Source organism: Nicotiana tomentosiformis, chromosome 2 (genome assembly GCF_000390325.3).
Source record: "Nicotiana tomentosiformis chromosome 2, ASM39032v3, whole genome shotgun sequence".
NCBI classification, from domain to species: domain Eukaryota; kingdom Viridiplantae; phylum Streptophyta; class Magnoliopsida; order Solanales; family Solanaceae; genus Nicotiana; species Nicotiana tomentosiformis.
This window is the reverse complement of record NC_090813.1, coordinates 50,189,925-50,262,013: the sequence shown is the minus strand read 5'-3', so window position 1 is coordinate 50,262,013 and position 72,089 is coordinate 50,189,925. Positions and strand designations below refer to the sequence as shown.

Sequence of the window (72,089 nt, the reverse complement as noted above, 5' to 3'; positions counted from 1 at the left end):
CCATGAAATCGACTAAATCGCAATTCACACGCCCGTCACCTAGCATGCGCGTCACCTCAACATCAATCACATAACACGTAATTCAGGATTTCATACCCTGAACACATAGAGTCTCCATGCTACGATTCATAACACAGAGTCTCCATCATACTTATTTACTTTATTCTGTCTGTCTTGTATTCCTGACATATGTTGTATTGTTATTGTACTTTCTAGTAGATGTTCATGCACTTGTGACACCGGATTTTGGGGGTTCCTAGTGGATGTTCATTATTGTAGTCCACATTATTATTGTCATTTCACTTTATGATTTATTTATATTTGGAATTTGGTAAAGAAAAGCACAAGTTTCTATAAGTGCCAGATTTTATTCTATTTATTTAATAAAATTCTTGTTTTTAAGAATTAAAAATGGATAATTATTTAGATGGTTCATTGTTGGCTTGCCTAACGGCAACGTTGGACGTCATCACAATCTATAATGGATTTTGGATCGTGACAGTCTTCCCTTTTAATGGGTCTCTTATAGTGCGAATTATATGTATTGTATTTAATGAATTGTATTTAATGAATTGATTATTCACAATCCATTTTTCAATCCGAAGAATGACACCATTGTTTGGGGAGTTGAATAATTTTGTCTTTCGGTACAGAATTTTCAGACATTTTAAAACGTTTTCAACTATAAAAATTGTGATTTATAGTATATATTTCATGTAATTCTTAAATCTGTTTTAACTTTAGAAGAGCTAAGAAATCAATATACGAATTCATACAAAAAATGTGAAGGGGTTTTGGCATGGTATAACAACGTACCCGTATAATTAGCAGAAAATAGCCCTAGTTATAAATATTGGCATCAAATAGCCAATAAATGTATATCACAATAATAATATGCATATCACAACTTTTTCTTCTTCTTTGTCTATATCAACATGTATATTAAAATTTTATTTTCATTCTTTGTATATAAATAATATTATTCTTTGTATATCGATAGTATAAAATTATATACTAATAAATGTATATCACAATAATAATATGCATATCACGACTTTTTTTTTCTTCTTTGTCTATGTCAACATGTATATTAAAATTTTATTTTCATTCTTTGTATATAAATAATATTATTTTTTGTATATCGATAATATAAAATTATATATATAGTTAGTGCCCAATTTTGATGTGAAGGGGTTTTGGCATGGTATAACAACATACCCATATAATTGGCAGAAAATAGCCCTAGTTATAGATATTGGCATCAAATAGCCAATAAATATATATCACAATAATAATAATATGCATATCACAACTTTTTTCTTCTTCTTTGTCTATATCAATATGTATATTAAAATTTTATTTTCATTCTTTGTATATAAATAATATTATTCTTTGTATATCGATAATATAAAATTATATACCAATAAATGTATATCACAATAATAATAATAATATGCATATCACAACTTTTTTTTTCTTCTTTGTCTATATCAACATGTATATTAAAATTTTATTTTCATTCTTTGTATATAAATAATATTATTCTTTCTATATCGATAATATAAAATTATATACCAATAAATGTATATCACAATAATAATATGTATATCACAACTTTTTTTTTCTTCTTTGTCTATATCAACATGTATATTAAAATTTTATTTTCATTCTTTGTATATAAATAATATTATTCTTTGTATATCGATAATATAAAATTATATATATAATTATTGCCCAATTTTGATGTGAAATTGCTAAAGCAAAAGACTGTTTTAGTAAAGTACGACTGTTGAGATGTGTTAAAGACTTAACGTAAAGTACTCTAACTCTCAAAATATTTTATAATAACGCAGACGCAATGCTGATTATAGTCAAACCTTTCTATAATAATATCCATATATAACAACAGTTTACTATAAAAGTCAAGTTTTTTTGTAATCAATTTTTATGTTATATTATAATATATATTCTCTATAACATCCAAAAATATTCGAAACAAATTAAACTGTTATAGAGATGTTTAACGGTAATACAATAAATGTCAAACTTTACACATCCATGTTGATTAGTCCAAGCCAAAAAATTAAATCGACACGAGGAAGCTAGTGTAAACATGAAGATTGTCTTGTACTTGTCCATCAGATGTGATGGAAAATCTGGGACGCCATCTCTGGTCATTGTTCGATCTAATCGGACTCAAAATGCAGACGCGTAAGCAGTTTCTTAGCATGACCATTATCTTCTACTTCAGCCTAATTAATTAATTAGTTAATCCAATGGTGTACGACCATTCCTTCGCGTGCCGTAGCTTAGGATTCGTGCTTGAAATCGGACATACTCGATTTTGGTGACAGGGGAGTTGTCTTGAGGGTAATTTCATAATAGATCGGGCTCGAGCTCGAAGATAGAACATCAAGTCTGGAGATCGAAGTGTTCATTGAGATCGAGGCCAACAACAATCGAGATTAAGCATGACTGACTTCGAGTAAGGCGTAATAACAAAATGGCGAGATATCAGTAATCGGTCAAAGATCACGACGAAAATCCCGTAACAGATCAAATCAATGCGGTTATTAGTGCCAATCATGGGATCTATTTCCATTATTAGAGTTGTACCTTATTTAGGATTCCTCTATTATATAAAGAGGGATCCCATTCACTTGTAAAAAACGATCATTATTTACTGATAAGAATATACACATACGCTGCTTTCTTTGTTTTGCTTACTGTTCATCGATGTTTGTTCCATCCTCTACTGTTCTTATTAACTAACCTCGAGACTATCTCGAATCGAGGTCGAAGGCATTGTTTGCAGACCGGTTGATTTATTTTATTGTCCAATTTATCTATTTAATTCGCCGTTTATCAATTGATGCTGGTTCAAATCACATATCCTTAAAACCACAATATAAGTTTAATTGTTAATCAATTTTTAGGGTAAACAGTTTGGCGCTCACCGTGGGGCTAAGGGTAATAGTGATTGTTCAGTACTGATTCTGGTAAAACACACTATTTTACGCTTGTTCTTGTCAAGTATCTTTGCTTTTAGGTTAAAACATGTCAAACTCACAAAACGCATCCACACACGGTGACAATGGCCTTAGATTCCACGGTGAAAACGAAAATGTGATTGCTCCAAGAGTCGAGGTGCTAGAGGCTAATCTCGGGGGAGCACCGGTTGCCAACCCAGTCGATGTCAGTTTGCACGTTGCTCTAAACGCGGACCTAGGTACAGATCTCGATGGGAGTGTACGCAGAGAAGGCCGATCTAGTGGCCAAGGAACACAGGGCAGAGGAGACGAAGGGGTCAGTCTCCAAGTGATATTCGAGATGCTTCAGGCCCAGCAAGCCGCTATTGCTCAGTTATAAAATCAACATAGAGCTCGATGTTACACCCTGTAGTATTGTATGTTGAAATTGTTGTAAGTTAATTGACCTCAGTTCAAGGACAAGATTATTTGGAGATTATAAGTATTATGCTACTTCAAACAAGTGATAAGTAAATTCGTGAATGTGAGAGAGTAAGCGAATCGAAGAAAGTGAGTTTTCGTCGAAGTTTGACAATTTGGGGATAAAATACAGTCCAAGCTATAATATCTCATATTTATGGACTTGTGCCACATAAGGTACCACATAACCATGATAGTGAGGTGTATAAGGTATGTTAAAAGTGATTAGTATTTTAAGTAATTTGGGATAATTTTTAATTATGTGGGTAATTGATTAATTATTAAATTAGTGGGGGATTAATAAATTGATTAAGAAAAATGGTAAATTATTTTGGATAAACTTGATAGGCTCCTAACGTGGAAACAAGTTTTGGGCCAAATTAATGACTCTTAAGTCATGTAATTTGGTTGCACATTAGAGGACTTGTGGCCAAAGTCATCAAAGTGTGGGGCCCATACCCACTAATACAAAAGACTTCTTGAATTCACAAAATAAGATACTCACACCTCTAAAGTGACGGATGAACTTTAGCAAAGAAAAGTTATATAAGATTAGGATCAAATGCAAGAGTATGGCAAATGGGGGTGGACCCCATTGTCCACTAACTACAACTATTATATTTACTTTTTGATGGATAAATTTATGTCTTGAAAATCTATGTATATCATCAGCAACGCTTTAGCAAGTGTGGAGGAAATAGATATTTTGCCTCTTCTCAACATAGTTTAGAAAAAGGTCCCTTTGAGAAATATGAGCTACAACATGTGGAGGTAAAGATATGTCCTTGCATGGAAAACAAATACGAAGAACGACATAGAGATTATGCCTACGTCAGTTTCCTCCGGATGATTGCAAATCAGCCTCAAAGCAAAGTAAGTTAGAAGAAGAGTGTAATCTTTCTCAAAGACAGTATACAGGTTTTGCGCACCACCTCGATCTCGTTGTTCTGTTTTGGTGCGTTGGTTAATCCAGGCTTTCTTCTATGTGAAGTAAGGAGGAATAAGATTATTTCTTGGAAACCAAGCTAAGAATTTTACTCTCTTTGGTATATTTAAATTCTTCCAGGTCATGGCTAAATTGTAGGATGAGAATTATGGGATTAATAGCGAAAACTCGTATTTTGATGTTCCTATTATTGTATCAGTTATTTAGTAATTTTCTAAGTTTTTTTTTCGTGGGTGAAAATCATTGGAGTAACTTGGATATATAGTTGTAGTCATCGTTGATATGTGTTTTGAAGGAAAGAAAATATTGAAAAAGTATGTTTGATAATCGTAGCCGAGCTTGCCGCTCGTTGTATCATAGTTTGGGTTGTAAAACTTGTTGTGGGAGTTGTTAGTTGTGTTGTTGTATTACCTTGACCATGGTAGGCTTGAGGGCATGATAAGAACTAGGAAAATGTCGCCTGTTTCATTGTAGGATTGGTTACCTTTTCTTATGGATTAAGAGAATTGTTCGTGTGGTTGACAATAGTATTATTCGTTTTATTGATAATTATGTATTGCTGGATTGCTCTGGTTATTGTTGTTGGTATATGGTATAGGCGGGGGCTCTTGTTACGGGGGAGATGCTACCCAAATTTACATAAACGAACTACTAGTTTAAGTTGCGGACTTAGCCTTTACTTAATACTAATTTTGAATCTCCGTATACTATGGTAGATTGAGTTGGGTTGTTTGAAGAATTGCTTGGAAGGTATTACAGACTCAACAAAGTTAAGGTATGTTAAGGCTATCCATTCTTTCCTTTTGGTATGATCCATATGATACAAATGAAACGTGCAAATACAAAACTTTCATAAATGACTATATTCATAGAAGTATTAGAGATGCTTACGTTCTTTATTTCCCATGTGAATTATTATTATATATTTTGTTCATGGATCTCAGAAAATTACGCAGTTGATAAAGTTTATTCGAAAGGTATATTGATCTTATTAACGTATTTCTTATGCATTTCATTCATTTATACATGTACAATGACCCATGCCCAGATGGCGTTATATACGCATATATTATATGTATATGAGATATGGAAAAAGGTTACGACGTTATATACGCACCACCGCCTGATTAGCTGGTATACGTTGATGATTTCGCCCACAATGGCCGAGATGATATGATGGGATGCCCTCAGAGGCTTGATGATGTTATGTACGCATATACCTATGCATGATATGACATTTATACGTACATGCATTACATTATAAAATTTTCATGATTCACAGAGCTATTCAGAATTTCAGGTTGAGTTCTTTACTCTACGTTTCTTTCATATCCTTTATATACTACTTTCATGCCTTACCTACTCGGTACTTTATTTGTACTGACGTCCATTTTGCATGGGGACGCTGCGTTTCATTCCCGCAGGTCCCGATAGATAAGTTGAGAGTTCTCCTAGTAGGCTATCAGCTCAACAGAAGGTGTTTGTGCACTCCACTTGCTCCGGAGTTGCCTATTTGGTTAGTATGATTTGAATATGTATTGATTAGTATGACGGGGGCCTGTCCCAACCTTTATGATATTTATGTACTCTTAGAGGCTTGTAGACAGGTGATATGTATATGAATACTTGTATGGCCTTATCGGCTTATGTCTTGAGTATACAAATAATTATGTCGGCCTTATAGGCTTGTATGTCCCATGTATAGGTTTCTATATCATGTTGGGTCATCCTATGTCTAGTATTCCCTTATGTTTTATTCTAGTTATCTCATGACGGCCTTTCTGGTTCATTTACCCATGATAGTATGATAAGAATGATACGTTACATTGGTACTCGGTTGAGTTAGGCATTGGGTACCCGTCGCGTCCCTACGGTTTGGGTCGTGACAGAAGTGGTATCAGAGAAGTTCTATCCTAGTGAGTCTACAAGACGTGTCTAGTAGAGTCTTATTTATAGGTATGTTATGCACCACACTTATAAGCAAGAGGCTACAAGGCATTTAGGACTGTCACTCTTTCTTCTTACTATAGATCGTGTGGTAGAGCTCAGCTGTAAGAAATTCAAATTCCTAAATTCTATTTTATTCGTTATACAATGAGATCTACATCCAGAAAGATAGTTGGTAAGAGATTGAATGGCTGTGGAAGAGTTGAGTCAGAGGAACTCGATTTTGCGTCATACTTATGACGAGTAAATGTAAGGCCTTCAGTAGATATGTGTGTACACGTGTGAGCCTCTTGATAAGGAGCCCTAAGGCATTAATATCTATCTACCCGTATGGTAAAAAGCAACGAGAGAATTAGAAGGTAGATACAAGTTTTAACAAGTAAAAGAGGCTAGGTAAAGAAGGATACGAGGTATCCAATTAGTGAAGATTATCTGTATTTACAATTCAAGCAGAGAAATATAAGTATTCTGAGTTACTTTCAACAATAACAAAGATATATTCACTTGACAACACCCATTTCAATTATGCCCTGTGGGAGCTAACAGATATAATTTAAGAGAAGGATGGGATATCAGCATCCAGCTGGGGTTAGAGTAACCCAAAATTGTGGATGGATTGTTGTCATTAGCTCACATTTTTGAGGGATATTACAAATGCGGTAATGGTTCTCCTTGTGAGACACCCAGATGGTGCATTCTAGAATAGTACAATCAGATATGAATACTAGAATATTCAGAAATTTCAGAAGATTGGCATTGGAATCCTAGAAGGGATAAATATTTACCTTTGTATGGCTCTCGTCCCTAGTAAAGAGAGAGTGTTAGGCGACCCGAAGAGCCAGTGAGTTGAATCAAGGGGGGCTAAAAGTGAAAGAATGTTTTGAAGAAGTTTTCATAATAAGGTGATATATAGAAATATTACCAGGAGAATAAGAAGAAAGTAAATGAAGCATTATGAGTAAGATGTGATAAATGGATGATAACGGTAAATCAAAATATGACATGGCTACAGATTCTATAGTCAAGTGAAGAAAAAGACAAGAAGTTACATGCCTTGAGACAATAAAAGAGTATAAGCCATAAAGTCATGTCCCCATTTCGAGAAATGAGTTGGTGACTCATACGTGATGACAAGGAAAAGTTAGACCCCCGGAGTAATAGAAATTAGTATGGGCTAGTGAATAAGATAAACTAAACACAAATTCGGGACCAAAGGATTTGATAATAGTTGACATCGTGAGAATTTCAGAGATCGCGTTCCGGGTAATAATTGAATGGACAACAGAAGAATAACTTTTAAAGGTCATCCAGGAAGACGTTTTCTTAAAACAAGCGCTGTGAGCAGAGTTAAGCTTAAGGGACTAAGTGTGCCAGTTACACTAGGTGTCACTTTTGTGTGTAAGAAACTAAATTATCCCTGGTACAGAAGGGTTACTGCAAGGCAAGTAAGAGTCCGTGAAGATGTGAAAAGACGCCAAATATGAAGAGGTGAAACATTTATAGGTAAATCTTCATAGAAATAAATTTTAGTACTCCCCTAGGGGGGGGGGGGGGGAGATGGTGTGATATGGTATTAAGTCGGAGTTATGTGGTTAAGGTAACTATGGAATAGTAAAGGAAAAATGTGGTAGAAAGGCGAAAATAATGAGATTGCATTTATTCAGATCCTACGGATATGATACGATTCCAGAACATTATGTAAGCATGACGACTGGGAGAGGCAGTAAGGGTTCCATCACTAGATGTTATTGATAAATAAGTGCAAATGAACACTGGATACATAAGGAGCCAGTGTGCGGGATAAGTTAAGACAAAGGATATAACCCAAGAGAGATTACGTAGAATATAAATATGAGAATGGACTAACGTGTAGTTAGTAGTTGATTCAGGAAGAGCCTAGCCATGGCTAAACAAGAGGATATATACAAATCAGCAGGTTGTGCAAGATAAACATAGTGAGACCCAACATAGGGAATTCAGTCTCGCAAATATGATGACATCGTAATCCTTGAGAAATATTCAGATAGGACTTGGGGTTGTACAATCAAAAATTTCAGTTCAGAATCAACCTTACGAGCACAAGGGCACGAAGGTAAGTAATTAAGGATAATTATAGGTGAGTAAGAACGTCAAAAAAAAAATTTCTTTCGGGTATATGATGTAATAAGCTCACGGCTTTACAGGAGTCAAAGGGCCTCTCTTAAGTACTACAAAGAAAGACTAGCTGAGAGAATACGGAAGAAGGCTTCAACTTAAGCATACTGACATAAGGAAGAAATGGTCTTATAACAGAAGTCTCATAACAACATTGTATGCACTCCATAAGAAAGTGGCACCTATCGTGGCTAATGAACGGAAAAAAAAAACAAATAAATCAAAAGATGATATTTGAGATCATATGAGTTACAGGAAATTCCAGTATTCGTGGGCAATGAGATAAGTCATGTATTCATGCAATAAGTGGCACAACGGCCATGAAAAGTAATTGCTCAAATTTAAAGGTAACTGAGAAGGAACGAAAGGAAATCTATGGTGTTAGCAAGTTAAAGGAAAGTTATGAGTAGTATGAATAGATGTGTGTAGGTCGCAAGCTAAAGTATCGTAGAGGGACAAGGGTTTAGGTTGATAGGAGTAAGGATAAGTAAAGATGAGTGAGAAGGTGACAAGAATAGCTAAGGCCTCAAGATTAAGCCCATCAAAACAAGAGAGTCGATGGTTTTCGTAAGTTATAGAAAGCCCAGTATAGTCTTATTGAATGCAAAGGAGTCTAAAACCAGTAGCATTTAGAAGAGATGGAATGCTACCTGGTAGTAGAATAAGGGTGTAACTGCATTAGACAAGAGGATAACGTTTGGACCTTCGATTGAGTAATGATTTGAAGAGGATTTCATGAATTGTACGAGATTAAAATACCGACATAAGGTGAATTACATTGGGATGCTATAAAATACGATTATTGAAGTACAGTATCGCCCCTAAGTGGATCAGGAAAAATCACTTCAAATATTCCTCGATGCAACGTAAGCCCTAGTGGCAAGGTATTACGTAAGAAGTTTCAAGTTATCAGTCGTAGATTGTAGATCAACATTGAGTTGAATCAACAATGGATGGATAAAAGTTACAAATTATGAGATGAGATTAGACCATCAATCTTAAGATGAACAATAATGAAGAAGCGGTAAAAGACTTAGCTTTATGCATATAGGATAAGCAACGAGAGTAACCTGCAGTTTGGTAGCATACCATAGTAATGATAAATCGAAGTAAGAGTTATGGTATAGTATGGCCTACTTAGATGTAGTAAAGCTAATGACGCCTAGAGGGACAGCTTGTCATAACTTTGTATACGTTCACAAAGTGAGGCCTAGAGATTGGCTAAAAGCTGGAGGAAAGAGGAGAGAAGAGTCGCATAGGCGCACATACAAGGTAAGAGTCGTACAATCTGCATGATAGAAGGTAGCAATAGTTACGAGATCGAAAGAATTCCGACCACAAGTCATGGTATAAAAAAGAGGCCTAAAGGATGGAATGCCCTGACCTTTGGATTTATTCACACAACAGTTGCCTAGAAGGCAGGGACAGTGTTAAAACTATTCATAAGAGATATCCGGTTATGAGACCAATAAGCGCAACAGTCAATATTCGAGGAGGAATGTTTCAAAGGGGAAAATGATGTTATACCCCACAGTATTACGTCGATGTTATACCCTGTAGTATTGTACGTTGAAATTGTCGTAAGATAATTGACCTCAGTTCAAGGACAAGATTATTTGGAGATTATAAGTATTATGCTACTTCAAATAAGTGATAAGTAAATTCGTGAAGGTGAGAGAGTGAGCGAATCGAAGAAAGTGAGTTTTCATCGAAGTTTGACAATTTGGGGATAAAATATGGTCCAAGCTATAATACCCCGTATTTATGAACTTGTGCCATACAAGGTACCACATGACCATGATAGTGAGGTGTATAAGGTATGTTAAAAGTGATTAGTATTTTAAGTAATTTGGGATAATTCTTAATTATGTGAGTAATTGATTAATTATTGGATTAGTGGGGGATTAATAAGTTGATTAAGGAAAAGGGTAAATTATTTTGGATAAACTTGATAGGCTCCAAACGTGGCAACAAGTTTTGGGCCAAATTAATGACTCTTAAGTCATGTAATTTGGTTGCACATTAGAGGACTTGTGGCCAAAGTCATCAAAGTGTGGGGCCCACACCCACTAATACAAAAGACTTCTTGAATTCACAAAATAAGATACTCACACCTCTTAAGTAACGAATGAACTTCAGCAAAGAAAAGTTATATAAGATTATGATCAAATGCAAAAGTGATGGAAAATGGGGGTGGACCCCATTGTCCACTAACTACAACTATTATATTTACTTTTTGATGGATAAACTTATGTCTTGAAAATCTATATATATCATCAGCAACGCTTTAGCAAGTGTGGAGGAAATAAATATTTTGCCTCTTCTCAACATAGTTTAGAAAAAGGCCCCCTTGAGAAATATGAGCTACAACGTGTGGAGGTAAAGATATGTCCTTACATGGAAGAAAAATGCAAAGAATGACATAGAGATTATGCCTACGTCGGTTTCCTCCGGATGATTGCAAATCAGCTTCAAAGCAAAGTAAGTTAGAAGAAGAGTGTAATCTTTCTCAAAGACAGTATACAGGTTTTGTACACCACCTCGATCTCGTTGTTCTGTTTTGGCGCGTTGGTTAATCCAGGCTTTCTTCTATGTGAAGTAAGGAGGAATAAGAATATTTCTTGGAAAACAAGGTAAGAATTTTACTCTCCTTGGTATATTTAAATTCTTCCAGGTCATGGCTAAATTGTAGGATGAGAATTATGGGATTAATAGCGGAAACTCGTATTTTGACGTTGCTATTATTGTATCAGTTATTCGGTAATTTTCTAAATTTTTTTTCGTGGCTGGAAATCATTGGAGTAACTTGGATATATAGTTGTAGTCATCATTGATATGTGTTTTGAAGGAAAGAAAATATTGAAGAAGTATGTTTGATAATCGTAGCCGAGCTTGCCGCTCGTTGTATCATAGTTTGGGTTGTAAAACTTATTGTGGGGGTTGCTAGTTGTTTTGTTGTATTACCTTGACCATGGTAGGTTGGGGGTATGATAAAAACTAGGGAAATGTCGCCTGCTTCATTGTAGGATTGGCTATCTTCTCTTATGGATTAAGAGAATTGTTCGTGTGGTTGACAATAGTATTATTCGTGTTATTGATAATTATGTATTGCTAGATTGCTCTGGTTATTGTTGTTGGTATATGGTATAAGAGGGGGCTCTTGTTACGGGGGAGATGCTGCCCAAATTTATATAAACGAGCTACTAGTTTAAGTTGAGGACTTAGCCTTTACTCAACACTAATTTTGAATCTCCGTATGCTATGGTAGATTGAGTTGAGTTGTTTGAAGAATTGCTTGGAATGTATTACAGACTCAACAAAGTTAAGGTATGTTAAGGCTATCCATTCTTTCATTTTGGCATGATCTATATGATACAAACAAAACGTGCAAATGTGAAACTTTCATAAATGACTCTATTCATAGAAGTATTAGAGATGCCTACGTTCTTGATTCCCCATGTGAATTATTATTATATCTTCTGTTCATGGGTCTAAGAAAAATACGTAGTTGATAAAGTTTATCCGAAAGGTATATTGATACATATTTCTTATGCATTTCATTCATTTATACATATACATTGACCCATGACCAGATGGCGTTATATACGCGTATATTATATGTATATGAGATATGCAAAAAAGTTACGGTGTTATATATGCACCACCACCTGATCAGCTGGTATACGTTGATTATTTCGCCCACAGTGGCCGAGATGATATGATGGGATACTCTCAGAGTCTTGATGATATTATGTACGCATATACCTATGTATGATATGACATTTATACGCACTTATGGCATTATAAAATTTTCACGATTCACAGAGCTATTCAGAATTTCAGGTTGAGTTCTGTACTCCACGTTTCTTTCATATCTTTTATATATTACTTTCATGCCTTACATACTCGGTACTTTATTTGTACTGACGTTCTTTTTGCATGGGGACGCTGCGTTTCATTCCCGCAGGTCCCGATAGACAAGTTGAGAGTTCTCCTAGTAGGCTATAAGCTCAGCAGAAGGTGTTTGTGCACTCCACTTGCTCCGGAATTGCCTATTTGGTTAGTATGATTTGAATATGTATTGATTGATATGACGGGGTCCTATCCCAACCTTTATGACATTTATGTACTCTTAGAGGCTTGTAGACAGGTGACATGTATATGGATACTTGTATGGCCTTATCGGCCTATGTCTTAAGTATACAAATGATTATGTCGGCCTTATAGGCTCATATGTCACATGTATAAGTTTCTATATCATGTTGGGTCGTCCTATGTCTAGTATTCCCTTATATTTTATTCTAGTTATCTCATGACGGTCTTTCTGGTTCATTTACCCATGATAGTATGATAAGAATGATACGTTACATTGGTACTCAGTTGAGTTAGGTATCGGTTGCCCATCGCGGCCCTACGGTTTGGGTCGTGACACGGAAGGCCTTGGATCCACAATATGAGGGCAATCCTTTCGACTCTCCACCAAATGATAAAATCCCTGACGTTGAACGGTGTAAAAATAGTATACGGGGAGCAGTATGCTGCAAAGGAAATGTTTGCAGTCGATGAGGTAACATCGATATTGACACTATCAACCTCGGAAAGGTCGAGCATCAAAGGTAAACATGAAGTCAAATAGCAATCACAGCCACCGGCCTCGACCGAATCGGGGAAGCAAGAGATAGAAGAAGAAGAGGAGGATTTTCTGACCCCTCGGACATTTATTGTTCCCGAAGATTCTGACGCCACCAAATCAACGGTCGAAGAGCTGGAATAGGTTATATTGATTGAGTACCTGCCCCGAGCGAAAGGTATACCTGGGAACAGGATTAACCCTCGAACTTAGGAAAAAGCTTATTCAGTTTCTTATTAATAGCATAGATTATTTTTCTTGGTCCCATTTAGACATGAGAGGGATCATACTGGAGATAATGACGCATCGGCTAAGCCTGGACCCTAGGTTCAAACCAGTGAAGCAAAAGAGAAGACCCCAGTCCGAGGTAAAGAACACATTCATAAAGGACGAGGTAACTAAACTACTCAAAATAGGGTCCATTTTGGAGGTGAAATATCCCGAATGGTTAGCCAATGTAGTTGTAGTCCCTAAAAAAGGAAACAAACTTAGAATGTGTGTAGATTATAAAGATTTAAACAAAGCGTGCCCCAAAGATTCTTTTCCACTACCTAACATCGATCGCATGATCGATGCCACGACCGACCACGAGATCCTTACTTTTCTCGATGCCTATTCCGAGTACAATCAAATCCAAATGAACCCCGAAGACCAAGAAAAGACTTCATTCATCAACAAGTATGGAACATATTGTTATAATGCAATGCCCTTCAAGCTAAAAAAATGCAGGAGCTACTTACCAACGCTTAGTAAATAAAATGTTCGAAGAACAAATAGGTAAAACAATGGAAGTTTATATTGATGACATGCTAGTTAAGTCCCTGCGCGCAGAGGACTATTTGGATCATTTGCAGGAAACATTCGAGATTTTAAGGAAATACAACATGAAGCTCAACCCCGAGAAATGTGCTTTCGGGGTCGGTTCGGGCAAGTTCCTTGGCTTCATGGTATCTAATCAGGGGATCGAGATCAACCCCGATAAAATCAAGGCCATCGAAGACATCACCGTCGTGGACAGTGTAAAAGCCGTGCAGAGGCTAACTGGACGAATAACTACCTTAGGCCGATTCATTTCGAGGTCATCGGATCGAAGCCACAGATTTTTCTCTCTACTCAAAAAGAAGAACGATTTTGCCTGGACGCCGAAATGCCATCAGGCATTAGAGGAATTGAAGCAATACCTATCGAGCCCACCACTGCTTCACACTCCAAAGGAAGATGAGAAACTTTACTTGTACTTAGTAGTATCGGAAATCGCGATAAGTGGTGTCCTAGTTCGATAAGAGCAAGGTATGCAATTTTCCGTTTATTATGTATGTCGAACCTTAGGAGAAGTAGAAACTAGATATCCACACTTGGAAAAATTGGCACTTGCACTGATAAGCGCCTCTAGAAAGTTAAGACCATACTTTCAATGTCACCCCATATGCATATTAACCACTTACCCACTTCATAATATTTTGCACAAGCCCGAACTATCGGGCTGATTGGCCAAATGGGCCATCGAACTCAGTGGGTATGATATCAAATATTAACCCCAGACGCCCATCAAGTCTCAAATTTTAGCGGACTTCGTGGCCGATTTCACGCCAACCCTCATACCCGAAGTTGAAAAGGAACTCTTGTTAAAATCGGGTACATCATCGAGGGTATGGACCCTCTTCACAGATGGTGCTTCGAATATGAAGGGGTCCGAGCTAGGCATCGTTTAGAAGCCGCCCACAGGTAGCACTATTAGGCAATCTATCAAAACTTCTAGGTTGACTAATAATGAAGCCGAGTACGAGGCCATGATTGCAGATCTTGAGCTAGCTAAAAGCTTGGGAGCAGAAGTCATTGAAGCCAAGTGTGACTCTTTACTGGTAGTGAACCAAGTAAACAAAACTTTTGAAGTTCGAGAGGATAGAATGCAAAGGTATTTGGACAAACTGTAGGTAACTTTGCACCGTTTCAAGGAATGGACTTTACAGCATGTACCTCGAGAACAAAACAGTGAGGCAGATGCACTTGCAAATTTGGGGTCATCGGTCGAGGAAGATGAGATCAGCTCGGGGACTGTTGTTCAGCTCTCGAGATCCGTGATCGAGGAAGGTCATGCCGAGATAAACTCTACAAGCTTAACCTGGGATTAGAGGAATAAATATATTGAATACTTGAAGAACAGAAAGCTCCCATCGGACCCTAAAGAGTCGAGGGCCCTACAAACCAAAGCTGCTCGATTCACATTGGCTGAAGATGGGACATTATATAGAAGGACATTTGACGGACCATTGGCAGTATGCTTAGGACCAGGAGACACCGATTATGTTCTACGAGAGGTCCATGAAGGCACTTGTGGGAACCACTCCGGCGCCGAATCACTGATTCACAAAATCATAAGAGCATGATACTACTGGGATAGCATGGAAAAAGACACTAAGGAGTTTGTTCAAAAATGTGATAAATGTCAAAGGTTTGCACCGATGATCCATCAGCCCGGATAACAACTTCATTCAGTCCTTCCCCAAGGCCATTCATGAAATGGGGAATGGATATCGTCGGCCCTCTGCCATCGGCCCCAAATAAAGCTAAGTTCATTTTATTTATGACTGACTATTTCTCTAAATGGGTTGAAGCACATGCGTTCGAGAAAGTGAGAGAGAAAGAGGTTATAGACTTCATCTGGGATCACATCGTATGTCAATTTGGGATACCCGCCAAAATAGTGTGTGACAATGGAAAATAATTCCTCGAAGACCACAAAATAAAAAGGATATTATCAACGCTGTATCACCCTAGTGGGAATGGACAAGACGAATCGACGAACAAGACTATCATTAAAACCTAAAGAAAAGGTTGAACGACGCTAAGGGGAAATGGAGAGAAATTCTACCCGAAGTCCTTTTGGCATATCGAACAACATCAAAGTCTAGTACGGGGGCAACCCCGTTCTCCTTAGTATATGGCTCCGAAGCCTTGATTCCAGTCAAAGTCGGGGAACCCAGTGCCAGGTTTTGACACATAACAGAAGAGTCAAACCACGAGGCTATGAATACTAGCCTCGAATTATTGGATGAAAAATGAGAAGCCGACTCATTCGCATGGCTGCACAAAAGCAACGAATTGAAAGATACTACAATAGGAGAACCAACCTTCGCCACTTCAGAGTCGGGGACTTAGTCCTGAGGAAAGTCACCATCAACACTCGAGATCCTAATAAAGGGAAGCTCAGACCAAATTAGGAGGGACCCTACCAAGTCCTCGACATCGTCGAAAAGGGATCTTATAAGCTTGGCACGATGGACGGCAAATAACTGCCAAATAATTGGAACATATCGCTTCTCAAAAGGTACTATTGCTAAGGTATAACTTTATCCCCTTTTTTCATGTATATATTCAACACTAACTCACTGCAGGTGTTCGATCGAAGACATCGAGACCTCAAGTTTTAAAGCACGCGTTGCACTCTTTTTTCCTTAGATCGGTTTTTATCCCAAATGGGTTTTTCCGGTGAGGTTTTTAACGAGGCAACAATTATGTGCTACCTGAGGACAATTCAATAGTATCCAAGGCTTCTTTACAGTCAACCTCGAAAACTGGGAGGCATCACCCTCGGATTCTACACTTTCGAGGAAAATACTTCGTGTCAAAGGGTCTCGATAGGGAAACTTTGTAATAGGCCAAACGGTCGAATGAACCATGTCCATATAGATAGCCCCGATGGCAAAACATGTACGCATGCATAAATTATACAAAGAAACATTCTTTCTATATCAAACATTTTGTGTCTCAAAGAAAATTTTCTACTATACAAGCTCCATACTTATGATTTTGTGAGAAATAGCTCAAGGGCCAAGTACAAATATACCTCGTACACTCGGGGACTGCCGTCAACGATCGACATATTCGAGTAATCTAAACTCAAATTCATAAGACCTCAAAGAGGCACCCCTCGATCTATAGGCCAAGGCCATCATTCTCGGGGCTAACACTTCAAACAAGTTCGAAGTGTTATTGGGAAAAAAGCCCAAGAGGCATACCCAAAGGCTGCGGCCAAATTAAGGCGGCTCGGAGACGGCAAGTAATCAAAAGGGCTTCGATAAAATCAGCCCTCGAAAAATCTTAAAAGGTATCAAATTATCTTAATACAAACGTGCTAAGGCATAAAAAGCAAAGGGGTTTCAATCGACATCGAACTCTCAAAACACCCAATGGGTAAAGAATACGTGTTAAGGCATAAAGATTTTTTTTTACTAAGTCTTCTAAGCCGAAAAAGGGAAAGAATAACCATCTTTTAGAGGCCATATCGGCCCAATCTAAAGAGCCTAAGGGCCAATACACTTAGAGTTCGAGATTTTGTTCTAACTCAATTTGGACCTAAGGGTTCCACTATTCCGAGCTCAGATAAAACTGACTTGAATATAGCTCGAGGATTCATCATTATTTGATATAAAACCTTAAAGGGTCTGTTACTGTGAGTTCGAAACTTACTCGAACTCGGCTATAAAAACAGTACAATTACGGCTTCGATCAAGCCATCCGAAATCAAAATCTTGAACATATTGTTGAGCTCGGGGACTCGCCCTCGCTTAACTAAAAAACCTAAGGGTTTGTTCTACTCTGAGTTCGAGCTATTGCTCACTCGATTATACAGGCTACAGCAACCCAATTGCAACAAAGTTTTCACAAGGCAAAGACAAAACAAATTTATCATAAATTAGAAATCGGAGAAGAAACGGAAAGGAAAGGAATCTCTCATATATGCAAAGTATTTACAAAGACCACACAGGGTCTTACACAAAAAATAAAAGGAGAAAAAATCCTAAGTGCCTAGTCCACCTCGGGAGTCGCATCTTCGGGAGCTTCATATTTATTTCCTCCGCTCTCGGATCCACTCGCTGAGTCTTCATCATCAGAAAGCAGAGCTCCGGCCTCGTCCTCCAAAACCTTCACACTCTCGATATCAGCCGTGAGGTCGAAGCCACGAGCATGAACCTCCTCAAGAGTCTCCCTTCGAGACTGGCGCCTAGCATGCTCGGCAACACGGGACAATCTAATCTCAGCAATGTCAGAAATTTCCTTTGCCCGAGTGTTAGGGGCTTCAGCATCGGCTCGGTAGGAGGCCACGAGCGCCTCTGCCTTGGATGTGGCCCTTGCAAGCTCAGCGGCCAACTGAGTCTCGAGCTCCTTAACCTTATGGGCTCGGGCCAAGTTCTCCTCCTTCACACTTTGGAGTTGATGCTCAATCGAAGACAGTTGGGCTCGAACCGCATCTTCTCCGAGGCGAGACAGTCCACGTTCTGTTTCCACCCCAAAGTGTCCGCCTCTTTCATCTTGGCCTCCTTACGAAGCTGCTCAACCAATTCAGCCTTCTGCTGAACCTGCAGGATCAAAGTGTTAGTCGCCAATATCAAGTTAATACATAACAAGCTCCCAAAAATTTATATTACCCGTTCAATGACCTCGGTCTGATCTTGATGAGCTCCTGTCAGCTCGACTCGAATACTCACGATCTCCTCTTCTTTTTGCACATAGAGGAGTTTGAGGGCGTCTCTCCTTCGTAAGCTTTTTGAGATCAGCCTCATATCGGGCCAGCTCAGCTCGGTATTTGGAGGACGCTTCTCGATGGAGCATCGTAGCCTGTACAAAAAGGAAGGAAATTAGACTTAGTTAAATAAGAACAAACGCAAGCATGGTAACATGGGCTAAAACTCACTTGGTTCAGAAGCGGCTGAGCCTCATAAAAAATGAGTGATGTGTCCAGGTCGGGAACATCATCGACCCCCGCGAAGCAACCGCGAAATATATCATCCCCTTCGAGGGTCGTCCCCACATCGGGGGTCCCCATAGACCAGGCATCCCGAAACTGCCCATCAGAGAACGTGTGGCCGGGCAGCGAATCATCAATGTTAATTTCCCCGAGTGAGTCACTTGGGGCATTCTCTTCTCTTTGAAGGGCCTCAGAATTAGACCCTTCGGGCACACCCGCCGGTTGCTCATCATGGCAGGAGGCATCATCAACACCCGATGACTCGGGGACTCTGCTCGGACCTTCCTCCGAGATCACCTCGGTCTACGGCTGAACCTTATTGACCATCACCGGCTCAGCAGTTCTTGCAGCTTCGATGCTTTCCCTCTTCCGAGCCACCAGCAGGCAGTCGACATTTTCTCCCTCCTCGTCTTCATATCGTAGCGCTTGGACTAAATCAGCAGGCAGAACGGCGGGATCGATCTTTGATTTTTGAGCCCTGCTTTTCCTGGGCTTTGGGGTATCTGGAGGCGAGGCCCTTCTCCTTTTCTTGTCTTTGGTCGGCTTCGGGACCTCCTCTTCCCCGGGGGGAGGCGGCCTCATGACGACATTATCTACGAAACCTGTATGAGAAGAAATCAAGTTAAAAAGAAGTATTTCACAGGAAAGCATCAAACATGGACATGGGAACTTACCATAATTTTTGGCCTCCCATCGACCCTTGGACAAATCGTGCCAGCGCTCAACATACGAAGAGGTTGAAACCAGTTGTCGAACCCAACCTGCAAGGTCCGGGACTGCACCAGGAAACCAGGGGGAAGTTGCACCACAAAGAAGAATATAGATGAGAAGAGGTAAAGGAAACATAACAAGTAATCAAACGTTATAGGTGAGGTTCTACTTACGCTTAATATTCCATTCTTCGGGGAAGGGCATCTTCTCGGCGGGGATTAAGTCGGAGGTCCTGACTTGGACAAACCGACCCATCCATCCTCGGTCCTTGTCCTCGTCTATGCTCGAGAACAGCACCTTCGTGGCCCGGTGCTGAAGCCTTATCAATCCACCCCGATAAAGACTGGGGCTGTATAGCCTAATGAGATGATCGAGGGTGAAAGACATCCCCTCGACCTTGCTCGAGAAGAATCTGAGCAAAATGACAATGCGTCAAAAATAGGGGTAGATCTGGCCTAGGGTTACCCGGTATTGGCGGCAGAAGTCGATTATGACAGGATCGACGGAACCCAGTGTGAAAGGTAAGTATACACACTTAAGAACCCTTTCACATGAGTGGTGATGTCCTCCTCGGGGTTAGAAATCACCACCTCTTTATTCTCCCAGTGGCAGTGTTTTTTTACCTGCTCGAGATCGCCTTCGGTTATCGAACAAATGTATCTGGACATGAGCTCGCATCGGCCAGGAACTGAAGAGGGTTTTTCGACTTTAAAGTCGGAAGTAAGTTCACATGGCTCGGGGATGCACTCTTCGATACGTGGCTCCACCGGTGTTTTGTCACCGGCCGGCTGCGATGAGGAGGCCTTTTCTTCTTGAGGAACGGTCTTTGATGTTTTTGCCATTGCAATATGAGGTTTAAGGAAGAAGAAGGCGTAATTTGTGTTTTAATAAGAGATTGGCAAACAAAAACCGGCAAAGTTGATGAACTTGAAGAAGATAAAAGAGCTTTTGAAGATTAGAAGAAGTTTGAAAGTAAAGTTTGAGAAGATTATGAAGGTGGTCTATTTATAATAGCCACTTTGATGGTTTGAAAGCACTGGTGGCCGACCATTAACTGCGTTAATTAATGACCTTGGGAATTATGCAGACGCGACGCTTCAATCGCTTTTGTCGCTTACGTCACGATGTTGACGTCATAATTGATTGAGGTATTAAATCGAAGTCTCGAATTCGTTTCTTCTCGTTACACTCTAAACCAACGAGGGGACTATCTGTATACGGTCGAAATCGAGTATACCCGATTTCGGTGGCAGAGGAGTTGCCTCGAGGGTAACCTCATAATAGATCGGGCTCGAGCTCGAAGATAGAACATCAAGCCTGGAGATCGAAGTGTTCATTGAGATCGAGGCCAGCAACAATCGAGATTAAGCATGATTGACTTCGAGTAAGGCGTAATAACAGAATGGCGAGATGTCAGTAATCGGTCGAAGATCACGGCGGAAATCTCGGAACAGATCAAATCAAAGCGGTTATTAGTACCAATCATGGGATCTATTTCCGTTATTAGAGTTGTACCTTATTTAGGATTCCCCTATTATATAAAGAGGGATCCCATTCACTTGTAAAAAAATGATCATTATTCACTGATAAGAATATACACATACGTTGCTTTCTTTGTTTTGCTTATTGTTCATCGTTGTTTGTTCCATCATCTACTGTTCTTATTAATTAACCTCGAGACTATCTCGAATCGAGGTCGAAGGCATTGTTTGCAGACCGGTTTGATTTATTTTATTGTCCAATTTATCTATTTAATTCGTCGTTTATCAATTGATACCGGTTCAAATCACATATCCTTAAAACCCCAATATAAGTTTAATTGAAACTCAATTTTTAGGGTAAACAAACGGTCAATCCCAGGCTTTCTTTTATTTATTTACTGTTTAATTTGTATGCATCGATAATATTAAATTAATTTATTTACATAACCAGATCACTAATAAAATATTACAAATAAATTTTTCTTATAAACATAAATTAGTAAAGATAAAAATAGTACTAATTGATTTGCTATCGCATGTTAAAATTCACTAGAAACTTCTTATACTACTACAACTAGTTATGTGTACTGAATGAACAAGCAAATTGAACTAGGAAAACAGGGAAGGGAATGGTAAAAGCGTTCTACTATTAAGCAGCAGTCTTCCGTCAAGATATATGAGTCATAGCAGCTGATTAATAAAAAAGAATATCTACTAGCAAGAATTCTACCCAAGACTCAGTCTTAGGTGTTTTCCTCCCAACTTTGTCCATAAAATTCATCCAAATTTGATTATTATAATATATACATGTAATGTGACCCATTGTGTAAGCAAATGTCATACTCAAAGATAAGTGGAAGTGTTGGAATTAAGCAGCCATAGTGGTATTTAATTACTAATAATTCCCTGTAAAACTCAGTTTGAAAAGCACACCCCTTCACTCTGCTCCCTATAAATAGCAACCTTCTCATCACTCCCAAAACACACAACTTTCATACATATCGCACTGAATTTTGTAGAATAAGAAGAATGAAGTTTTGGGCAGTGGTTTTGTTTTGTGTCTTGTCTGTAACAGGAGCATTGGCACAAGATGTTGGTGCTCTTGTTAGTAAAGACATGTTTGAGAGACTGCTACTGCACCGCAACGATGCCAATTGTGCTAAAGGATTCTATACTTACGATGCATTCATAGCTGCTGCTAGGTCCTTTGGAGCTTTTGGAACTACTGGAGACACCAACACTCGTAAGAAGGAATTTGCTGCATTTTTGGCTCAAACTTCTCATGAAACTACTGGTATGTATATTTTCTTCATATGCATTAGTATGACAATTAACCTTTAGTTATAAATTAATCTTACACAAGATATATACTAATGTTATGTTGATAAATAGGGGGGTGGGCAACAGCTCCAGATGGTCCATATTCATGGGGATACTGCTTCAAGCAGGAACAAGGCAACCCTCCAGATTACTGTGTCGCAAATCAACAATGGCCTTGTGCTCCCGGTAAAAAATACTTTGGTCGAGGTCCCATGCAAATATCCTAGTAAGTGCTCTAGTTTTAACTTGTTAATTTAGCAGGTTACCTGCCTTATTTTTTAAGTTATTGAATTGTTACTTTACTCACAGTTATCTTTTAGGTGATTTGATAGTGTGAAAAATTATTTATACCGTAGGGTATAGGCTAACTCAATGAGAACTTAACACATTATTGATCTATATTTTACTTAACATTTTGCAACCAACATTATTTTTCAAGTCGCTAATCTCACTTATGATTATGATGAGCATGGTTAGTTGTAGTTATGTTTTATATATGTGACAAACATCTTCGAAATTTTCAGTTATGGAATCCTAATAACTCAACTATCCATATTAATTATGACATGCATGTAGTAACTACAACTATGGACCAGCTGGAAAAGCCATAGGAGTGGATTTGTTAAAGAATCCAGATGCAGTTGCAAATAACGCAGTGGTTTCATTCAAGACAGCGTTGTGGTTTTGGATGACAGCGCAGCAACCAAAGCCCTCGGCTCACGATGTCATTACTGGTAAATGGAGACCATCAGGAGCTGATTCATCTGCTGGTCGTGTCCCTGGCTATGGTTTAATCACCAACATCATCAACGGCGGAATTGAATGTGGAAAAGGTTCTAATCAAAATATGGAAAACAGAATTGGCTTCTACAGGAGATACTGTCAGATTCTTGGAGTCGACGCTGGCAACAATTTGGACTGCGCTAAACAAAGGCCTTTTGGGCAGTAAATACCTTAGTCTGCTAAGTTATACTTACTATTATATATATAGTTCTCTTTCTACAAATAAGTTGCTACCGTCTATCTATGTACTACTATCATGTGTGGCATCATGAGGTATAAATATAAATAATAAAGTTTGGCCCATCCAAACTAAGATCGATCTCTTGCCTATTTCTCTAAACGTTAAAAAGAGTGTGTGGTGAACACGAGTATACATGGATCGGGTTGGTTCGGTTTTTATCACAACCAAATCAAACCAACTATATCGGTTTGGATTGGTTCGGTTTTGTCGGTTTTTTGGGTTTTTTGTTGCATAAATATTATTTCAATCTTACTTTGTTAAATTTTTTATAAGTAAATATATATTTCGTAAACATTGAACAAATTGACAAACGTATGATCTATTAACATATTCTTATAGGAGAATTTTCTTAGTAACATATAGTAGTTATTTTTTTAGTCGTCTGACAATATATAATTTTTCGTTGATGTACACTTTCAAGGTTAACTGAATTTAATAATTAAACATAAAATCAATATGATACCTATATAATAATATGTTCTATTTAATTTTAAATTATCAAAATACCACTTCAAATTCGAAAAAGATATAAGAATATAATAGATCTTGACATATGAATATGGAAGAACAAAGAGATTGACACATATCACTAACATTTGATAAGAAAGTGATCATACAACCCATTATTTAAAGCTAATAAAGATAGAGCACTTCATATTTTACTAAATATTACATCCCATAAGAGAATCTTAAATATTTCTAGACATTTTTTAAAGAAAATTCTATGAAAATTCTTAAAAGTATATATAAAAATTATATATTTATATGTCGGTTTTGTTCAGATTTTTTTACTCAATATCAAACCAAATCAAACCAAACCTAATCGGGTTTTTTAATCGGTTTGGTTTGACTTTTCGGTTTGGTGTGATTTTCCGGTTCGATTTGTACCCTAGTGGTGAATAACATATTCTCTCCAGTATTTTGTGTTTCATGTATGTTCTCTTCCTGTTTTCTTGTCTTGCATATGAGAATGAGTTAATCATCAATTTGCGGCCTGGTGACTGGTGAGAAATGCATTATCAAAATTAATAATCAGTAATATTTTTTTGTTTTGCTATGTCACACGTATATATTCATAAATCATAATGACCATAAAACGGAATCCTTTTAATTACATGGAGGACAGATATAAAGTACTACCTTTTATACTTTGATACTGTTAAGAAATGTGTTGGTAAAATACCCACCGACAGAATTTTAAAGCACATCACCAGAAATATTTTGGAGATTGCAATGTTTTTGTGAATCCTGTTGATTACCATGAAATATTTTGGCGATTATTATGTTTTGTGGCAAATTCTAGTGGCAGAAGAATTCGAACAATTTATGTAGCAAATCCTAATGAGCACTATATAAAAAATATTTCCACTAGAAGCCTTTCCAAAATTCTCGTAGAGGTTCTTTTCCCAATGTTTTCTTAATAGGGTTAAAAAATAAATAGTGCCATCAAAGTATCCTATTTGCGCAAATCTGCCATGTCCGGGAGGCCCTTTTGAAGGCTTATTAGTCGAAATGGGCTGTTTGCAGTTCAAGAGGCCTTTTAGACTGGCAGTCTAATCTCTGGGCTAAGCTCTTTGACTCCTAAGAAAGACATCCAATTCTGTACTCCGTAGTTCACTTCTCTCCCTCGGCATACATACTGTGTACCTACCGAAGCTCAAAATGCTAAACCCTTGCACAACCCTAATCTAGTCCTTTTAGCAGAAAGAAAAAACTGAAAGAATCTGAACAACAAGCTCAGAGAAAATGGGAAAACTACCACCTTCCTTAAGGTCAGCTAACTTTGCTGTAAACACTCTCATTAAAACTCCATCTTCTTCTGTTCCTCACCCAAAAATCTCATCTCCACCCCCACCACCAACCTCAAAACCCCATTATTTCCCCAAAATATCACAATCACCCAAGAAAAAAACCACATCAGTTACTCAACAACCCCAGCTTCCTTCTATTGTAGCCTTTGATTCAACAACTCTTTCTGATGCTAAAACCCTTTTCAATTCCCTCATTTCCAATCCCAAAAATGTACCTTCAGACCCTAAATTTTATAATTCAATCCTTCAATCATTTTCCTCCAATTCTACCCTCCAAGATTCAATCTTTTTCCTTAATCACATGATCAAGACTCACCCAACCTTTTCTCCAGACAGATTTACATACCATGTTCTCCTCATCCAATCTTGCAAGTCAGTTGACAATTCTCTATCCCCTGTTCATCAGGTTCTCAATCTCATGACTTCCAATGGTTTCCCACCAAATAAGGTCTCCACAGACATTGCTGTGAGGACCCTTTGCTCTTCGAACCACGAAGAGCAAGCCATTGAGCTGGTGAAAGAACTTTCCTCCAAAGACTCTCCACCTGATACCTATACTTACAATTTTATTGTCAGGCACCTGTGCAAGAACAGGTCTTTGAGTAGTATGAATAGCTTTATTAAAGAAATGAGGGAGGGTTTTGATATAAAGCCTGATCTTGTTACTTATACAATTATGATTGATAATGTTTGTAACAGTAAGAATCTAAGGGAGGCCACTCGGTTGTTGGGGGTGTTGAGTGAGGAAGGCTACAAGCCTGATTGCTATGTTTATAATACAATTATGAAAGGTTATTGTATGTTAAGTCAAGGGGGTGAAGTGTTAAGTGTATACAAGAAAATGCAGGAGGAAGGAGTAAAGCCTGACCTTGTGACTTATAATACTTTAATCTATGGATTGTCGAAATCGGGAAGGGTGAAAGATGCTAAGAAGTTTTTGAGTGTTATGATGGAGGAGGGCCATAATCCGGATGCAGTCACGTATACTTCGTTAATGAATGGGATGTGTAGGGAAGGAGATCCATTAGGGGCGGTGGCTTTGTTGGAGAGAATGGAAGCACGGGGCTGTGCTCCTAATTCATGTACATATAATACATTGCTTCATGGGTTATGTAAGGCAAGGTTGTTGGATAAGGGGATGGAACTGTATGATATTATGAAGAAGAATGGTATGAAGCTTGAGACGGGGTCATATGGGACGTTTCTCAGAGCGCTCTGTCGGAATGGCAGAGTAGCAGAAGCTTATGACGTTTTTGATTATGCAGTAGAGAGCAAGAGTTTGACGGATGTTGCTGCTTATACTACATTGGAGAGCACATTGAAGTGGCTTAAGAAAGCTAGAGAACAGGGACTTGTCATTTGACCTCCATTGCTGGTATTCTGATTCATATGAAGTGTTTTACTTATTCATGGGCATTTTAAATCTTGCTTAGAGATTTGTCAACTCTTCAAATGCTCCTCTATGGGCTTGAGAAGTCTAATCTTCTCATTGTTGATCCTTTTTATGTACTTTTTCATGTTAAGAAATACACAGGAGAGTGTTTGAATTAATTGTACATATGGCAGGGATTATGTGTTTGATCTAATTGTAAATATGACAGTAGTTATCAAGCCGGGAGAGTGATAGAACATTAACTATTTTCCAAATTATTTAGAAAATTAACACTAAGTTTCTCTTTGTATCCAGAGTACGCCCTGCTGAGCTGAAACCCTTATTTTCATCAGATTAGAAATGTAAAAGGTCATATTAGTGTCTAGAATTGTTTAGCGCTTTTTCATTGGAGCTATGAGAGATGAAAAGACAAACTTCAATATGATATTTTTTCTGTTTGTTGGGAAAAGATTTATTTCCATTTATGAACACAGAGTTGTGTACTCAAGGCTGTTATATTCCTAGGGATCTGTCTCTTGTCATATGTTATTAGTAGTTTGGGTCCTGAAATTTCTCGAACACTGAAGTAATAACTTTTTGGCCTTTCTTTAACATGTTCCTATCTTTTGCCTCTTCATAATTTTCATATTTATCTTCATCAGAAAAAAGTAATGATAATTATAATTTTCATTTTTACCTGAATGGTGCTAAATAAGTATAGCCCCTTCCTTTATCTTTCCTGAGCCGAGGGTCTACCGGAAACAATCTTTCTGCTTTCTTAAAGGTAGGGGTAAGGTCCGCGTACACACTCCCCTCCCGAGACCCCACTTGTGGGACTACACTGGGTATGTTGTTGTTATTGGTGGTGCTAAATGAGTATATATTCCACTGAAGAATAGTTCACAATGGCATGTATCTGAACTTAGATTCTGTAACTAACAAAAGAGTATTCTTTTGAAGCACTTTGCTGTATACTGACCCTTTATTTCCTGCCAGTCGTTCTGCTCTGTTAACCATTTGAATTATGTGAACAGTGGCTCTCTGCGTAAATTAGCTTGGCCTGGCATGAATGGAGAAAGTCCTGATTGAATGAACGCCTTGCCTACTGGTAAGGCTTAGGCCATGTCTTCACAACATTCTGTCCTGCCTGTGTTTGGAAGCATTTCATAAGTTTTAGTTCTGTAAATTGTCCAATTTGGATCTCTGTTGCTTAGAATAACTGTGGATATTGCATGCAAAATGGCAGTGTTATGGCTCTTGGTATCTGAAATTTGCTGCTTCTCAATGTCTTATAGATTAGTTGGGTGAGATAGGATTTCGTGACGGCAAGTATGGCATGAAATCTTTACCAAGTACATGCCATGTAACTTTATAATAATTACCTTATTTTCGTTTGCAAAGTATGGCAGGGTATGTCGTCAAATGGTGTCATGTAAGGTAGTTGGGTGAGATAAGATTTCAGTACGATATGCCATGTGTAACATATTAGCTAGCAAATTTTTGATAAATTAACATGGGCACTGGGCAGATAAAATAAGATTGAGAATTACTCCATGTGATTGTCATTCAACTGTTAGTCTGTTACTTACAGAGAATAAAGCAAGTTAGTCTGAATTAAAATTGCATCATTTTAAACTAGACGAGATTCCATTATTGGATAGGACCAAATCTAATTTTGACATTAAATTCCTATACAGGGTCCAAGGCCCATTGGTTGGAGCAAGCGGCTGATTGGGCTGGATATAGGAGTAAGTCTACAAATGACTTTCGGGCAGGTCAATTTGCCCATTGGTGGCGACACTTAAAAGTTTTAACAATGGGTAAATTTTTTGACTATTGATCTTGAAGATTTGTCATTGGTTGGATCGACTATCCCTTATGGTAGTTTTTTGCATTATGTCCGACCCCCACTTTATGATTTTATTAAAAGGGCGGTCCACATAAATAAGGCTACATCATCCTTGTTGCTCCATTTCATGAAATTCCGATCTCCACTTTAGTGGGAATTCTTATGATTCTCAGTCACATGTTAATGTCTTCTGCTTTTATAGAATTTGCGACAAGAAATCTGCTTGATTGTCTCATTGGTTCCTTTGCAGAACAAGTGTAGAAATTCAAAATTGCAGTATGTACATACATGGATAAGGTTCTATGCTCTGTATTTTCTGACACTGAAATCACATGTTGTGTTAATTATCCTAGATTTCAGTGTACCTCTGTGCCAATGGAGTGTCTTGGTCCCTCATCTTATTTCTTACTAGAGGCAAATTTAAGAACAGTTCGGGAGATTCAAGTATTCAAGACATTACTCTCAGCTCGAATCACCTATATGCATGCAAAATTAATTAAAAAATATAAATATATAATAGATCATATTCGTCCTGAATTTATTGACTCTAAATTTAAAAGTAACACTTTCGCAAATGAAAAGCTGTGATTGAATTAATTGACAAATTGATTCAGTCACAGAAGCATGAATAAGAACAAATATTTAACCTTTCTTTATTTATTCATGTGCTCCATAATCTTTTTAAACCCAGCTCAATTTTCAAGATACGATAATTACGTAAATAAAACCTAAAGTTATTCTTTGTCTACCCAAAACACAACCTATTACCCAATCAAAATAAATAGAGTAATTCTTGTTATCAAAATGTTTTCCAGCTAAATGATACGTGTTCACCTAAAACCCTATGTCTAGGCTCTTTCTCAATTGTAACCCTAGGCTGTTAACCAATCCAAATTTGTTAGAAATTAAGAAACGACAATGGGTTCAGTGTATTTTTCCTGATTCTTTGTGGATTAATAATGTCTAGAAACATCAACATTTCCCTATGTATGTTAAAAAAGGTTATTTCAAAGATACGATTAAAATCCAAAAAAGGGAATCTTGCAGAAAATTGTTGTGAGGAAACAAGGCAAATACAGCTCTAACGCACTCTCTGTAATCAATGATTGAATTCAGAATTCGTTCGATTTAGTAATGAATGCGAAAAAATGCGAAACGTTGCTAATTCTGAGGCCATAAGATGCAGGATATAAAATTATAAAATAATTGCATATTGTTGGTAAAGGATGTAACAAGATTACTAAAAAAATATTTGGTTGCCTATGTTGTTGTCGCATGCAAATTAATTCTACAAAAAGGTCATGTTCCTATAAGTACATTCTTGAATCATTGTTACATCCAAGCATCACCTCAGAAATCAACTAAACCTTTCTTCCAAAAACCAATCAAACCATGGCTAAATCTAAAAATCTACCTTGTCCTGTTAGGTCCATTAGCTTGCCTTCCAGGTTAAATCCTAATGGCCTAAAAATTGAAGCTGAATTAGACAAGCTGAAAATCTTGGAAATTCCTGTAAGTGCAGAGAGAATCCAGACTGGTATTCTTGGGCTTGTAGAATTATACAATTGTGTGCAGGAACTAATTCAGTGTCCAAACACACAAAAAAGTCTTGCCCAACATCAAAGTGGAGCATTAGTGGAAGAGGCACTAGAGGGATCTCTTGAGTTACTTGAGTCATGTGACACTATTAGAAACTTATTTTGTATGATTAAGGAACAAGTGCAGCTTCTTCAGTCAGCTTTACGACGAAAAGGTGCAGATTCAAGCATTGAGAAGGATATTAGCAATTATTTTAACTTCAGGAAGAACATGAAGAATGAGATAGTAAAGAACTTGAGGAGACTGAAGCAAATGGAAAACAGAGTTGGATCTTCTGTTTTCTGGGACATTGAACAACACTTATCGATGGTGATTCGAGTGCTAAGAGAAGTAACATCTGTTACTATATCTGTCTTTAAGGCCCTGTTAGTATTTTTGTCATACCAAGATACAAAAATAAAGCCTAGAGGGTGGTCTATGATTTCAAAGTTGATGATCACTAAATCAGCTTCTTCTCAAGGTGGCCAAATTTTCAGTGACATGGGAAGTGTTGATATAGCTCTTGCCTCACTTCGCGAACAAATTAAGTACAATGAAACCAAAGTTGATATTAATGTTGTGCGAAGGAAATTACAATCACTTGATTCGAGCATCGAGTGTTTTGAGGCTGGATTACAGAGCTTGTACAAGCAATTGATCCAAAGTAGAGTTTCATTTCTTAATATTTTGGCAGTTTAATTAGAACAAAATCTTGTACATATATAAGGGTTTGGCTATATATAGGCCAAACACCAAATTTTTGTTATAGTGAAGAAGTATAGTTGGCACGAAGTTATAATTAAATCTTAGCTTAAACTTTTGCACCATACTTGTTCATCATTGAAGTCCAACAGAATTTAATGTTTGGCAGCACTTCTATGAATACAATGGACTTACTCTACATGTTTTCCAACAGATGCAATTGTGAGATCCTTCCATTTTAGTTTCCTCTTTGATCTTAACTTTGAGATCTGACTAGTACGTCTTTTTGAATATCATGTCTGAAATACTTATAGTACTAAAAAGACAAAAAATTAGATGAATATCACTCTTTTTCGTTTAGTTGTATGTATGATTAGAAATTGATAAAAATGTTCTTATAAAACAAAGTTAGGGCTCACCTCGAGATGATGGCGCCCCTAAACTTCTAAGGCAATCATCGGGGGCTAAAATTGTTAGTTAAATGTGAAAAGGTGTCTTTTGATTTCATGGGCTGCATCTATTCTTTGAAGGGTGTAGTAGTTATTTTCTCCACTCTTTATAAATACCAACAGTCTGTCAATTTTCAACAATGAAAACTCTATTCTAGCATCTAAGTATTCCATCTCAAAACAGTTTCTGCAGTGGAAATAAATTCCAGCAATTAAACTATTCCAAATCCTGCACTCTTTCAGCACCCTCTAAATCTTCATACGGTGGTTCTTTTCAAGAATCATTATCTTCATCCCTCCAAAATTCAACAAAAGCAGTCAAGAGATTTTGGAGTTGGTTGGAACTTCTAGCTATTTGAGTGCACACTAGAAGTTCCTGAGTAGTTCGTTGTATTTTTGGAGTAGGACGTCATTCGGCTGTTGCACCAAGGTAGCGGCGGATATCTACTCTAAAGAGAATATATACCTGCCCTATAGCATGCATTTTTCACTTCCTAAACTCTCTTCTTTTTCGGTGAATTGTTGCTATTTGTTCTTCTGTTTAGTTAACCACCTTCACTGTTATTAATTCCAACAAAAATCTGATAGAGTGGAGTGAGCCATTAGCTCATGCATGCTTTACTCCTCAAATTGTTCGTCTCCTACATCCTAAAATTCTCTAAATGTACGTTTTTACGTGTTAGATTATCCGTAATGTACGCTCTATCTATCAGACAAGTGTTCATGGTTCGGTTTGGATCGGTTTTTTCCTAAAAAGAAATCAAACCAAGTAAGTCGGTTCTTAAAATATTGGAACCAAACCAAACCAATTAATTAAGTCGGTTTTTTAGCGATTCGGTTTTTATCGGTTTTTCGGTTTTTTCGGTTATTTATCGGTTTTTTCTTAAATATGAGACATACACTACCAAACACATATTCCGGCGACTACATTTTCAACGTAACACTATCAAACCAATTGCTCTTTGAGAAATCTATCACTTACCATGATATATTGATGATAATTGAATTGAATAGTGATGAATAATTTAAGTACTCAATTAAAAATCGATTATTTTTAACATAAAATAATTCTTGTGATTAGCAAAAGCAAACTACCAATCAAACTAGAATGTAAAAACAAAAAATTAGATTATTGTAATAGCAAAGAACTAGACTTAAAATACAAACTACTAATATGTACCATAACATTTTAGAAACTTTATATAAAAATATACATATATATAGGTATAATAATAAATTTAAATAGCTACTTCTATAGTCAGTTTGGTTCGATTTTTTTGGTTATCTTTTGATTAAAACCAAAACCAAACCAAATTTGATCGGTTTTTAAAATTCAAAACCAAAACCAAACCAAACCTAAAAAGTATCGGGTTTTTTCGTCGGTTATAGGTTTGGTTCGGTTTTTTTGGTGTTTATGAACACCCCTATATCAGACTATCATTAAGAATATTTCATCAACAAATTTTTATGTAACACATATATTAGTATCCTAGATAGTTAAATCAGTTGAGCTTTTTTCGGTTTTTTACTACATATAATTTTTAATGTATTATCTACATTTTTTATTTTCGTTATATTTTTGTTGTTTACACCTATTAATTAAAAATTATAAAAGTTAATGGGACTACGCTCAAATCACATGATATATCCTCGACCTGCGTCTCCACTTTTATGAAAAAATTATAGTAAAAGTTAATGGGACTAATCAACTTAGATAATATATATTTCGTAGTATTTTATATTTTTTATTCATGTTCCAGAATCCATAAATTCGAAGTATTAATAATTGTCATCATGCTGTAAAGCAAGCAACTCTGCACTGACAATATTGGAATAAGATATACTCCAAGTAGTAGCGAGCAATGCTTCAGAGAGCGAATCTATAATCAAAATTCATTGAATTAAGCTCAAATTACCAACAATTAACACCAAAACCACATGCATGAATTGCGTTGGTTGTTTGTAACAATTTGAGTAGAATCCTCAATATCTATAATTACCTGCTAAAGGACAATGTCTTGTACGATTATGTGAGATGGAAGCTATGGCCAAAAAGAGAAGACAAGATGTTTTTGGTTTAATTATTTTCTTGTCTTGTGGAAAAAATTAGCACTTAACTAGCATTACTAATTGATTACAAATCACAACGTAATCATAGCCACATGGGAACATGGATGACCATTGTTGATAAAACATGTTCAATTGTTTCAGCTTTTTCTGCCCAAATTGTTTAAGGTTCATGGTTTACGGTTAATGCCGCTTCATTAGTCGTCATTTTATGTAGGATTAACAATTGGAGGGACAAGAAATGACAATAAAATTTAATTTGCAAACCTGATCAATACTAACACTGAACCTGATCACCTGGACAAAATTTCATCTTTGCAAATCCACTTCTATTAATGGGTTGTTAGATAGAACCTAAGCTATGGTGCTCCCATTCTTTCATAATGACAATGGAGGGAGCATCATTAACAGTAGCGGCAGGGCGGACTTAGATTATAAGTTACAGATTCATGTGAACCAAATAATTTTTGTCCAAACCCGATATATATATTAAGAAACTTACAATATATATATAAAAATTTAACTATGAATCCATTATCATTGAAAATTATATTGAGGTTGTGGTAGAAGCTCATAAACTTCAAATCGTAGATCCGCAGAGTCATTAAATCTAATGACAGGGTTAGAAAAATACAAGGATGTTACATCTGAGATTCAAATTACCCATAGCCTAAAAAGAATTTGAAGATATTTTTGCCACTATACATTAGAAGCTTCTATTTGCAGAAAATTATTCATATCTTATTAGCATAATTTATAATTTTTGGACTATGTGGACCATGTAGCTCCACTCCTCTGTATTACAGTAATGAAAAGAAAAAGAATTTTTCGTCATGAATATCTTTTTGAAATAAAGTAGCCAGATTAAATGCAGGAACTAGGGAATTTGTTTTATAAATAATGTAGAGTGTCGCCTGAAGCAGCTACATCATCTGTAACCACATGCAGTTCATGGTAAAATATTGCCAGTGGCAGTGATCCCTCCAGCAAGTGTATCTTTCCGCATAAAGAGGTCCTCATAAAAATTCTTGGGCCATATTAAGAGTCCTTGCTTGAAGGTGGCTATTCAAAATGCACTGTTTAAAACCTCAACAACAACAACAAACAAACTTTGACTGAGGTCTGAAAAGGGTAGTGTGTATGTAGACGTTACCTTTACCTTATGAAGGTAGGGAAGATGTTTCCAATAGACATTAAATGCAGTAATGGAGAAGCCATAAAAAAAGAAACAATAACAACAACAAAATAATAAGATAATTGAAGCAAAACAAACAACCGGTAGTATTAGAAATCTAAGAATGCACGATTTAAAACCATAAGCCAGCTACGGATATTAAAAGTTCAAAGTTTCTGTCCCGACAAAATTACAACTTGCTAGAATCTGCCTCTTGGACTGTAGAGTAGGAAATTAATCTTTTCAGTGATGATTGGGGTGGCAAAAAAGGCATTCTTCTGTCCTGTTTCCCTCTGTAGCTGAGATGATGTACCCCAGATTGATTGAATCAATTTGTTAGTAGCCTATTTTGTGACAGCAAGATTTATAAAAAAAAAAATTAAAAAAAAAGGGCTGCTTACGGTTGGCAAATGGCTCACTATTTGAGAATTTTACTGTCGCTTTATTAGTTGGCTATTTGAACTTTTATGGTGAGGATTTCATCCCCACTGTAATTACCTCCCCATTTCCCTTCCAAAAAGAAAAGTGATAAGTTATGTGTCCATGATTTAAGATACTTCATGTGAGAATCAGATAGAGAACCTGATATATTTGGTTTCTTCGCGTTTAAAGCAACAAGTCAAAGGTCTGGCACAAGTCTCAATGAAATCAGATAACGAAACAACAAAGGAAACATATAGAGATCAATTCCTCTGGTCAGAGTATAAATCAACTCTAACAGTTCTTACTGCACTGCACACGCAACAGTATAACAACACTATTGAAGCATTGTGTGTACCGGACATTCCCTTGCATCAGCTTTGATGACCTCACTTATATATTACCAACATGAGGCAAGTGATTACACACACTTGCAAAACCTAAATGGAGTATCATTTACTCTCAAGTGTGCAGCCGCCTTCATTCTCCAAAGGCATTGAAGAACAAAACAATAACATAACAAAGGACTAGATCCCAACATTGATTACTTCATATGTTCTTTAATATTGTTGTGTCTTTGTTCATGTTATTCACTTGTAACTCTTACTCAGCTTAATTAGAAGCATCTCGTAGGACACTTTATAAACCATAAATTGTGTAGTTGTTTTGACTAGAGTTAGTCAAGTGGTTAGTTTTGTAATAGAATTATTATAAGTAAGTGAGAGATTAAGAGTTTAATTCCTAGGTTAAAATATGTTGTAATCTAAAGCTGCTCAATTAGTGAAGTTGAAATCTTTCGAGTGTAGGTCGTGGTTTTTAATCCCGTGAGATGGGAATTTTTCACGTAAATATCATTGTGTTATTTACTTACTGCTATATTCTGTGGGAACTGATAGAGGTTCTCTATACAGTGTCGTGGACTCTTAGTTTACGTAAAAAAAAAAAAAAAAAAAAAAAGACTCTATCACACAAAAACAAATTAGATAGTGGAAAAAGAAGAGGAGACCACAGTGCTTAATTTGCATGGGTTCTGTTTGCTCAATGAAATTGGATTCACTAAAGTAGACCTAAAGCTTCATTTTGTCTTCAGCATTCACTTCATCACTGAGTTATTTTAGTATCCAAATAACTCTAAAAATGAGGCGAAACTAAAATTTGAAGTTTATGTGTTTTGAAATTATCACGGAACCTATACCTCATTTTAAGCTCTTGAATTTCAGTGTCAAGTTAGGTCCATCTGCTTCTTTTTGGGTTAATTTCATCAGACTAGTAAAGTCATAAAATGATTTGTTATCATATTAATGTAACTGAATTTATTTACTTTAATGTTGTAGAGTTTATACAGTTGAGGACTCTGTTGCTTGTATAGTAAGCACTATGAGAATTGGTGTCACAATTTTGGGCTAGCACATCCTATTCGAAATAAAATGCATGAAATTTTGGTGATTCATTATAATTACCACTATGAAGAATCGGAATTCGCCGTGAATTAATAACAGTAGGTCGCCTTTTCTATATGACCTACCTTATTTTTGTAAGTCGCTGGAAAAATGCATTCCAAAAGCTCAATTGTCCATTGTGTGTATCATGTTTGGAGAAAAGCGTTCGTTGAGTTGGATAATCTTCATTAGAGTGTTTAAAAAGAAAATGTTATGAATAGAGCTTTAAGATAGTCTTATCTTCTGTGTTTTAAAATATAATAATTAATATGAAGAATATATATATTGTGGATATTAGCACATAGTTAGTTTTAACACGGCGCCTAAATATTTAATTTTATCATTTTTTACCATTAATTTATAAAATATATTCCATAAAAATTAGAAAATATCAATACAAAGTGAAGAAAAGAAAAACACAACAAAACTTCATAACATAGTTTTTTTTTCCTGATATATTTGAACCATTCTATTGTTTATCATCAGAAATCGGATGTTTTCTGTATTTCTGTTCTCAAATCTAACTCAAAACTAATCATGTCGACCCTGACTAATTTAGCAAAGATAACTTTTCAATCATGTGTGCTGATAATTGCATAAAATTATACTCCTAGCAATTTCTGGTTCAAATTAAAAAAATAAAATACCAATACTGCACTAATTAATCATCGTGAAGAAAGAATTGTATTATTTATTCAACTAAAGTATTTTTTGGTACTTAGCTGTACTGGAGAACATTATCACGTACGGATATAACACACTCCTAAATCTTCTCACCATAATTTAGGAATCAAATGGTATAATGATTAGATACAGATCGTGATGCCAACCCTGGGCTTGATCTGTTAGGGATTATTATTTGGTTCATAGGAAAATATGCAACGATTATAATGCAAAAATATAATACCTAAAAATAATTATTGAATTATTTAATGCATATTCTTCCTTATAAGAAAAACATGACAGTGACAGAGATCAAGACAAGAATGTTTATGGTTGACTAAACATCACCTAATCAGTTTTAGATTCCTGTCCTAATGATGTTTAACAGCTTCAATGTTTAAGCTTTTATTGATTAACGGTTTTAGGAGTTTCATAGCTAATAATCAGATTAGTACTTAACAAGGAATAAAAGACATGCATTAATAGTAAGACAGCTACAAGCAAATTTTTAAACCAAAATGGATGGGTATGAGCAGTAGCCTAGTAGGTATTGGTTCGGCCAAACTCATTAATTTTTTCTTATTTGTATTAGAATAAGTATAATTGTGAAGCCAGTAACTAAGACGAACTATGAGTTCCATTGCAAATTGAGAACCCATAAATTTTGAATCCCGGCTTCGCCTCTGGTTATGAGCATTCCATCTGACATAGAGCACTATGAACTGAAAATGATTTTTTCCACTCACAGTTGCAACAACAACAACAACAACCTAGTATAATCCCACTAGTAGGGTCTGAGGAGGGTAGTGTGTACGTATACCTTACCCCTACCATGGGGTAGAGAGGCTGTTTCCGATAGACCCTCGGCTCCTTCCCTCCAAGAACTCCTCACCTTGCTCTTGGGATGACTTGAACTCACAACCTCTTGGTTGGAAGTGAAGGGTGCTCACCACTAGAGCAACCCCTCTTGTCTTCCACTCACAGTTGCATTGTACAATTAAGTAAATTAATATCCAGAATGAATAAAATAGATAGAGTATTTGTTGGAAATTGTTCGAATTTTTTTTTAATGCCTCTGTATCATGAAGCAGCCACAATTTTCTTTTGTCACCAGACATGCAGTTTTAGTTAAAATATTTCAATAGGCAGTGGATTTTGTCGAACGGGTGTTTCTCTTTGCAGAAAAAACCCTTTAAGAACAACTGCAGAGACTACACTGATTGTGCAAGGCTGTAATTGAAGAGCACAAAATCCAGTGTTTCACATTGTATTTTTCCTGGTGAAATTAAGAGTTTACTAATTGGGAAATCTTGGATTTGGGTTCTTTCTATCCAGCAAGAATCAAGAGCCAGCTTGTGTTGTTGAAACTTGTAGAGTTGTAGTAGGAGTAACTACTAAAAGATGCTTTTTTCTGTGGAAGTGAGGCCGGTTTTCACATAATGATTGGGGCGGCAACAATATAAATATATCAGTTTGAAAATCACTATTGGAGAAAAGGACTAGAACTTAATGTAACCTATTTTAGAGCCAAGAAATAAAAGAATTGTAGAATGCCGGCTGTTGGCTACACCAATAAACACCACTACAATCATTGAAAATATAGTGAGATCCAATAATTCCACATTGGAATAGCTTTGATATAAGTAGAGGCAAGGCATCATTCTCTAGCATTCACTTGATCACTGAGTTATTTTCAGCATTAGCTAACATAACAACTCTTAGAAATGGCTAATTCAAGTCATGTTAGGTCTATTAGTTTTCCTTCTCGAACACAGCTAGAGTATCTCAAAGTTGAGATTGAGCTAAACAGGCTAAAAACATGGGAATCCTCATCAATTTCTTCAACAGCAACTCCTCTTAGTTTAAACACCATTCAAAAAGGCATTGTAGGGCTAGCAGAGTTGTATAATTGTGTTCAAAATCTTCTCGAGTCCCCGACAACTCAACAAGCTCTCCTCAAACATCAAATGGGAAGATTAGTAGAAGAAGCTCTTGAGTCGTCGGTTGGATTAATAGACTCGTGTGGCACGACGAGGGAGTTGGTCTTGATGATGAAAGAACAAGTGCAAGATCTTCAATCAGTATTGAGGAGGAAAGTAGGAGATTCAAGCATACAACATTGCGTCGATGCGTATATTAGTTTTAGAAAGAAAGTGAAGAAGGATGTAGCCAAGAGTCTTAAAGCTCTAAAGCAAATAGAAAGCAAGATAGGATCATCTCCTCAAGTAGATTTAGATCAGTCTTTATCTAAGCTACTTTCTTTGCTAAGAGAAGTATCTGTCTTGACCATCTCAGTACTAAGATCCCAACTATCTTTCTTGTCCGCGCCAGCTTCAAAGGCGAAGAAAAACGGGTGGTCATTGATATCAAAGATGCTTGTCACAAAATCATTGGCTTCTAAAGGACATGAAAAGTCAATCAACGAGGTGGAATGTGTTGATTTTGTCCTTTGTTCATACCTTGACGGCAGTGATTTTAAAGCTGATATACCAATGATCCAGAGAAAGTTGAACACATTAAATTCTGGTCTTCAGGGGCTTGAGGCTGGCACGGATAGCTTGTCAAGGCTATTGATCAGAAACAGAGTCTGCCTCCTTAACATCCTTACTCCTTAGAAGATATTGAACATTAGTATTAAGGCATCCGTTTTTGTAAAGATATGCCTATTCTTGAAAACCAATTTTGTAAGATATGGAAGTGAAATATACACGGCAGAGTTCAATCAATCCTTTGTCTCATTCTTTCATTCCTCTTTTCTAATCACTTTATTTTCATTCGATTACCATACTATATGACAGAAGTCATAAGCTAATTTACGTTAAGATCAATTTGGCTGACAAATTTGCCCCAAGGCCAAATGACCCGTCCAACCTGCCCAGGGTTGGGCTGATTATTGACGCGCTCATTTATTAAATGCTGTGTAAATATTAAGGACATGATGTACTTAACTTCATGAATGTTGTGTAAATATTAATGACAAAGTGTCCTGTATTTTGCACCTTCCGTTGTTAAACTTTAGGACATCATGTCCTTAATTTCATATGTGCAGTATAAATGTTAAGGACATGACGTCCTTAACTTTATGTGTACAGTGTAAATATTAAGGACATAATGTCCTTAACTTGTATTTGCACCTTCTGTTGTTAAACTTTAGGACTTCATGTCCTTAACTTCATATGTGCAGTGTAAATGTTAAGGACATGGTGTCCTTAACTTCATGTGTGCAGTGTAAATGTTAAGGATATAGAGTCCTTAACTTTATGAGTGTTGTGTAAAAATTAAGGACATGGTGTCCTTAACTTCATGAATACTGTGTAAATATTAAGGACAAAGTGTCCCGTATTTGCACTTTCCGTTGTTAAACTTTAGGACATCATGTCCTTAATTTCATATGTGCAGTTTAAATAAGGACATGACGTCCTTAATTTCATGTGTACGGTGTAAATATTAACGACATCGTGTCCTTAATATTTACACAACATTCATGAAGAAAGGGTAAAAAGTCTTTTCTTATTAATTTTAATAGAATAGTGGCTATTTTTGCTCATCATTAAAAATAATGGATAAAAACTAAATACCATGTTAAAAAATGGCTACCCCACGCCATTTGCCGTAAATTCGGTCCATCTTGACCTAGTTCATCTCACCCCATTTAAAGTTGGGCTGGTTTTTAGCCCAAATTGATCCATGAGTAACTTTGCCAAAATATCTTAGAAATATTTTTTTTTGTTTGATATGTTATATATGACCATAATAAAAGGAAAAAAAAGTCTTATTTAATAATTATACAATTCATAAAAAAATAATACATATTAATTAAAGTTTGGTAAGAGTTGGGCGGGTTAGGCTATAACCCAAATTTTAGCCCATCTTGACCCAACTCATATCAACCCAAGTTACTTTTAGGCGGGTTATTTGACCTGCCCATTTTTAAATTCAACTCATTTTGACTCGTCCAAAATCGATCCAGCCCGCCTATTTTACACCTCTAATTTTGACAATGGCTGACAATAATAATGAAGTTTAACTCAGTGCAATTTATCTACTTGGGTGAATTGAGCTAATTCTAACTATCGTGCAGTATAAATGTTACCTCAGCAACTTCTAGTGAATGGTTACTGGTAGATGAAGCAATTGTATATCATTTTATTAATGACAATGTCTCTATTTATATAGATTACAACAGTAGCAAGAGTCTTATAAATGAATGGGATAGCAACAACTTTCTATACATTCAAAATACCGATAAAAACAAATGAATAAGGATATATATCACTAATATTATTTGGTGTTATTCCTTGTTTTCGGATATTCTGTTATTAAGCATCAATAGAAATAGCTTAGTGGATGGGAGCATAATTTACATAAGTAACTAAAAAAAAGGTAATTGATAAAGGATCTAACATTTCCTCGTAAAATTTGTTTATTATACTCTTGAATCCATGTTAAGACCAATGATTTTGTGCCTTGATTAACAACGAGAACTTGGGATCATGTGGACTGAATGTCATCCTAGTATAATATGGCATTATTGTCGGACTCCGTTTTGGGCGAAAAATTGCAGTGGTGTCCTGTATGGTTGCCTTCATTTGCCTTGTACCCACTTTTTAATTTTTTTTTAAAATTTATACCCACTGTTTAAATAACTTTAGGCCTTTTTCTACTCTTTCTTCTTCTTCTTCTTCTTCTTCTTCTACTAACAATGATTTTATATAGTGTTTATGAACATATTTTAAGGTAGTTTATGATGTTTTATAGTAGTGAGCTGTTATGACACTTTATTTTTTACTATTGTTTAGGGTTTCTTCTTTTTCTTAATTGCAAAATAGGTTCGTTAGATTTATTGTTATTTTGACAAATTGATGATTGGAGTTTGTTCTTGATTTGGAGGTTGTGTTTCAAATTTGAGCTCATTTGGAGTAGATTTAGGTATTAAATCGTATATTGGATTATTAAATTTAGAAAAATAAATTTCTGTTTCTGGGCAAGTTATACTTCAGGTGCATGAAAACGTTGGTTGCACTTCAGACCTTTGGCCTTAAGTGCATCTGAAGTGCAATTTTTCACTTCAGACTTATTAGTCTTAAGTGTAGGAAAACGTTTGTTGCACTTAAGGCCTTAAGTGCATGTGAAGTGTAATTTTTCACTTCAGACTTAATGGCCTTAAGTGCATGAAACCATTGGTTGCAGTTTAGACCTACTTGGCCTTAAGTGCATCTGAAGTGTAATTTTTTACTTCACACTTATTGGCCTTAAGTGTAGGAAAACATTTGTTGCACTTCAGACCTTTTAGCCTTAAGTGCATCTGAAGTACAATTTTTCACTTCAGACTTATTGGCCTTAAGTGCATGAAACCATTGATTGCACTTCATGCCTATTTGGCCTTAATTGAATCTGAAGTGCAATTTTTTCACTTCAGACTAATTTTTTTTTTAACTTCAGACCCGATAAGTCTGAAGTTGATCGTAAAGTGGGTAGCCTTGAAAATATTTTTGCAAAGTGGTTATAAGTTCAATTGTGACCCTGAAACTAGGTATAGATGCAAAAGCCCCACTTTAGGCTAATGCATAAAAACAATCTATCTAGCTTTTTATATGTTTAAAAGTTTGGTGTATATATTTCTTCCTATTTGTGATTCTTCCCCTTTCGTCAAGCGTAAAATAAGCCTACTCCATTTTTATGCTCTTGTCAATGCCAGACACAGCCTAATAAACATTGAGTAAATCTGTTGAAGCCCAAAAATAAAAGAAGAAATTGTCAAAAGTGGGATTTGAACCCACGCCCTCTCACGAAGACCAGAACTTGAGTCTGGTGCCTTAGACCACTCGGCCATCCTGACCAACTTGCTATTCTGTTTCATCATATATTTATTTATATATAGAAATGATGCTCGTGCTTCTCCCTTTTCTTGATCTTTTCTCCAAGCTATTGATTCGGTTTGCACCAAATTGTGCTGGCTTGTATATAAACTGAAACAGACATATTATTCCACAAATATTGAAGTATTTTGTATACGGTCGAAATAGATTTCGACCTTCGTACGATTGATCGAGGTCGAAACATAATGGATCGAAGAAAGACTTCGTAATATCGAGATGGGTTCCGAAGATGGTACAAACGAGCTTCAGATTTCAGGTATAGGTCAAACACCGACTTCGAAGTTATTATCGACCTTTGGTCCGAATCTAACTATGATGAGATGATTTCGAGCTTAAGGGGCAGAGGCCAACCGAGACCGAGTCCGAATCATCACCTGATCCCGAGTCTACATCGAGCTCTAGAAGCAATACCGACCAACACCGAGGCCGATCGAGCTCGAGCTCACAGAAGAGCCGTTGCAAACACACTTAGGGAGAGAATCTCGGCGAAAATTAGAAAAAAGCTGATTTATCATGGGTTCTCCACTATGTATTTTTAATTATATCTAAAGTAGGACCCTCCACTATAAAGAGGATGGCTATATTTCTGTAGAAGACAACTTTTTTGGCTTACATTGTAACTCAAGCATCATATACTCCTATATTGAAAAATTATTCTTTGAAACTTCATAAATCGGTTCATCTTGCTTAGTCCCAAAAGTCATCTTCTTTCCAACCTCGTTTATTTTGCATTCCTTGTAATTTGTATTAAGTTATACCACGTAACCTTAGAACTACGTACAAATTCAACTCTATTCGTTTTTTGGGTAAACAGTTTGGTGCCCACCATAGGGCTAAGGATAACAGTGGTTATTTGATACGAATCTGCAAAAATACACCGTTTTGCGCTTGTTTTCGAAAGTATCTTGGATTTCGGATTAGCAATGACTAACTATCAATCAAATGGCCTTACCTATCGACAACGAAGCTGGTCTTCAAGATGAGAACAATAACTTGACACCCAGTACCGAAAGACCACTTGCCAACGCCGTTGGAGCTCGAATCGAAGTGCCAAAAGACATCAATTCGCATGTGGCCATTGAGGCGAACCTACATTCTGAACCTGAAAATAGCATTCATGGTGGTACTCGGTCTGCAGCTCGATATACCCATAACGTCGAGGAAAACGATATCAGCTTGCGTATGATTTTTGAAATGTTGCAAGCTCAACAGGCAACAATAGCTCAGTTGCAGAGTCAAACCCAGATACCGAGTAGACCGAAGCCTAGTCAAATAGAGAGTGAAATCAACGGAATCAGCTATAGTGAAATCAAATGAGCAAGAATCAGGGACGAATCCCGAAATTGCTAAGATGTTCGAAGAACTGACCAAACGAATAAAATCGGGAGAAAGGAGGATCGAAGCAAACGACAAAAAGGTAGAGACATACAATTCCAGGGTAGATCAGATCCCGGGGGCACCACCAATATTGAAGGGCTTAGATTCTAAAAAATTCATACAAAAGCCTTCCCCCCAAGCGCGGCTCCTAAACCGATCCCAAAGAAGTTCCACATGCCCGAGATTCCTAAATATAACGGAACTACCGACCCCAACGAATATGTCACCTCATACACATGTGCCATCAAAGGGAACGATCTAGAGGATGATAAGATCGAATCCGTATTATTGAAGAAATTCGGTGAAACCCTGTCAAAGGGAGAGCAATGATATAGTATCATAATTTGCCATCTAATTCTATCGATTCTTTTGCTATGCTTGCGTATTCCTTCGTAAAAGCACACGCCGGGGCCATAAAAGTTGAGACCAGGAAGTCGGACTTGTTTAAGGTAAGACAAAAGGATAACGAGATGCTAAGGGAATTCTTGTCCCATTTTCAAATGGGACGAATGGATCTACTCCCAGTCACAGACGATTGGGTTGTTCATGCTTTCACTCAAGGTTTGAACGAACGAATTCGACGGCTTCACGGTGGTTGAAGCATAACCTGATCGAGTACCCGACTATCACTTGGGCCGACGTGTACAATCAGTACCAATCAAAAATTAGGGTCGAAGATGATCAGTTGGGGTCTGAACTCGTTACTCGAAGGGATATCAATCGAGAACAAAGTCCGATCAGGGATCGATACCGACCATATAACGAAAACCACAGAATCAATGAATCGAGACGTAACCCCGAACAAAGAAACAAAAGAAGTGATCGAGGTCAAGGGTCTCGGGGGCTGATGAACAGAAGTGGGTTCGACAGGCCTACCAGATCTAAGGAAGCGCCTCGGTTACCGGAGTATAACTTCAGCATTGATGCATCCGCCATCGTATCGGCTATCAGACGCATCAAAGACACTAAATGGCCTCGACCCATGCAGACCGATCCTGCCCAGAGGACTCTCAATCAAATGTGTGAATATCATGGCACCCATGGCCACAGAACGGAGGATTGCAGGCAACTAAGAGAGGAGGTAGCCCGGCTATTCAATAATGGGCACCTTCGAGAATGTTTAAGCGACAGAGCGAAGAACCATTTAAAAAACAAGGATTTCGACAAGCAAAATGAACAAGAAGAACCACAGCACGTCATTCACATGATCATCGGCGGTGTCGATACACCTCAAGGGCGGTGCTTAAACGCACTAAGACATCGATTGTGAGAGAAAGGCGATCTCGAACTCAGGATTATGCACCCATAAGAACTTTGTCCTTCAATGATGAAGTTGCAGAGGGAGTCACACAACCTCATAACGATGCATTGGTAATATCCGTACTTATGAATAAAACTAAAGTTAAACGTGTGTTAATTGATCCAGATAGCTCGCCAACAACATTAGATTGAAGGTCGTAGAACAGCTCGGTCTACAGGACCAGGTCGTACCCGTAACCCTGGTTCTAAACGGATTCAATATGGCATGTGAAACAACCAAAGACGAGATAATTCTGCCGATAAACGTGGCCGGGACCATCCAGGAAAAAAAGTTCCACGTAATCGAAGGCGACATGAGATACAACGCCCTTTTTGGAAGGCCATGGATCCACAACATGAGAACTGTACATTCGACCCTACACCAGGTTCTTAAATTCCCAACATCGAGGTAGTCAAAACAGTGTACGGAGAACAACCGGCCGCAAAAGAAATATTTGCCATTGAGGAAGCGAATCTGATATCCTCGCCTTCGCCAATAAAGGGATCGGACTCAAAAGGGGAACAAGATGCCAAATAGCAATCACAGACATCAGCTTTAACCCGACCGGAAAATCAGAAGATCGATGAAGATGATGATCAAAGGATCCCTCGATCCTTCATGCTTCCCGATGATTCCGACGCTACCCGATCAACGATTGAAGAGTTGGAGCAAGTCATACTAATCGAGCATTTGCCCGAACAAAAGGTATACCTATGAACCGGATTAACCCCCAAACTCAGGAATATGATTATTCAATTTCTTATCGATAACATGGATTATTTTGCTTGGTCCCATTTAGATATAACAGGGATCCCACCAGATATAACGACGCATCGGCTAAGCCTGGACCCTAGGTTCCAACCGATAAAGCAAAAGAGAAGGCCCCAATCCGAGGTAAAGCACGCATTCATAAAAGACGAGGTAACTAAACTTCTCAGAATAGGGTCCATTCGGGAGGTGAAATATCCCGAATGGTTAGCCAATGTAGTTGTAGTCCCTAAAAAAGGGAACAAACTTAGAATGTGTGTAGATTACAAGGATTTAAACAGGGCATGCCCCAACGATTCTTTTCCACTGCCTAACATCGATCGCATGATCGATGCCATGGCTAGCCACGAGATCCTTACTTTTCTCGATGCCTATTCCGGGTATAATCAAATCCAAATGAACTCGGAAGACCAGAAAAAGACTTCATTTGTCACCAAGTATGGAACATATTGTTATAATGTGATGCTCTTCGGGCTAAAAAATGCAGAAGCTATTTACCAATGCCTAGTAAATAAAATGTTCGAGGAACAAATAGATAAATTAATAGAAGTTTATATTGATGACATGCTAGTTATGTCCCTACCACAGAGGACCATCTGACCCATTTGCAGGAAATATTTGAGATTTTAAGGAAATACAACATGAAGCTCAACCCCGAGAAATATGCTTTCGGGGTCGGTTCGGGCAAGTTCCTCGGCTTCATGGTGTCAAATCGGGGGATCGAGATTAACCCCGATAAAATCAAGACCATCGAAGACATCGCCATTGTGGACAGCGTAAAAGCCGTGCAGAGCCGTGCAGTGGCTAATGTGACAGATTGCAGTCTTAGGCCGATTCATTTCAAGGTCGTCAGATCGAAGTCACAAATTTTTCTCTCTACTAAAAAAGAAGAACGATTTCGCTTGGACCCCGGAATGCCAACAGGCATTAGAGGAATTAAAATGATATCTATCGAGCCCACTACTTCTTCATACTCCAAAAACAGATGAAAAACTTTGCTTGTACTTGGCAGTATCAGAAATTGCGGTAAGTGGTGTCCTAGTTCGAGAAGAGCAAGGTACACAATTTTCCGTCTATTATGTAAGTCGAACCTTAGGAGAAGCAGAAACTAGATATCCACACTTAGAAAAATTGGCACTTGCATTGATAAATGCCTCTAGAAAGTTAAGACCGTACTTTCAATGTCACCCCATATGCGTATTGACCACTTACCCACTCTGTAATATTTTGCACAAGCCCGAACTATCAGGCCGATTGTCTAAATGGGCCGTCGAACTCAGTGGGTACGATATCGAATATCAACCCCTTACGGCCATCAAGTCTCAAATTTTAGCGGACTTCGTTGCCGATTTCACGCCGACCCTTGTACCTGAAGTTGAAAAAGAACTCTTATTGAAATCGGGTACATCATCGGGGGTATAGACCCTTTTTACGGACGGCGCTTCGAACATGAAGGGGTCCGGGCTAGGCATCGTTTTAAAGCCACCCACGGGTAACACTATTAGGCAATCTATCAAAACAACTAGGTTGACTAACAACGAGGCCGAGTATGAGGCCATGATTACAGGTCTCGAGTTAGCTAAAAGCTTAGGAGCAGAAGTCATTGAAGCCAAGTGTGACCTTTTGCTGGTGGTAAATCAAGTAAACAAAACCTTCAAAGTTCGAGAAGATAGAATGCAAAGATATTTGGACAAACTGCAGGTCACTTTGCACCATTTCAAAGAATGGACTTTACAGCAAGTTACACGAGAGCAAAACAGTGAGGCTGATGCACTTGCAAATTTGGGATCATCGGTCGAGAAAGGCGAGATAAGCTTGGGGACTGTCGTTCAACTCTCGAGATCCGTGATCTAAGAAGGTCACGCCGAGATAAATTCTACAAGATTAACTTGGGATTGAAGGAATAAGTATATTGAATACTTAAAGAATAGAAAGCTCCCATCAAACCCTAAAAATTTGAGGGCCCTACGAACCAAAGTTGCTCAATTCACATTAACTGCAGATGGAACGTTATACCGAAGGACATTCGATGGACCATTGGCAGTATGCTTAGGTCCAAGAGACACTGACTACGTCCTACGTGAGGTGCACGAGGGAACTCGTGGAAATCACTCCGGTGCCAACTCATTAGTCCGAAAACTAATCAGGGCAGGGTATTATTGGATCGATATGGACAAAGATGCAAAGGAGTTTGTTCGAAAATGTGACAAATGTCAAAGGTTTGCACCAATGATCCATCATCCCGGAGAGCAACTTCACTCAGTCCTATCCCCATGGCCATTCATGAAATGGGGAATGGATATCGTCGGCCCTCTGCCATCGTCCCCAGGTAAAGATAAGTTCATTCTATTTATGACTGACTATTTATCTAAATGGGATAAAGCACAGGCGTTCGTGAAAATAAGAGAGAAAGAGGTTATAGACTTTATCTGGGATCATATCGTATGTCGATTCGGGATACCTGCCGAAATAGTGTGTGACAATGGGAAATAGTTTGTCGGCAGCAAAGTGACAAAATTCCTCGAAGATCACAAAATAAAAAGGATATTATCAACACCGTATCACCCCAGTGGGAACGGACAGGCCGAATCAACGAACAAAACTATCATTCAAAACCTAAAGAAGAGGCTGAACGACGCTAAGGGAAAATGGAGAGAAATCCTACCCGAAGTTCTTTGGGCATATAGAACATCAAAATCTAGTACTGGGGCAACCCCGTTTTATTTAGTGTATGGCTCCGAAGCCTTGATTCCAGTCGAAGTCGGGGAACCCATTGCCAGGTTTCGATATGCAACAGAAGAGTCAAATAACGAGGCTATGAACAATAGCCTCGAATTATCGGATGAAAAACAAGAAGCTGCTCTCGTCCAATTGGCCGCCCAAAAGCAGTGAATCGAAAGATACTATAATCGAAGAACCAAGCTTCGCCATTTTAAAATCGGGGCCTTGGTGCTAAGGAAAGTCACCCTCAGTACCCGAAATTCAAACGAAGGAAAACTAGGACCGAACTGGGAAGGACCGTATCAGGTTCTCGAAAACGTCGGAAAAGGATCATACTGTCACGACCCAAATTGATGGGCCGCGACGGGTACCCGGTACCTTAATCAACCGAGTACTAACATAACGTATCTTTCATATTAATCTATCATATGTAAATGAACCGAAGAAAAGCATGGGGGAAAACAAACTTATACATATGACATGTGGGCCTATAAGACCAAAATAACCACTCATATACTGAACATAGGCCGACAAGGACATACAATCTTTTACGTATATGACATCTGTCTACAAGCCTCTAAGAATACATAATTGTCATAAAGGTCGGGACAGAGCCCCGCCATACCAAACAATACACATCTAAATCATACTGACTAAACAAGCAACTCCGGAGCAAATGAAGTGCACCAACATCTTCCACTGAGCTGATCGCCTACTTGGAGGACTCTCGACCTGTCTATCGAGACCTGCAGGCATGAAACGCAGCGTCCCCAGGCATAAGGGATGTCAGTACAAATAATGTACCGAGTATGTAAGGCATGATGATCAATACATAAGAGACATTGATGAAATATGGAATAAAGAATTCCGCTTGTAAGTCTAAATAACTTTGTAAATTCTGAAACAATTCTAATGTCATGCACGTGCGTATAAATGTCGTGTCATGCATAGGTATAGGTGTACATAACATCATCAAGCCTCTGAGGGCATCCCATCATATCATCTCGGCCACTGTGGGCAAAATCATCAATATATAACGATGTAACCTTTTTCCATATCCCATATACATATAATATACGCGTATATACCATTATGCCTTTCATTAATGTCATGAAATAAACTTTAGCAACTTACGTATTTTTTGAGACCCATGAACAAATGATAAAATAATAGGATACATGGGGAATCAAGAAATATAGACACCCCTAGTATTTCTATGAATAGAGTCATTTATGAAAGTTGCATATTTTTCTCGTTTCATTTGTACATTTGGATCATGCCAAAAGGAAAGAAGGGATAGCCTTAACATACCTGAACTGATTCTCTTGACAATCCCTCTAACACACGTTAATTGCGATGAAACACGTGACGACGAGATCAAAATAAGGAACAATCTGTATGATATTCTTGAGAAAGATTGTACCGTACTCCCTTAAAATTACAAATCCCACGTTGCTATAGTATTAAGTAGTCTTTGTATGGAACATTTGAAGCAATTACGTTGCCATTTGAAGTTCTGTCACGTTTTGCTATTACATAATTCCAAATTGGGTTGCTGCTACCTCCATGGACATCATGTTAATACTAATTCAAGAATGGAATTATATGACATCATAATCATTCTCACAGTGGCTTTCATCTGTTAGCAAGGAAACATAAGATCTTAATCTTAATGATATGGGAAGGTGTTTTAAGATCATGGTTTGTGGCCCCCACTTTGGATTACTTAGTCACCAAATTCTTCTTAATATGTGCTACCTTTTTACATGACTTAAGAGTCATTTCTTCGCTTGATTCTTGGGCTGCCACGTTGAGCATAGGGATTTCATTAAGCTTATCCAACAATTATCCCCTTAATTCCTTAATTACATGGTAATCTCCCACTAACAATCAATAACCAATTATTCACATAATTAGAAATTATCTCAAATTACTTAAAATACTACTTGTTTTTAACACACTTTCTACATCTTACTATCATGGTCATGTGGTACCTTGTATGGTACTAGTCCATAAATACCGGGTATTTTAGCTCGGGCCGTATTTTATCCCAAAATGTCAAACTTCGATAAAATTTATTTTTTTTGATTTGCTTACCCTCTTACCTTCACGAATTTACTTATCACTTGTTTGAAATAGCATAATCCTTATAATCCCAAAATAATCTCATTCCCGAACTTACGTCGATTAACTTACGACGAAGCTTTAACGTACGAAAATGCAGAATGTAACATCTCATTTCCAAGTTTACATTAATTTACTTATGGCGTACTTCCACGTACAAAAATATGGGGTGTAATACATACAAGCTCGGTATCATAAACGACAAACAACTATCAAGCAATTGGAATGTTTCGCACCTAAAACGATACTACTACTAAGGTACGACCCTCCCATATTCGTTTACCTTTCGAAACTAACCCCTGCAGGAGTCCGATCAGGAGCTAGGATGGATCCTTCAATATGAAGGCCTAGGTTTGAAAGCACGCACTGCATTCTTTTTCCCTTAGACCGGTTTTATTCCAAATGGATTTTTCGGCAAGGTTTTTAATGAGGCAACCATTGATCGTGCTAACTTAGAAATAAATCGACAGTATCCGAGGCCTCTTTACAATCGACCTCGAATATTGGGGGGAATTATCCCTCAAATATATCAAGTTCGATGCAAGAAAGTTACTTCATAACAACAGGGTTCTGATAGGAAAAATTGTAAGAGCTAAATGGTCAAAACGAACCATGCTCATGTAGTTGGCCCGAGCCCTGACACAAAACATGGACACATGTACAATGACTTGCAAAGAAAAATTTCTTCTTTACCGATATCTTATATCTAAGAAAAATTCCCCTATTTCGAGATTTATTATGCAAACAGGCTCAAGGTAAATCAACGAGTTCGAGCAACACTCACTCAACTATTAAACCTACGGGCTACATTACTTCGAGTTCGAAATCACTCACTCGACTATTAAGCCTACGAGCTACATTACTTCGAGTTCGAATCACTCACTCGACCATTAAGTCTACGGGCTACATTACTTCGAGTTTGAAATCACTCACTCGACTATTAAGACTACGAGCTACATTACTTCGAGTTCGAATCACTCACTCGACCACTAAGTCTACGAGCTACATTACTTCGAGTTCGATATCACTCACTCGACTATTAAGCCTATGGGCTACATTACTTCGAGTTTGAATCAATCACTCGACCATTAAGTCTACGGGCTACATTACTTCGAGTTCAAAATCACTCACTCGACTATTAAGCCTATGGGCTACATTACTTCGAGTTTGAAATCACTCACTCGACTATTAAGACTACGGGCTACATTACTTCGAGTTCGAATCACTCACTCGACCATTAAGTCTACGGGCTACATTACTTCGAGTTCGAAATCACTCACTTAACTATTAAGCCTATTGGCTATATTACTTCAAGTTCGAAATCACTCACTCGACTATTAAGTCTACGTGCTACATTACTTCGAGTTCGAAATCACTCACTCGACTATTAAGCCTACGGGCTACATTACTCCTAGTTCGAATCACTCACTCGACTACTAAGCCTACGGGATACTTTTATTTCGAGTTCGAGCAAGCACTCACTCGATCATTACGCCTACGGGCTACATTACTTCGAGTTTGAATCATTCACTTGACTACTAAGCCTACGACTTACTTTTACTTCGAGTTCGAAACATTCACTCGGCCAATAAGCCTACGGGCTACTCTTATTCCGAGTTCAAGCAAGCACTCACTCGACTATTACACCTACAGGCTACATTACTTTGAGTTCGAATCATTCACTCGACTACTAAGCCTACGAGCTACTTTTATTTTGAGTTCGAGCAAGCACTCACTCGACCCTTATGCCTACGGGCTATATTACTTCGAGTTCGAATGACTCACTCAACTAATAAGCCTAAGGGCTACATCATATCGAGTTTGAGAAATCACTCACTCGATTAATAAACCTACGGGCTGTTTTACTTCAAGTTCAAACAATCACTCAACTCGACTACTAAGCCTATGGGCTACCTTATTTCAAGTTTGAGTAAGCGCTCACTCAGTTATAGGCTACGAAGTCCAAATTCGATCAAATTGCCTAAATCTTTATGAAAACATTCATAAGGCATGGATAAAATCTTCACAAGGCAGGAAACAAAACAGAAGCAAGTTGGTAAAAGAAATATATATATATATATATATATATATATATATATATATATATATATATATATATATATATATATATATATAAGATTGTTTACATGATTGATTTCAACATAGAAACTAAGGGCTAAGTTTCTTGGTTATCTCCGGGAGCGGTCTCTTCTCCACCGGGCTCCCCCATTCTCGGACCCGCTCTTACTCCTATCATCGTCATCATTATTATCATCTTCTTCATCGGAAGCCAAGGCTTTAGCATCGGCTTCGAGTTCTTTAGCCCTTTTTATCTCTTCAGCGAGATCGAAACCTCGAGCATGGATCTCCTCGAGGGTCTCCTTCCGAGATCGGCACTTAGCAAGTTCAGCGACCCAATGTGCTCGAGTATCGACGGTCTCGACTGCCTCTCTTGCTTGGACCTAGGCAGCTTCAGTATCGGCCCGATAAACGGCCACGAGTGCATCTGCATCGGCCTTTGCCTTTTCAGCGTCAGATTCGGCCTTGGCAAGTTCAGAGGCCAACCGAGCCTCGAGCTCCTCTATTCTTCTTTCTTGAACCGAGCTTTTCTCTTTCACACTTTGAAGCTTGTTTTCGACCGATGATAATTGAGCTCGAGCAGTCTCTTTCTCTACAGCGAAGCGATCCATACCTATTTTCTACTTCAAGGACTCCGCTTTTATCACATCGACCTCCTTACGGAGTTTCACGATCATCTTAATTTTCTGCTGCAGCTGTGAGACCGAAATATTAGCCATCATTCCGGTATCGAGCCCATAGGCTTTTAAAAGTATTATTACCTGCTTGGATAGATCGGTCTGATCTTGGTGAGCCTTGGCCAACTCAGCTCGGAGGTCTTTGATTTCCTCTCCTCTTTGCCCTAAGAGGAGTTTAAGGGAGTTCCTCTCCTCCGTAACCCGTTGAAGGTCGGCCTCATATCGATGCAACTCAGTTTGAGACCAAGAACATGCTTCTCGATGAACTGCTGTGGCCTGCAAAGAAAGAAAAAATGAATTAGAAAAGAAAACCAAGCATAAAAGCATTACCAACAAAGTGAGTTAAGGCTTACCCGGTTCAAAGCCTGTTGCACTCCGAGGAAACGATCCGATACATCACTAGTATCGACAGCGTCCTCGATATCGGTAAACAAATCATGAAAAAGATCATCTCTCTCATGAGATTCATCTACCTCAAGGGCCCCCAATGCTTGGGCTTCCCGAATCGCCCCTCCGGAAAAAGCAGGGAAAGTGGGCGAGTCTTCGATTACTACTGCCCCAAGTGAGTCGCTTGGGGCGTTCTCTTCGGTTCGAAGAGAGTCAGGAACGGCCCCCTCAGGCACATCCACGATTCCCAACAGCTCGGGGACTCTGCCCGAATCTTTCTCTGATGTATCCTCAGTTCGAGGTGGAGCCTGGTAAACCACCATCGATCCAGCTGCCTGTGGGGCATCAATGGTTCTTTTTGTTTGGGCCGCCAGCGCAGACCCATCGTTTTCTTTTTTCTTCTTTTTCTTCTTCTTCTTCTTCTTCTTCTTCTTCTTCTTCTTCTTCTTCTTCTTCTTCTTCTTCTTCTTCTTCTTCTTCTTCTTCTTCATCCCTTAGACGCAAAACTTATTCTACGGTCAAAGGAATGGTGTTTTTGTTCGGCTTACGAGCCGTCCTCTCCTTCAGTTTTGGATCTTCGGGAACTGAGGCCCTTTTCCTATTATTATCTTTCACCGGCTTTGGGACAGAAGCCGAAGCCTCTTCCTCGACGGACGAGGGCCTCAAAACTGCATCTTTGCCCACACCTACATACGAGAAATTTTATTAAAGTATATGGAAAGCAACTTGTTCGAACTACCAAAAAATATGAGAAAGGGGCTTACCATGATTTTTGGCCTCCCATCGCCCCTTTGACAAGTCACGCCATGAGCGCTCGGCGTATGTGGAGGTCGAAACCAGATCCCGTACCCAGTTCTTGAGATTGGGAACTACGTCGGGCATCCAGGGAACCACTGCATCACAAAAAGGGGGATATCGGTGTGTAAAGAAATGAATGGACAAAATAGCAGGAGATAACAACAGAATTACACTTACGCTTTATGTTCCACTCCTCGGGAAAAGGTATCTTTTCAGTCGGAATCAGGTCCGAAGTCCTTACTCGAATGAACCTGCCCATCCAGCCTCGATCCATATCCTCGTCTATGCTCGAGAACAGAGCCTTGGTAGCTCGACGCTAAAGTTTTATTAACCCTCCTCGAAAAAGGCGAGGACGGTACAATCGGATGAGATGATCGAGGGTGAAAGGCATCCCCTCGATTTTGTTCACAAAGTATCAGATCAAAATAACGATCCGCAAAAAGAAGGATGGATTTGGCCTAGGGTTATTAGGTATTTATGATAAAAATCTATGATAACAGGGGCGAGGGGACCTAACGTGAAAGGGTAAGTGTACACACTTAAAAACCCTTTCACGTGAGTAGTAATATCCTCTTCGGGGAGACGACACTACCACTTCTTTGTTCCCCCAGTTACAATCTTTTTTTATCTGCTCGATATACCCCTCCGGTTATTGAACAAATATATCTCGATATGGGCTCACATCGGCCGAGAACCAGCGAACCTTTATCGAGTTTGAAATCGGAGATAAGAACACACGCCACCGAAACACACTCCTCAGGCAGTGGATCCACCGATGTTTTGTCGGCGGCAGATTGGGAAGAAAAAGTTTTTTCTTTTTGGGGGACGGCTTTTGATGTCTTCACCATTTTTTGGATTTAAAGAAGGTGACAAAGATTTGGTGGTTTAGAAGAAGAATTTTGCAGAGAAGAATCACAGATCAGTGAATGAACTCAGAAAAGCCAAAAAAGAACTTAGAAAATTTGGAATATTGAAGTCGTAAAAGTGATAAATGGTGGAAGGAAGGGCTATTTATAGATTGAAGCAATGACTGTTCAATAGCAGCGGTGGACGACCACCGTCTGACACGCATTAAATGCCTCGGTAAGATAAGCCGACAGACAGCTATCACGAACGTCATGGTCGGGCTCGATGCAAACGTCATCGCATATCAAATCGAGCCATTGAGAAATCATATCATTTCTCATCACATCCTTCCCGAGAAATGAGGGGACTATCTGTATACGGTCGAAATAGATTTCGGCCTTCATACGATTGATCGAGGTCGAAACATAATGGATCGAAGAAAGACTTCGTAATATCGAGATGGATTCCGAAGACGGTACAAACGAGCTTCAGATTTCAGGTATAGGTCAAACACCGAGTTCGAAGTCATTATCGAGCTCGGGTTCGAATCGAACTATGATGAGATAATTTCGGGCTTAAGGGGCAAAGGCCAATCGAGACCGAGTTCGAATCATCACCTGATCCCGAGTCCACATCGAGCTCTAGAAGCAATACCGACCAGCACCGAGGCCGATCGAGCTCGAGCTCACAGACAAGAGCCGTTGCAAACACACTTAGGGAGAGAATCTTGGCGGAAATTAGGAAAAAGCTGATTTATCATGGGTTCTCCACTATGTATTTTTAATTATATCTAAAGTAGGATCCTCAACTATAAAGAGGATGTCTATATTTCTGTAGAGGACAACTTTTTTGGCTTACATTGTAACTCAAGCATCATATACTCCTATATTGAAAAATTATTCTTTGAAACTACATAAATTGTTTTATCTTGCTTAGTCCCAAAAGTCATATTCTTTCCAACCCAATCTGTATTTGATATTTTTATTTATCCTTACGATTTGTATTAAGCTATACCACGTAACCTTAGAACTACGTATAAATTCAACTCTATCCGTTTTTCGGGTAAACATATTTATATTCTGAAATTTTCTCCATCTTAATAATTACTAGTTGCGTTGAATCAAATGTGAACTCAAAAACAAAACAAAACAGAAGGAGTAATCTTTTGACGTAGTTAGGTGTGTACATGGATCGGGTTGGTTCGTTTTTTTATTAAAACCAAACCAAACCAACTATATCGGTTTGGATTGGTTCGGTTTTGGCGGGTTTTTCGGGTTTTTTGTTACTTAAATATTGTTTCAATTTTACTTTGTTAAATTTTTGATAATATATTTAGTAAAAATTAAAAAAATTGATAAACATATTATCTATTAAATATTCTTATGGGAGAATCTACTTAATAACACATGATAGTTAATTTTTTAGTCGTCTGACAATAATTTTTCGTTGTTGTACTCTTTCAAGTAATTGAACATAAAAATCAATATGTTACCTAAATAATAATAACCACTTCAAATTCGAAAAAGATATAAGAATTTAATAGAATTTGACATATAAATATGAAAGAACAAAGAGATTGACGTATTTTAGTAATAATAAAGTGATCATACAACCCATTGAAACCACATTCGACTATCGTTTTCAAAATAATGTGACTAGCACTTAAGTTGTGTGTTGAGGAACAAAAGAAAAAATAAATGAAAAATGCATTGTCAGAAGTGGGATTTGAACCCACGCCCTCGTACGAAGACCAGAACTTGAGTCTGGCGCCTTAGACCACTCGGCCATCCTGACATTGTTTGCTGTTTGCTTATTGTATTTATAAAACACCGCAAAAACCAGGAATGAAATAAAAATAATGAAAACCTGAAAAGAGCTAGAAAGATGGCCTATCCCTATTAAGTAGGAAAATTTAGGAGGAGAATCAACTGTAACATATGCTTAAAAAAATAAAAGAAGTTCAATGTACCCTCCTAATGGATCAAATCCAAGCCCATCATTCATGGTATTCGTTATGAGAGAGGAGCATGTGATGTTTAAGTGTAAGTGTTGCATTGTGTCACCCATACCTCCAGAGAGGCCCATATAAGCATTCACTAATTTCTTTGCAAACAATTGATTCATTAGTTTCACAAATCAGAGCACAGCTTATGTTTTGCACGTACATTTGCATAAGAACGAATCTACAAAAAATTTAAATTAAATAGCGTAAATATTACAAAGTCAGGTTAACTAAAAGTCAACTGCAGGTAAGATTGTGTAATAAGTATAGGTTAGTAACATGAAAATTGACGAGTAACATGCTTGAACCATTCAAATTGCCTCAAATAGAGTGTTAGGAGAGTAGTAAGTAAAACTAAAGTTCATATAAAACTTTTGGTATTAGTCCTAACAATTAATTTTCTCTAATTGTATGAATATGTAGATAAAAAATTATGGATCCCACCCCCCCTCAACTGCCCACACCAGGCATTCGTGTATCTACATATCCGCAACTTTCAGACGTAAAACTCCCATGCATGGATAACATGATCAGTACGTGCTGACCTGAATATTTGAATTGGTTATAGCTAGGTTCTTTGAATAGATATTAAATTACTTATACTGCTTATTTAATGACACATATCCATTCCGTTGTTCAGTATTTCCTATGTTAAATGCTTTTGTCCTTCATGCTTATATCAAGTTTATACATTCAGCAATTTTCATGGCGACAGGTGCAATTTATAACAACTTTTTCTATCATCTACCTTTCAATGAGTTTATTTTATTTCTAACATTAGTTAGATTGACAATATTCTTAAAACTGATTCCCGTCCATTTGAAATATTAACGACGAAGGAAATGATACATGATTAATAAAACAACACTTAATTAAGATGAGTCATAGTATATCGTGGCTAAACCTCGGCAAATCTCCATCAAAATGGATAGAATCCTTAAGTTTAAACAATTAACGTAAGAGGAGAAGGTAAACAACAATCTATACGTGTTCCACATATAATATTCACCTCGCCACCATTGCAGCACTCGTGTTCCTCCCTTCAATTAATATTTTTCTAAAAAGTTCCTTTCAGATTTTCCTTTTGAAAAAGTAGTACGAAAATCTTCCAAAAAAGATCCTCAACTCAATTTAATACTGGCGCTTTGCTGTTACCATTGACAAAATTTGGGTCCTCCAACCAAGACAGCACTAACAAGCCACGTATTTGCTGAGACATCTTTCAGCACTTAGAAGCAATAGAGTAAAGCCACGTGGCAACCTTTAGAGGACAACGACATCACTAATGATTAAAGTTGTGTTTCTTGAAGCGCAACAAGCTCGCCGAACTCTTAGGGAATGCCCACTCTCTCATCACATGGCGCGCAATCTCAACACTATTAGCAAACAAAGCCCGCATCTTGTCGCTTTCTATACAACTTTGTATATAAATAAGATGAGTTTTGAAGGTATTAGTTAAACATTGAATTAATTCCAAGAACTTAAAAGGAGAGATAAAAATGGCCAGCTTTTCTTCAAAATCCAATACTAACAGATCCATCAGTTTACCAAGCAGATCACATCCAGCTACCCAGAAAATTGAAGAGGAGCTCAGTAAGCTTAAGAATTGGGAATTCTCGGCTTCACCAACTGCAGAAGCTGTTTACAATAGTTTACTTGGTTTGGGAGAAGTGCATAAATGCATGAGTGATCTTCTCAACTTGCCCCTGACTCTTCAAACCCTTTCCCAATGCCAAGACAAAAAATGGGTCGATGAAATCTTGGATAAATCTGTGAGATTTCTTGATATTTGTGGGACCACAAGGGAGATAGTGTCACAGTTTAAAGAAAATGTTAAAGATGTTCAGTCTTTATTGAGAAGAAGAAAGGGAGATTTAAGCATGGAAGCCAGCTGCAGCATTAACTATATCTCTTTTAGGAAGAAGATGAAAAAAGATGCCAAAACCTTAGTTACAATTTTAAAGAAAATGGATCATGAGGTGGTTGAAGTAATGGAGGTTGATCAACTTGTCTTAGCAGTTATCAGAGTGCTAAGAGAAGTTACCACAATGGGAATTTCAGTATTCCAAATGGTGTTGGTTTTCTTGTCAGCCCCAAATTCTAGGCAAAGCAAATGGTCTTTGGTTTCAAGATTGGTAAACAAGGGAGATCAAGACAATGTAAATGAGATAGAAAGTGCTGATGTTGCATTAAACAACATTTTCAAGTATGGTTGTAATGAAGTGGAGAAGATCCAGTTTGTGCAAAATCTGGAAGCTCATTTTGAATGCATTGAGAATGGCCTGGACAACATATTTAGATGCTTGATCAGATCAAGGAGTACACTCCTGAATGTTGTCTCTTGCCACTGAAAGTAGTCTTGTATTAATGCATAAGCATCCGAATATTGTAGGATATGCTTATGATGAAAACCTTGCTGTAAAGGAACAAATTTGTAATTACACATATACAGAAAAATATAGTTATACTCACAAATTTTGCCTCTCTTTCTCTCTTGTTTATCTTTAATCAAATAAAAATATGACAATGAATTTAGATATACTTTGGTTAAATCCACGAAAGTCTTCCTTGAATGAACAAGTTAATTACTTTGTCGTTCCCTTCACATATACAGAAATGAGATGTTTAAATAACATAATTTTCTAGCGAACAACGAACTCAGCCCATGTAATCCACTAGTACTCCTCATGATTTATCAATAAAGTACTACAATATAATAAAGGTACATTAAAAATGTCCAAGGCACTTGATCTTTACAAGTGCAAGTAAAGCGTCATGGCGGAGATGATCTGATGATGGTATATATTATGCTGCTTACATTCCAATTAATTCCACATGATCAGTATTTCTTTGAGCTAACTGATATTTGGATATCATGGTACGTTTAAGAAAGATGAAGTAACTCGCATTGAAGTCCACTGTTCCTAGCTACTACTATAATCTATCCTACCATTATTTTCAGAACATCTGGGCTTCTTAGCATGTTCCCAAGAATGTTCTTTATTGAACTGGGAATGTCACGTAACGTTCCAAAAACTATGAGTAGTTTTAGGACTGGTCATAATTCAGTAAAAATTGAATCGATCCAAACAGATGAACACCCCTATTAAGTAGTAGCTTTGTTCTCATCAATTTTGAAAGAATACCGAGGGAAAATGTTAGAAACAAGAGAAGGGCAAAAGGTAATTTTATGATAGTACCTAAAATTATACTTTTGCATGAAAATCATTCCCAATTCGATCGGATTCAGATATTGGATTTAAATAAAATGAAAGACAACTTTTTGCATTAGGATTTGCAAACTAAAAGGATTAAGAAATTGGCTGGATTAAGCAATAATTTACTCACCTTCAACGAGGATTCTCTTGGTAGAAAACATGGAGGAAACATCAAGGCAACAAGCCACTCGTGCACACCTAACTAAGCCATATTCGTCGCTATCTTCTAGTTAACCACCGTATATGTTTATTGATTACTGAAATGAAATATCGAGATTCGTGATGTGTTTAGATTTAAATTCTTGAAATGGTGACCTATTATATTCTTGGCTGGAGTTGAGCATAAGCTGCCCAATCTGTTGCTGATGCAGGCACATTCTACTTAACATGCCCATTTGATATATTTCTTTTGTAGTGGAATTTTTAAAAATTATTATTGTTCAGTATCTATTAATTTTTTATAACTATTATATATACATAATTACTTTTTATAGCTACAATTCAATTATACGGTAATGTATTCGCACTGCTATATTCATGAATACAGCAGCAAAAAGGGCCTAAAATTCAGGGCAGTCCACCTGTATGTATTCACATATATTCGGGCCATGTATTAATGAATACAGTAACGACAACCATCTTAAAACTAGGTTTGTCCAGCTGTCTAATAACGAAAATAATATCAATTAGCGTGATACACTCCTAATATAACTCAACAAAATTAATTCTAACATGCCTCATACCCAATTAATTAGAATAATTTTTCAGTTGTATATTACTGTTGTATTTAACTTTTGTATTTAGTGTGTTTCAAATTTTTTTACTGTTGCATTCATTAGATTCAATATTTGTATTTATTGTATTCGCTATTTTATATTCAGTGTATTCAAATGTATTTGTATTAAAAATATTTTAGTTTTTCCTAATACATCTTATTACTACTGTATTCGGTAAATTTCATTGGTTGTATTCACTATGTTTCTATTTGCATTCAGTTTATTTTACTGTATTTTAAAATAAATGTATTCACGGTTTATATTCTGATTTATTTTAATATTTGTATTCGGTGTATTTTAATATTTATATCATGTATTCATGCATAATGTATGTACAGTATGCATGAATACAAGTGTATTCAGTTGTATTAAAAATACAGACCTTCTAAATACACAAATACAGGCAAAAAAAAGTATATTTATACAAAAATACAAGGTGTTTGAGTGAATTTGTACAGAATATAATGTATTTGTATCATTGTATGTGACTAAATAGCAAAGAAGAGAAGAAAGTTTGTCAGAGATGGTGTTTTCCGAATCATCTATTCACAAACAGAAACAATTAGAAGATAAACATTATCGAACAATCCATATGTTCCCATCACGATTATATCTCCTGCTTTCACCGGAAAACTAATCTTCTCTGCAACACTAGGATCATTAGAAATTTTGCTATTCCCCAACTGAAAAGGACAGTTGAACCTCGACTACTTGATCTAACAGCGAGCGATCATTGTCTTCCTTCTCATCCACTCCTCCAAAAATTCAATTGTAGTAACCCTAAAGGATTCAGCCTATTTTGCTCGAAGAGAGAGAGAGAGAGAGAGAGAAAGAAGAAAAATTCTGAGTGAGAATCGTGTGTTAATTGAAAGAAAGAGAGAGAAAAAATAAAAATAGCATATTTATGCCTCAATGGTAGTATATACCATAAATATCTATTTTGCTATAAAATATAAAAGGTAGCTATAAAAAATAATACTATAAAATGATTTTGGTTTATAATAAATAGGTGTATACCTTTGCTATAGGAGAAAAATTTCCTTATTTGTAACGGCCCACTTGTAATAATGAGGCCCATTTTGTAATAGTCATATTAGTCCGGTTCTTTCATTAGTTAGTTGATTCTTTTGTATATAGCCATTTAATTGGATTTTTCTAGAATATAGAAAATATTTTTCTTTTAGGCAGAGTAATGAAAATATCTGTTTCTCTCTTCTTTCTCTCTCTCGTTTATTCTTCAAACCCTAGTATAAATCTTGATCGATTCATGAAAATCAATGTTTTCACATGGTATCAGAGCAGAGATTCCGTTCTTGCTTCTCACTAGCTTCCTCGCGATGTTACCCTCGCCTATTTTCATCCAAGAATTTTTTGTTCGTTGAGAAGTTTGGAGCTTTCTGATTCCGCTGAGTTTTCTTCTGCAATCGTTGCTTCGACGACTTCTTTCTACCGGAATTTCATTGGATTGGCGTGGAGATCAATCGGCTGCTTCAATTTTCCCTATCCAATAGTTAGGGTTTGCTTTGTTCAAGTTCAAGGTCGTTACCATTTTTGTTCTCGTTATCTAGCTCATTTTGTTGTATGTTAGAATCGAATAGTTCTTAATTGTGGTAGAGGTATACAGTTGCATGTGTTGTGGTTGTTTCCTATGTGATTTTCTGACTATTTAACTCAAAATGGTGAATGTCGTTGACGAGTCTACATCTTCTAATTCCCCTATTAGTTTCATCCATGATCCTTCGAGTCCACTCTTTCTTCTGTCTTCTGATGTTCCAAGGGTTTCTCTTTTCAGTACTCCTTTTTCTGGAACTGGATTTAGGGGGTGGAGACAGAATATGATTGTTTCCCTTTCTACTAGGAATAAGATAGGCTTCATTGACGGAAAAATTGTTAAGCCTCGTGAAAATTCCCCTCAATTTAGGCAATGGGATAGGTGTAATAATATGGTCATCTCTTGGTTGACCAACTCCCTTACACCAGACATAGCTGAAAGTGTTTAGTATTCTGACACTGCCCAAAGCATTTGGACTTAACTTAATTAAAGGTATGGTACTGTTAATGGAACCAATATTTTTGAGATAAAACAAGAGTTGGCATCTAGCAGTCAGGGGTCTCAATATATAGCATCTTACTTCAACAAACTCAAGAAATTATGGGATGAATTGGGTTTCATGCGTGCCTCTCGTGGTAGCTCTTGAACACATGCTGCTAAATCTGAGCTTCAAAGAGAGGATGATGAAAACAAGTTGCATCAGTTTCTCATGGGGATTAATGAGACTTATGTTAGAGTTAGGAGTAATCTGCTCATGATGCAACCTCCTCCATCTCTAGACATTGCCTACAACATCTTGCTTCAGGATGAAAGACAAAGACAAGTGTCCTCACCATCCCATTTCCGTATTGATTCTGCTTCTTTCAATACCCATCTCACTATCAAGTTCTCAGGGACACTTGCCCTCCCAAACAGTTCACTCAAAGGGTCAATTTTAAATACAACAAGTCAAATCTGGTGTGTAAATATTATAATAAGCCTGAGTATTTGGTTGACAAATACTATAAGCTACATGGGTTCCCACCAGACTTCAAGTTTATCAAGGGTAAAAGGATTGCTGCAAATGTTGAGGTGCAGGGTCATCAAAATTCTGCTGAGGTTTCTCACTCTCCAATTGAAGGGTCTTCTAATTCAGAGTCTTTGATCCCTGGGTCAACCAAGGATCAATATTCCCAACTCATGATGTTGCTTTAGCAGACACAAATATCAGAATCACAACCCCAGTCCAGCCTCATGGCATCTGCTAACTTTGCAGGTATTTTCTCTTCACCCAGTTGTGTAAACAATGTATCTTATGGTGCTTGCATGTTACCTAAAATAAATGAATGCATTTATATTATAGACTCTGGGGCCACTGACCACATGACCTCCAATAAAGACCTTTTTTTATATTAAACCCTTAATCATACCATACTTAGTCACTTTACCAAATGATTATAATGTTAAGGTAACTTGTACTGGATCCATTCAATTTCTTTCTTCCAAATGGCATCATGTCCTCTATATTCCTAGCTTTCATTACAACCTTATCTCTATATCCAAACTTGTTTTTTCTAGTTGGATTCTATTGTCCTATTTGCTAAGTTTTCCTATTTGATACATATCCCTTCACTGAAGAAGCCACTGAAAATTGATAAATTGGATGATGGACTTTACAGGCTTGTGCAATCTTCCCCTTCTTTTTAATCTCATGAAATTGCATGTCAATCTACTTCTATGAGTGCTAATTTACTTTTTGAATTTTTTTCATGTAAATACCATTCTCCATTAGTTGTTGATTCTGTTTCTTCTTCTCATTGTATATATAATTCTAAATTGAATAAAATTGAGATGTTGTGGCATAATAGACTGGGACATATACCTTTTGTTAGAATGAGAGAAATTTCTTATACAACAACAACAACAACCACCAGTATAATCCCACAAGTGGGGTCTGGGGAGGGTAGCATGTACGCAGCCTTACCCCTACCCTGGAAGGGCAGAGAGACTATTTCCGATAGACCCGCAGCTAAAGCAGGTGAAAGAAGCCCTGATAGCAAGTAATAACAAGACAAATAATTAGAAAACTAAATTGAAGATAGCAACAGAGAATATGAAAGAGGTACTGATAACAAATAATAGCAAGAAAATATATTTAGAAAACTAAATCCAAGGCAACAAATGAGAATATGTACGCAGTACTGCTAGCAAGCTATGAAATTACCGATGTCAAGTAATAAAGGAACGAGACATGCGAATATAGCAAACTAAGGAAAAAGGGTACCGTACTAGCACTACTATCGAACTAGATAAGACACAAGGAAACACACGACTACCTACTAACCTTCTACCCTAATCTTCAACCTCCACACCCTTCTATCTAGGGTCATGTCCTCGATTAGCTTAAGCTATGCCATGTCCCGCATGATCACCTCTCCCCAAGACTTCTTTTGTCCTACCTCTACCCCCTCTCACCTCCCAAGGTCAACCTCTCACATCTCCTGATTGGGGCCTCTATGCTTCTCCTCTTAGCATGCCCAAACTATCTCAACCTTGCCTCATGCATCTTTGCCTCCACAGGGGCCACTCCCACCTTATCCCGAATAACTTCATTCTTAATTCTATCCAACCTAGTATGCCCACACATCCATTTCAATATCTTTATTTCCGCTACTTTCATATGCTGAACATGGGAGTTTTTGACTGGCCAACACTCTGCCCCATACAACATAGTCGGTCTAACCATTACCTTGTAGAACTTACCCTTAAGTCTCAACGGCACATTCTTATCACACAAGACACAGGAAGCGAGCCTCCACTTCATCCACCCTGCTCCGATACGGTATGTGACATCCTCATCTATCTCCCTATCCTTCTGAATTATAAATCCCAGATACTTGAAACTCTCTCTCCTAGGAATGGCTTGCGTATCGAGTCTCACATCCCCGTCCGCCTCTTGGGTAACACTGCTGAACTTGCATTCCAAGTATTGTGTCTTGGTCCTGCTCAACTTGAAACCCTTAGACTCCAGAGTATGTCTCCAGACCTCCAGCCTCTCATTAACGCCACCTCACATCTCATCAATTCGGACTATATCATCCGTAAATAACAAGCACCAAGGCACCTCCCCTTGAATGTGACACGTCAAAGAATCCATCGCCAGGGAAAACAAAAATGGGCTAAGTGTTGATCCCTGATACAACCCTATCTCAACCGAAAAGTAGTCAGAGTCTCCTCTTGCTGTCCTAACCCGTGTCTTAGCTCCATCATACATGTCCTGAATCACTCTAATATACGCTACATGCACTCATCTAGCCTCCAAACATCTCTATAGAACCTCTCTCGGGACTTTGTCATAAGCTTTCTCCAGGTCAATGAACACCATATGCAAATCCTTCTTCACCGTCCTATACTGCTCCACCAATCTCCTCACAATGTGAGTGGCCTCAGTAGTCAACCGTCCCCGCATGAAACCAAACTGGTTCTCAAAAATATACACACACCTCCTCAACCTCCCTTCAATCACCCTTTCCCACACTTTCATCGTATGGCTTAAAAACTTGATACCCCTATAGTTGTTGCAGTTTTGGAGACACCCTTGTTCTTGTACAACGGGATCATCGTACTCCGCCTCCACTCTTCGGGCATCTTCTTCATCCTAAAACTGATGTTAAACAACCTAGCAAGCCATTCCAAGCCCTCCTTACCCACGCTCTTCCAGAATTCCATCGGGATCTCGTCCGACCCAGTCGCTCTACCCCTACTCATCCTGCGCATAGCCCCTACAACCTCTTCCACTCGTAAGCGTCTACAGTACCCAAAATCTCGCTACCGCTCCGAGTACTCCAATTCCCCCATCACAATGCCCATATCCCCCTCTTCATTCAAGAGTCTATGGAAGTAAGACTGCTATCTCTGCCTAATCTGTGCCTCATCCAATAAAACTCTTCCCTCCTCGTCTTTTATGCATCTCAGTTGGTCCAGATCCCGGGCCTTCTGCTCCCTCACCTTCGGTAGCCTATACAACTTCTTATCCTCACCTTTATCCCCAATTTCTTCGTATAAATGACTAAACGCCGCGGTCTTAGCCGCAGTATCCGCCAACTTCGCCTCCTTCCTAGCCTTCTTATACCCCTCCCTGTTAGCACTCTTCTGCCCTTCGTCTATATTCTCTACTAGCTTCAAATATGCCGCTTTCTTGGTTTCCACTCTCCCTTGAACCTCTTTGTTCCACCATCAGTCCCCTTTATGGCCACCAGAAAAACCCTTTGAGACCCCTAACACCTCTCTCGCTGAGAGAAATTCCTTATACACCTTATAAATTATCTTCTAAACAGCCCTTCACCTGTACTGTTTGTCCATTAGCAAGGCAGCCTAGGCTACCTTTTTCTGATAGTTCAATCAAAACTGCACATGTTTCAACTTATACATGTAGATACTTGGGGTCCTTATGGAAGCCCTACCTATAGCGAGTGTAAATACTTCATAACCATAGTTGATGACTTTACTAGAGCTACTTGGACTCAACTTCTAGTAAAAACACAATTCAAGTCTGTTGTATTACTAGACCAATATAACGAGTCTGTTGTATTGGTACATGGTCAAAACACAATTCAAGTCTGTTGTACAAATTCTTAGAAGTGATAATGCTTTTGAGCTTGGGTCTAGTAATTGTGGCAGTGAATTCTTTATTGCAAATGAAATAGTTCACCAAATTTCTTGTCCTCACACACCACAACAAAATGGTGTGGTTGAAAGAAAGTATAGATATCTTTTAGAAACCTCAAGAGCCCTACTTTTTCATTCTTACTTACCTATTAGATTCTAGGGAGATTGTGTGCTTACTGCTACATACATTATAAACAGATTCCCTTCTAAGCTTCTTAATAACAAAACACCTTTTGAATTACTGTTTGGGCAATCTCCTTCTTATAATCATATTAAAACCTTTGGTTGTCTCTGTTTTACTGCAGTTCCTAAATGCCATAGGGACAAGTTTCAGCCTAAAGCTGACCCTTGTTTTTTCTGGGATATCTGTCACGACCCAATTTCACCTATAGGTCATGATGGCGCCCAACATCACAGGTAGGCCAGCCAACTAGTAAATTAAACATATATTTATTCCTTTAAAAATTATCCGAGTAATTAAACTCTTCTTACTTGCAAGCTTTGAGAAAATTATGAACGGTTCTGATTAAATAAAAACCAAGAAAAATAATTCAACCCCAATTCTACCAGTGTGTATGCCAAGACCTGGTGTCACAAGTGTATGAGCATCTAGTAGATTATACAAACTTATAACCACTGTCCGAATATGAAATAGACAAAATACAAAATACAAAAGAGAGACTCAAAGGCTGCAGAATGACTCAGGAAGCAGCTCACCACTAAGTCTCAGGATATTTGGCATATGCACTGGTAGGACCACCTGTCTTACCTATCTCAGGTCCTGCACAAAAAGTGCAGCAAGCATAGCATGAGTACGTAAACAACGTGTGCCCAGTAAGTATCAAGTCTAATTTCGAAGAAGTAGTGATGAGAGGTCGACTTTGACACTCACTATGGGTCAATAATATTAAAATAGAATTATTTAAATAGACATGATTTATGTGAATAACAATAATTATTTTAACAAGCGGAAATAATTAATTCTTTCAAATTCAGCAATTTCCAATTAATTATTTATCTTCACAAGCTGTAATAGAATGTCAAGGTATCGTGTAATTATTATTATTAGGTACGATTTCTGTTGACCCACTATCGTCAAGGCCGACACAAGAGCGGCTCTTATGTCAGAGTTCAACTAAGTTTAGGCAAATCCCGGTTAGGCGGGGCAAACCTCAATGCTGAGTCTAGGCGAATTCCATGCGGTGGGGCAAACCTCAGCAAGGATTCTGAGTCCATAAGATGGGGTGTATGTAACACCCCAGACTTTAGACAGAGTCCCACATCGGCAAAATACAAGAGGGGTGCTGGGTATATAGGTTAACAAGCCTTAGACCCTAGTGATGCGTTTTAAACCCGTGAGGGCCTAGGTCCAGAGCGGACAATATCACTAGCGGGATGGGCTATTACAGTTACCCATAATCTCAAGAACTTAAATATATAATTTTCATCCCATTCCATAACCATTTTCGTGGTTAAAATCTCATTTTTATCAAAACCTAGGTTTTTCATCTAAACCCTTGATTTCCACGATTTACATGTTATAATCTACCCTTAATCTATGTATTTAACTCACAATAGGTAGAATTAACTTACCTCCAAGTTGTTAGGTGAATACTTCTCTCAAAAAGCTTCAGAATCGCCCAAGAATGAAGAAAATGGGCTAAAAAATGGCTGAGCCCCGACTTAAATGGCGTTATGCCTTCTGTGATTTCTGCATATGTGAAAAGGGCCTTGCAGATGCAGTCCTTCCTCTAGCCAGATTCTTCGCTTCTGCGCCCAGTGGCTCACATCTGCGAGACCGCTTCTGCGGTGCATACGCCGCACCTGCACCTCTCGTCCGCACCTGCGTTGCCTTTTTCACACATGCGCCCCCGCAAGTGCAGTTCCTGTCTCGCATCTACAGTGCCCAACGACCCCTCCTCTTTCTGCTTCTGCGGCTCGTGGCTCACTTTTTCGAGCTCGCACCTGCGGCTAGCCAAGCGCAGGTGCGATTGCGGTAGAAGCTGGATGCTTCAGCTGCTGCTCCAATTTTAAAATTGATCCGACCTCGTCCGATGAACACCTGGGTCCCCCGGGGCCCCGCCCGAACATACCAACAAGTTTAAAATCATAAAACGGACTTGCTCGAACCCTCGGAACGTGTAAAATAATATCAAAACTAAAAATCATACCTCAAACCAAATTGATTCAACTTGAAAATTTTAAATTCTTCAAACTTACTCCGAACGAGCCGAAATATACTTATACTACTCGGAATGACACCAAATTTTGCGTGCAAGTCTTAAAGCACCATAAGGAACTATTCCCAAGCTCGAAATTCCAAACGGACCTCAATTACTTCAAAACCTACTCCAAACCAAATTTAAAGAACCTTAAACCTTTAAATAGTTGATTTTCACTATTAAACGCTGAAATGCTCCCGGGTTATCCAAATACCGATTCGAATATACGCCCAAGTTTAAAATCATCATACGAACCTATTGAAATTGCCAAATTCAGATTCCGGGGGCGTTTTCTAAAAGTGTTGACCGAAGTCAAACTTGACCTTTTAAAGTCAAACTAAGGAATTAAGTGTTCCGATTTCAACTAGAACACTTCCAAATCCCGAGCTAACTATCCCCGCAAGTCATAAAACAGTAAAAGCACATACGAGGAGTCTTATTTAGGGAAATGGGGTTCTAAAAGGCAAAACGACCAGTTGGGTCATTACATTCTCCACCTCTTAAACAAATGTTCGTCCTCGAACGGGTTTAGAATTATACCTGTAGTGCTAAATAAGTATGGATAGCTGCTCTGCATGTCTTCCTCGGCCTCCCAAGTCGCTTCCTCGACTGGTTGGCCCCTCAACTGGACTTTTACCACAGAAATCTTCTTGGACCTCAACTGGCGAACTTGCCTATCAACAATGGCGACTGGTTCCTCTTCCTAACCCAAGCTCTTATCCAGCTGAACTATGATGAAGTCTAACACATGTGACAGGTCGATATGATACTTCCAGAGCATAGACACATGAAAAATCGGATAAACTCCCGATAGACTGGGAGGCAAAGCAAGCTCGTAAGCAACCTCCCCAACTCGTCTCAACACCTCAAATAGGCCTATAAACCTTGTGCTCAACTTGCCCTTCTTCCCAAATCTCATGATTCCCTTCATCGGCGAAACCTTCAAGAGAATTGCTTCACCCACCATAAATGATAAATCATGCACTATCTGATCCGTGTAACTCTTCTGTATGGACTATGCTATACGAAATCGCTCATGAATTAACTTTACCTTTTCCAAGGCATATTTCACCAAATCAGTACCATATAACTTAGCCTCACCGAGCTCAAACGATCCGATGGGCGAACGACATCGCCGACTATGTAAAGCCTCAAATGGAGCCATTTTGATGCTGGATTGGTAACTGTTGTTATAAGAAAACTCGGCCAAAGGCAAGAAACGATCCCACTGACCTCCAAAGTCAATCACACATGCCCTAAGCATATCCTACAAAATTTGAACTGTCCATTCTGACTGACCGTCAGTCTGCAGATGAAAGGCTCTGCTGAGCTCTACACGGGTCCCCAATTCACTCTGTACTACTCTCCAAAAATGTGAAGTAAACTAAGGGCCTCTATCTGATATGATGAAAATTGGCACATCATGCAATCGAACTATCTCCTGAATATAAATCTGGGCCAACCTCTCTGAAGTATACGCAGTCACAACCGGAATGAAGTGTGCCGACTTGGTCAACCTATCGATAATGACCCAAACTACATCAAACTTCCGCAAGGTCCGTGACAACCCAATTACAAAGTCCATAGTAATGCGTTCCCATTTCCACTCTGGTATAGTCATCTGTTGAAGTAGGCTATCTGGCTTCTGGTGCTCATACTTAACTTGCCGGTAATTTAGGCACCTAACTACATACTCAACTATGTCATTCTTCATCCACCGTCACCAATACTGTTGCCTCAGGTCATGATACATTTTTGTGGCACCCGGATGAATAGAATAC

The 72,089-nt window shown here is 38.0% G+C and overlaps 6 protein-coding genes and 2 non-coding genes across 9 annotated transcripts; 6 read left to right on the top strand and 2 right to left on the bottom strand.

Annotated features, from left to right (window-relative positions):
• The first annotated feature begins 22,046 nt into the window (after window positions 1-22,046).
• On the top strand, window positions 22,047-23,489 carry LOC104096595 (basic endochitinase-like). Its single transcript, XM_009602979.4, has 3 exons — window positions 22,047-22,361; window positions 22,460-22,613; window positions 22,964-23,489. Exons 1-3 carry the CDS (start codon window positions 22,097-22,099, stop codon window positions 23,334-23,336), a joined length of 792 nt encoding a protein of 263 aa, XP_009601274.1. The 5' UTR covers window positions 22,047-22,096; the 3' UTR covers window positions 23,337-23,489.
• A 1,528-nt stretch (window positions 23,490-25,017) lies between these two features.
• On the top strand, window positions 25,018-28,807 carry LOC104096594 (pentatricopeptide repeat-containing protein At2g17670). Of its 2 annotated transcripts, XM_033656229.2 has the most exons (4): window positions 25,018-26,597; window positions 27,629-27,702; window positions 28,292-28,414; window positions 28,694-28,807. In XM_033656229.2, the coding sequence occupies exon 1, from the start codon at window positions 25,158-25,160 to the stop codon at window positions 26,583-26,585; it is 1,428 nt and encodes a 475-aa protein (XP_033512120.1). In that variant the 5' UTR covers window positions 25,018-25,157; the 3' UTR covers window positions 26,586-26,597; window positions 27,629-27,702; window positions 28,292-28,414; window positions 28,694-28,807. The 2 variants fall into 2 exon arrangements, with proteins under 2 accessions (XP_033512120.1, XP_033512119.1); XM_033656228.2 differs by having other exon boundaries at window positions 28,292-28,807.
• A 1,028-nt stretch (window positions 28,808-29,835) lies between these two features.
• Window positions 29,836-30,720, top strand: LOC104096592 (uncharacterized). Its single transcript, XM_009602977.2, has one exon. It carries the CDS (start codon window positions 29,836-29,838, stop codon window positions 30,718-30,720), a length of 885 nt encoding a protein of 294 aa, XP_009601272.1.
• Window positions 30,721-38,627: 7,907 nt separating this feature from the next.
• Window positions 38,628-39,657, top strand: LOC104096597 (uncharacterized). The gene has a single exon (XM_009602982.3). It carries the CDS (start codon window positions 38,660-38,662, stop codon window positions 39,548-39,550), a length of 891 nt encoding a protein of 296 aa, XP_009601277.1. The 5' UTR covers window positions 38,628-38,659; the 3' UTR covers window positions 39,551-39,657.
• Window positions 39,658-42,690: 3,033 nt separating this feature from the next.
• TRNAL-CAA (transfer RNA leucine (anticodon CAA)) lies at window positions 42,691-42,774 on the bottom strand. The gene has a single exon. It is a non-coding gene; the product is annotated as a tRNA-Leu (tRNA).
• Window positions 42,775-57,601: 14,827 nt separating this feature from the next.
• Window positions 57,602-57,685, bottom strand: TRNAL-CAA (transfer RNA leucine (anticodon CAA)). The gene has a single exon. It is a non-coding gene; the product is annotated as a tRNA-Leu (tRNA).
• Window positions 57,686-59,366: 1,681 nt separating this feature from the next.
• LOC104096591 (uncharacterized) lies at window positions 59,367-60,344 on the top strand. The gene has a single exon (XM_009602976.3). It carries the CDS (start codon window positions 59,393-59,395, stop codon window positions 60,242-60,244), a length of 852 nt encoding a protein of 283 aa, XP_009601271.1. The 5' UTR covers window positions 59,367-59,392; the 3' UTR covers window positions 60,245-60,344.
• Window positions 60,345-63,563: 3,219 nt separating this feature from the next.
• On the top strand, window positions 63,564-63,887 carry LOC138904780 (uncharacterized). Its single transcript, XM_070193285.1, has one exon. The coding sequence runs from the start codon at window positions 63,564-63,566 to the stop codon at window positions 63,885-63,887; it is 324 nt and encodes a 107-aa protein (XP_070049386.1).
• The last annotated feature ends 8,202 nt before the right edge of the window (window positions 63,888-72,089 follow it).

Excerpts from the sequence above, each read along its gene's own strand:
- LOC104096597 (XM_009602982.3), top strand. The coding sequence starts at position 38,660 with ATGGCTAATTCAAGTCATGTTAGGTCTATTAGTTTTCCTTCTCGAACA.
- LOC138904780 (XM_070193285.1), top strand. The coding sequence starts at position 63,564 with ATGGTGAATGTCGTTGACGAGTCTACATCTTCTAATTCCCCTATTAGT.
- LOC104096594 (XM_033656229.2), top strand. The coding sequence starts at position 25,158 with ATGGGAAAACTACCACCTTCCTTAAGGTCAGCTAACTTTGCTGTAAAC.
- LOC104096592 (XM_009602977.2), top strand. The coding sequence starts at position 29,836 with ATGGCTAAATCTAAAAATCTACCTTGTCCTGTTAGGTCCATTAGCTTG.
- LOC104096591 (XM_009602976.3), top strand. The coding sequence starts at position 59,393 with ATGGCCAGCTTTTCTTCAAAATCCAATACTAACAGATCCATCAGTTTA.
- LOC104096595 (XM_009602979.4), top strand. The coding sequence starts at position 22,097 with ATGAAGTTTTGGGCAGTGGTTTTGTTTTGTGTCTTGTCTGTAACAGGA. Across the intron at positions 22,362-22,459 it reads AACTTCTCATGAAACTACTG|GGGGGTGGGCAACAGCTCCA; the intron begins GTATGTATATTT and ends GTTGATAAATAG. Across the intron at positions 22,614-22,963 it reads GGTCCCATGCAAATATCCTA|TAACTACAACTATGGACCAG; the intron begins GTAAGTGCTCTA and ends ACATGCATGTAG.